Raw genomic sequence first — 72,089 nt, forward strand, 5'->3', positions numbered from 1 at the left:
ATTGCACCGAACGGTCGGGGAACGGTACTAAACTGACGATGTATGGCAGATCACGCTCGGCCTCTGTGGGACGCAATGTGGCATGCACGTGTAGCTGTACAAACATAGAAAAACAGGTAGTTAAAATATATTGCATTCTATTCACAAGAAAACAAAATAATTGAAAGGCAAATGAAAAATATCCATGACCTGTACGTCCCTGAAGAAGGCATCGTACATACGCTGCTGCGGTTGTTTGGTAGAAGTCCAGTATAGAAGCCGGGGCGATCGTTCACCCACCTGCCCATCGAAGCGTTCACCGAGTTCAGGCACGACCTCATATGCCCAAATCAGTCCGGACGAAAACAAAAAAATTGTCGTATTAATATCCATCCAAAGATTGTGGAGACATGGTCTAATATTGACAAACAAAACACATAAACTTAATGTTGTTCTAACCTGCATGGCGATCGAAAATTCGTGAATTGTGTAACTGACGTCTTTCTCGTTCTTCGTCTTGCATCGCTCATTTTACGTGTTCAAGTACCCCGAAATCCCTTCAACAAACGCTTATACCCCACTTTGGCCCAGTGGTACGAAAAAATAGCTCCAAGTCGTCCACGAGGTAAAGCGTTTCCTCATCAATGCCAACATTATTGTCCGAAGCAGTGATAACTCCTTCCACAATTAGAGCAAGCCCGAGCTTGCATCTATCTGTCCCGGGGGTCGACGCGCGGACAAAGGTATTCTCCATCTGGGCACATGAAATCTTCTCCAGCGATTTGAAATACTTTTCCTTCAGCCTCCTCTTCTCCAATGCCTTTGTGTACCGATCGTCCTCCGGAAACGACCCAGCATGCAGTCCAGTGACAATAGCATACTTTTGCAATCCAAACCAGGTTAGGTGGCCCTGCACGTTGAACCGCAACTCATGGGACTTATCGCAACGGATTCCTTGACACACCAGTGCCTGGATTAGTTGAGTGGAAAACTGAATCTCTGGAACATCAGCAAGAATCCCAAGGCAGGAGTTACGAAAGTCAGCCCGTAGTCGGTCATCCAAGTTATCCATCACCGTTTTAATGTACTTCAAGTTGCTCCGTTGCTAGATACGCACGGGCAACCGTACATTCTCGAACACCCCAAATTGAAATTCCATAATTTCTACAGATGAAACGATAATGGTCAGACCATAATTCAACAACAAATGAATATTAAAATTACAAGCGTAATTCCGAAGAGCTTATAACCACATGAATCGGAACAAGTAATACGAGAAAAGTATAAGAACAGATCATCTACCCAAACTTGCAGTAAACATTTATTATGGTGAATTTTGCATGCAATCTTCAACAAAAAAAAGTTACCAAAACATTTTTTGAATGTGCGAAAATATGTGCGGTAATGACATATGAATGTTCGACAGACATGTTGTTTCTCAATGCACGTGCAATGTCGTCAGTGCCCATAGTCATGTGTCGAGACACTGTCACCGAAGCCTGTGTCGACAGATGACTGCAGTCTGCCAGACAGTGGCATCTGTCATCTGTCGAGAATGCCTGCAACTAACTATCGAGAACGACAGTTCATCTGTCGAGATTCACCCAACTGTCGAGAATAACAGCAGCCAAATGTCGAAAACGACAATTTTCAACATAAATATGGCATACGTATGCATGTGCCCCAACACACAAACTTGGTACATAACAGCCGAAAACCAGGCTTTCGAAAATTCATAAAACGCTTTAAAACTTAGATGTTACATATGCATGGTGCCCTATATCAAAATGTAGAACATGCCAAAATTCGGTCATCCCAAAAATCACAATGAAGGTGAAAACGTAGATGTTAATTCTACAATGTCATTTGATAGCCAGCCATGCAAACAGGTACAAATGTAACACATCGAAGCAACCAAGTAAAAAAGGACCATTACAGTAAATGGCAAGCAAACAAGACTAAGTTTCCCTTTATAACTACATCGAAAATGCCAAATCATGCAACTGTTTACCGAGCAATCTAAGAGATATGCAAAGCAGCAAGTTGTTTTGTCAATTTCTTGTGCGAGATAAGTTCAATACATATTCGTACATCACAAAAACAAGATAGAAGAAAGTGCTTTCACCACGTCTAGTTGTAGCAGTTGCAAAGTGCTATGGACAGATACGTCTTTTTTCTTCCTCGACACTCCACAAAGTTTGGTTCTGCAACAAGAGAAACAAATTATGCGCATAAAAAACGTATTGAAGAGGAGCATACATTCAAATTGCCACATTTCTTGAATACCAATCTCCAAATATTTTAATTATTAAGCATTATAAACTGAAAGTGTATATCAAGTGTAACCAAAAGTAATATTTAAGCTAATTTATAATGGTCAAATCCCTTATCCTGTTCAATCCCCAAAATTTTCTCTTATAGATCAAACTAAAATTCAAACATAGTGGACTAAAATAGCACAATGACAATCTTTAAGTTTGACATTCCAAAGGAGCCATAAAATAAGTGCAACCGCAAATAGACGTGTCATATGAAGTTCCATTTATATCATTTCCAAAACCTACATCAAAATAATTAGAAGTATCCTACTGTCAACATTGTTTTACTTTCTCTTCTTGTTTGAGGTAAGCAAAATAAGGCAAAAGAGATTGAACAGTGATACAGAAATTAATCAACTTACGTACAGTAACTATATGTATTAGTCAGCTAACAAGCGCAAATAGCGTACAATTGCACTTGATTTATATTACCTGAAGATGATAAACCTAGCCAACATATGCAGATACATTAGCTAGGACATGAGTAGTGTATATAAACTCTAATTCCATACTAGAATCCGAAAACAAGACTAACATAGAGAGCACTTCATTTCTCATCAACTTTTGAAGTTCCAATGCTTAGACGATTTCGAATATTGCTATCCTCTTAAACGTGCTTGATAGCGAGTCATAGTGCATGTAAAACACACTTAACAAGAAGTCAAACGGTCATGGTGTATTTTGTGGTTGGCATGTCCTATTATAGGAAGTGCTTTCAAATGTCTTACTCCTTAAAAATGTTTGAATCGATCTACTCATAATTGTAATTTTTCTTTCAATTTTTTTTTGCTTTCTTCGGTGCTAAAATACCACTAACGAATAACAGTACTACACATAGAAAACGTCCAAATATCCTCATTATCCCAAAGTTCACCTAGAAATTTGTAGATAAGGATTGTAAGCTCATTTGAAAACGATTTAGTCTTCTCTAGTTATAATTAAATTACGTGTAATGGACTTAAAACCACTCAATTAAATGTAATGAGGTCAGTCGGGCATCTCCATAATGAAAATACAATGAAGAAAAGTAGAATTATTGTTTTGGTCTAGACGCGACAATTGTGTACATACCACAATTAATTGTCCACTTTGTCATCACAAGGATTACCAGTAATCTTCTTAATAACCTCGTGGACTGGTAGTCTTTTTGCCGTATAGATTAAGGAACAAGAAAATATTTCAAATTTAATTTATTAAAAAATTTTAAATTGCTGATTTCATTAATCATATTAATTAGCAATGTCAATAGGTTTAGAATTGGGTATCAATCATACTCATTTCTCTTGAACTTTAACTTTAATAAGTTACTAATGTATTCAAAAATAAGCAGTTCACTTCATTAGGTAAGTTTTTAACATCATACATGGAACTTCATCGAAAGTAGGCATATATAACTATTGTAAGTTAAAAAATTAAGTTTTGTACAAATTTAATATATGTTGTACGTATATTCTTTTTTTCTTCTTCTGACAGTAGTCAAACTTAGCATGTAAATTGAATTGTAAACATGCTTTATATTTTGCGGTTGATAGCCAGTCATGGTGCATTTCAAATAGACTCAACTAGAACTCAAATAGAACATATCAACGTTGCAAGATACCCAAATAAAACAAGATAAAGTTCAATGCGTTAGTAAGTCTTTGACAGTATACATAAACCGCTGGCATCCATAATTATAAAATATGCGACTGAAAGTAGCTATTGCTAAAAGGATAACTTTGCTTTTGTATAAGAGGATACATTTCAGCTTTTGTTTTTCTAATTCCCACAAAATCCATGTCAGTAAATCGTGATGTACAAGCAGCAAAGTTCAATTCATAATATGCATGTAATAGAGATAATAGAAAATCCACTTCTACATATATGTATTCTCTTTATAATTTTTGTAATACTTGAAAATCTCAACTATAAAAAATTGTTGCTTTGTCTTCAATTGAGACATAGTATATTGATGTTATTGGTGCAATAAAAAAAGGGTGTTTGGTTAAGGAAGTTGCACGAATTTGGTTTTATACATAAAGAAGTTCTTCTGTATTCTGAAAGTCTATTTGTTATATATTTACTTAGTAGAAATAATGTTGTATATAATACATCTAAACATGTTGATATTAGATTTCATTATTAGAGATGTTATTTCACAAATGATTGTTAAATTCAAAAAGATTTCTCCTCATTTCATCCTGCAGATATTGGTAAGGAAGTGTTGCCTTTGAGTAATATAAATTCTTGGATTGCTTGAGTTTGTTCAATATTAATTCTTGTTCATCATGAGGAATTGATGTTGACCAAGACAGAGCCTATTGCACTGGGAATTGGGACTATTGTATCAAGGTTGAGATTGTTGAGATACGTTAAACTGATTAATTGATTTTGTCAACTAAACTCGCATTTTCAATTAAAGTTGCACATCTTGGAAACACATTTTTTTCTAAATAAATGGATTTGTTGAAATGCTACCATGTGTTACCTTCTATACCGTTGGATCTGGAGACGTTATGTTATTTCTATTGCACTCAACCTTTGCCTGATTAATTAGGGAAGTGATCGAATGGTTGCATTCTGTTCTCTACGAAAACTAAAAATCTCTCTCTCTCTCTCTCTCTCTCTCTCAGTTTCAAATTTTCTTCGTCTTCATCTTCTCAATTTTCTTCTTTTTGAGTGATCAGTATCAACTTCAGGAAAGTTGGACAAAATTACTGATTTCAGTTGCACGTTCTCGATTTAAATCGAGTGGACTTCTATTTTTGAAATGTATTTTCACTAAGAAATGTATAATCTGAAACAATATTATTCCTCAAGGGCCATGGATGAACAAATAGAAGATCATAGAAGTTACGAACACATGCACCATCACATGAATATTCACCAAGATATGCAATTATTTCATGGATCATTGCAAGATATTCTTTTAGCATTCACAAGTGGAATAAAAAATAAACAAACATCTTTCTCCTATCTTTGCAACTAAATGTTATAATTTCAATTGATTTGCTTCATAATTTAAGATCACGTATTCGAACTCACACATCGTACTAAAATAAAAACTGGAACGACAATTACATAACAGCAATAAAAACACTACATACTAGTAAATCGGCACCTTCAAACTTGATTAATAGAACCATACAATATTGAAGCTTCATTGATGAACATAGTTCACTTTCCAAATCAAATGGTGAGACTAGTGTAATAGCGCTTGTGATGCCGTACAACACATATATTCGTTGCAGGTTTACAATTCGAGGATTTGCTCAACTCATGTATACCATCTTTCTCAGCAGCAGCCACACTATCATCACTGTTATAATCACCTTCTATGGCAGTAAACATAGGTAACAATTCAGTCTCAAGAGTCATGTTTCTTCCAAAAACATCAATTTACGCTCCTAACTCAACAATGTAGAAGAACTTCGTCTTTTTTCCAAATAACAATATGCAAAAGACAAACAAATCACCAACCTGAACATATTACTGGAACAGACTAAAATCTTGCTTGGCGGTGGAGTGAATGACGGTGGACGTCGCATGCAATAAAATTCAATTTTCATCTCCACTTCCAATCCACAAAAAACCATACACCCATAAACAAGCACATCTAAAAACACACACAAATAAACACCAAAATGAAAACCCAATAAATCCTTTTCAAAAAGGGCAAAGACAACAAAAGCAACCATAGAAATCAGATTAACTTACGTAAGGGTAGTGCTCGGCAGTCGGCGGCCGACACCTAGAGATCGGAGCAGTGAGAAGATCGCATTTTCAACTTCTGACATCGTCTAAGGAGTGTGTTTTACAGTTGTCGGGATTCCATTTTCGGTGAGGGAGAGGAATTCGTCAGCGGTGGTAGATTTGGTCACAAGAGGAGCGACTTTTAGGGATTTAGGGATTTCGTTTTCTCTTCCTTTCCTTCACGGCATTTTGGGTTGTCGCCGGTGGTCGCTTTTGTCACAGCGAGGGGTGAGTTTCAGAGATTTAGGGATTTCGTTTTCTCTTCCTTTCGTTCAGGGCATAGTGGGTTTGCCGGCGGTCATTTATTTCGTGAGAGAGAAGGCTCAATTTTAGGGATTTAGTTTTCTCCTCCTTTCCTTCACGAGGATTTTCTTCTTCGAATGGGGGGATTGGAGTTTGCATTTTCGTTTTTGCTCTGCATATTTTTCTTGAATAATTCAATTTCCTCTGACAATCTTTCATAATTTTGTACAATTTGTTTGATTGGTCAAATCAAAATTTCATTAGGAGATGTTGGGTATTTAAATTTAGCTTTAAGGCCAAATATGTCTAAAATTTTCTGAAATTGACATTCTTGTAATGTCAAAAAAAAGTGACATTTTTGTAAATACAAAGGGAAAAGTTGACTATTTAGATTATTTCCCCTATATAAAATTCCCATGTAGCCGTCCCCTCCAACTATAAAATGAAAGGGTAGTTATGCACAGTTTCAGCCTACGGGTACCCCCAAATTGTTCCATAATTCAACCACTTAGCAAATTGCTTACAACTATTGGGTCATATATTTCCGTTGTGCCTATTTTTGCTAGGACTAACTCAAAATTGCGGACTAAAGTCACCAAAGTGAACAAGACAGCAAGCTGAATCCTTCCATGATTTGATGCCTAAATTTAGCCTACATGCAATGCCCGCAATATTTTCAATTGATGCCCTCACCATTCATGCATTGATGTACACCATTCCCCTCGCCCCACAACCAAAGTACGTCGCCTTTTATATCTATCGTTGAGGCAACTCTATTCATTCTATTCAATTAATATAATACTTGTTTAAAAATCTTTGTCTATCAGTTGTATAGGTAGTTTATCTTCTACCCAAGAATGCTTGGTGTAGATGTATATGTACTTTGATATGTTGGCCGGGAAATATCCGGTGTATTTGTGATTGAGTTTTGGTCAATATATTTCATATATATCGATAAAAAAAAAATTCTCTATCTATCAACTACTCCCATACAAAGTTGCTATCAAGTTAATCATTTACTTCATGGCTTCCATCTCTTACATATGCTTTCATTCGTACATCGGGGCAATATTTCCACACACTCACATGTGCAGAGTGTTCCAGCATTGCCTTGCTAAATGCTCCCACACTTATTCTAGCACCGAGGCATCTGTTGGAATTAATTGAGTTTGATTTGGGTTTGATTTGGGTTTAAAATATTAAATGTAATATTTAATGATATGGGCCATTGCAATTAATTTGAGTGAATTGGAAAAGTCTCCAATATAGGCCCATATGTTGATAAGCCCATTTTAAGTGGTTTTTATATGGAAAGGAGTCCCACATCGAAAGTTTACAAGAAAATAGTCTTGTTTATATAGTGGGTTGTGTAAATAATATATAATTTAATATGTTACCTACCACTTGGCTAACTTTAGCTAGCCAAAGGCTATCAAACTAGCCAAAGGCTAGTCGCCACTAGAGTGGTGCTTCGCACTACTAGCACCGTTCCCCGGACCCGGTCCCGGCACGCGCACGTCGCAAAGTACGTATTGGGCGCTTTAGAGGCGCACTTGGCACTTCGCACGTACGCATCGTCGCGAGGAGCTGGGGAGCCTTATAGTTTTCAGAAATGGACTCGTGGTTCGATGACGTGGCAGCACAAGGCTCGATGAGTTGGCATTCTAGGTGGCGCACGAGTGGTAGGTCTCGTCCCTTCGTCCTGCATGGCGGTTAGATGTACGCGTGGCATCCGTATGGCTGTGACTGTTCAGAAATTGGTGAATAGGCATGATGAATGGACACTTCACTTCATGGTTCAATCTGGGCCGTCAGATCATAAAAATAGTGCGATCCAATGGCTAAGACGAATCAGACCAAGTGGTGCACCAGTTCCTGAAATGTCACACACCTGTTCCATGAGACACTTCAATCTCTATAAATAGGGACCCCCAGATTCGTTTTTTGACACACCAAATCAATTAGAATTCAATTGATTTCTAAATTCTTTTATCTTCATATTCTGCTCGTAAAAAATCTCTTATACTTCCGTCGTTATTCCGTTCAAGTACGATCATTCGTTGGTTCGACCGATAAGGTTGGTATTGTGCAGTATCGACTTTGGAAGGAGCGTTGTATCTTGGGAGACAGACGTCCATAATCTCGTTTGCAGTTCATTGGGGGAGGGCGAAATCTGTCTTAAGGAGATTTGCTTACTTTATTGGCATACCTCGCTTCATTTACTGTCTATTTTTCTGCTTATTTTATTTCTTCTTTTGATTGCGTTAGTTGAATTTCCGACAACAATCTTAAGACAGATTTTATTTTTTTTCATTTCTTCTACATTTCTATTATTGATTATTTTCTGTAATTATGGTTTTACAGAAAATGGCTAGTACATCAAATAATAATACTAGCACTGTGATTGGTACTGTTGAGAGCAATACTAATGCGGTGATTGCGCCAAATTCAGGTTCCAATCAATTTGTCATGCCGCCGGCTTCACAATATGAGAAACCGAAAAAGTTCAATGGCACGGATTTCAAACGTTGGCAACAGAAGATGCTATTCTATTTGACAACATTGAACTTAGTAAAATTTCTGCGAGAAGAATGTCCTGCACAAACATCGGAGAATGCTACTGATAAAAATACTCAGTTAGCTATTGAAGCATGGAAACATGCGGATTTCTTATGCCGTAATTACATTCTCAATGGATTAGATAACACTTTATATAGTGTGTATTGTAATTACAAGACGGCTAAAGAACTGTGGGAGTCTCTTGACAAAAAATACAAAATCGAAGATGCCGGAACGAAGAAATTCATTGTCGGCAAATTTCTAGATTTCAAGATGACTGATTCAAAGACTGTTATGAGTCAGGTTCAAGAGATACAAGTTCTACTTCACGATATTGAAGCTGAAGGTATGACTTTAAGTGAATCTTTCCAAATAGCTGCTATGATCGAGAAACTACCTCCACTATGGAAAGATTTCAAAAACTATCTCAAGCATAAACGCAAAGAGATGACGATGGAGGATCTAATTGTTCGACTTCGCATTGAAGAAGACAACCAGGCTGCAGAAAAGAAGAATAATGTCCGCAACATGGAAGCAAAGGCTAACATGGTAGAAGACTCGGGGTCTAAGAACAAGAAAAGGAAGCGTTCTGGCTCATCTATGGACAAAGAAAAAGTCAACAATGCAAAACGGTTCAAAGGCAACTGTTATACCTGCGGGAAGCCGGGACATCGGGCTAAAGACTGTCAAAGCAAAAAGAAGGATACGCAGAAAAAGAAACCGCCCCAAGCCAATATAACCGAAGTGGATAAAATTTCTACAGATGTTGAAGACATCAACTTATCTGCTATTGTTTCTGAAGTTAATTTGGTATCTAATGCCAAGGATTGGTGGTTGGACACAGGAGCCACTCGTCACATCTGTGCAGATAAGGGTCTATTCGCTGAATATAAGACCTTGAATCATAATGAGTGTCTTTACATGGAAAATTCTACAACATCCAATATTGAAGAGATTGGAAAGGTTATTCTGAAATTCACATCGGGGAAGGAACTGACGCTTAATGAAGTTGTACATGTCCCAGATATCAGAAAGAATTTGATTTCAGGAGCTATTCTTAGTAAGAAAAGATTTAAAATGGTGTTTGAATCTGATAGATTTGTACTTACTAAGGGGGGCATGTATGTTGGGAAGGGTTATTTACTTGATGGTCTATTTAAGGCCAATGCTGTTGTAGTGGACAAAAAAATCCACATATCTGTATCCACATAAATAGTAGTGCGTACAGATTTCTTGTGCATAAATCTGATATAAGTGACATTCATGTCAATACAATTTTTGAATCTCGAGATGCTGAATTCTTTGAAGATGTGTTCCCTAATAAAAGAGATATTCATGAGAATACTCTAAAGAGAACACGAGATAATGCTATTGAAAACAATATAGAACCTGAATCAAGAAGGAGTAAAAGAGCAAAGGTCGCTAAATCCTTTGGTCCAGACTTTATTTCTTTCGTAATTGAGAAAGAGCCCCAAACATTTAAAGAAGCTGTGACTAGTCCAGAATCCGTATTCTGGAAGGAAGCTATAAATAGTGAAATTGAATCTATTATGAATAATAATACTTGGCAATTGGTTGATCTTCCTAAGGGAACTAAACCAATAGGATGCAAATGGATCTTTAAAAGAAAGTTAAGATCTGATGGTTCAATAGACAAATACAAGGCTCGACTGGTTGCAAAAGGATATCGTCAGAAAGAAGGAATTGATTTCTTTGACACATATTCTCCAGTAACAAGAATTACTTCTATTCGGGTTTTAATTGCTACTGCAGCCTTGTACAACTTACAAATACATCAAATGGATGTTAAGACTGCATTCCTGAATGGTGATTTAAACGAAGAAGTATATATGGAACAGTCAGAAGGTTTCATAGTGAAAGGACAAGAAAACAAAGTTTGCAAACTAGTTAAGTCCTTATACGGTTTGAAGCAAGCTCCTAAACAGTGGCACGAAAAGTTTGACAGCGTCATGATTAGGAATGGATTCGTCATAAATGGATGTGACAAATGCGTATATTCGAAAAAATTCGAAAAGGCATACGTACTCGTCTGTTTGTATGTTGATGACATGCTTATATTAGGGACTAATATAGAAGTCATCAATAGAACAAAGAATATACTTACCAATAACTTTGACATGAAAGATATGGGTGAAGCAGACGTGATTCTAGGAATAAAGTTATCTAGAACATCAAATGGAATAGTCTTATCTCAAACCCATTATGTTGATAAAATAATTGAGAGGTTTAAAACTCATAATATTAAAGAGATGAGTAACACATTTCTTCCACATAGAGTTCTTCACAAGAATAGTGGAAATGGGAAACAGCAGTTAGAATATTCCCAAATTATTGGTAGTTTAATGTACCTGATGAATTGTACAAGACCTGATATAGCTTACTCGGTAAGTAAGCTGAGTCGTTACACAAGTAATCCAAGTAATCAACATTGGGATGCATTACTTAGAGTTTTGGGATACTTGAAACGGACCAGAGAGTATTCATTACATTATGGAAAATATCCTCCAGTAATTGAAGGATATAGTGATGCCAATTGGATATCAGATACAGACGATTCAAAGTCTACCAGTGGCTATGTATTTACTCTCGGTGGTGGCGCTATATCATGGAAATCTTCTAAGCAAACGTGTATAGCTCGATCTACTATGGAATCTGAATTTATTGCTTTAGACAAAGCAGGAGAAGAAGCAGAATGGTTAAGACATTTCATAGAAGATATTCCTATATGGCCAAAGCCTGTACCGGCTATCTGTATTCATTGTGATAACCAAGCCACAATAGCCAGGGCTGAAAATTTTGTGTATAACGGTAAGTCGAGACATATACGTCGCAGACATAACACCGTTCGGCAGTTGCTCTCAAATGGAACAATATCAATTGATTTTGTTAAGTCAAAAAAAAACCTAGTGGATCCGTTCACTAAAGGGTTATCTAGAGAGCGTATAGACTGCGCATCGAGGGAAATGGGTTTAAAGCCTAAAACCCAATGAGTCATCTTAGTGGAAACCTAACCTGGCAACTGGAGATCCCATGGACTAGGTTCAATAGGAAAACTAATTATGAATGACTCGATAAGAAGCACTTAGGAGTTTAACTCCTTCCCATTTCTATGATGCAAAAAGTGCTATGAAGTGTATTAAGGATAAGCTTTGTTTTTAATGATGACTATAAATTGGACAAGTAATTATAGTAGGGTACTCTTTATAGTGCATCACCTATGTTAGTGCGAACTTGGCCGGTTCTATGAGAATTTACTTGGGCGAATTCTCTAAAGCACTCGCAGAACCCAAGTAGTTCAGGGCCGAAATAATGAACACAATAGAGAACCAAGTTTGATATGAGAGATAATGTGTTTGGTCTGTTGTCTGAGCTTGCAATAACGGCTGACAGTTCAAAACGTTGCGTTCACTGATTAGCCAAGTGAGTTCGATAGATTCTTACTAAAGAAGGTTCAAAGCGAAAGCTACCTATCTTGATGCGTTATCTTTCAGATAGTACTCTTCTTTCTTCTTCCTTGATTTGAGTCGACTTCTTCCATTCATGTGGGGGATTGTTGGAATTAACTGAATTTGATTTGGGTTTGATTTGGGTTTAAAATATTAAATGTAATATTTAATGATATGGGCCATTGCAATTAATTTGAGTGAATTGGAAAAGTCTCCAATATAGGCCCATATGTTGATAAGCCCATTTTAAGTGGTTTTTATATGGAAAGGAGTCCCACATCGAAAGTTTACAAGAAAATAGTCTTGTTTATATAGTGGGTTGTGTAAATAATATATAATTTAATATGTTACCTACCACTTGGCTAACTTTAGCTAGCCAAAGGCTATCAAACTAGCCAAAGGCTAGTCACCACTAGAGTGGTGCTTCGCACTACTAGCGCCGTTCCCCGGACCCGGTCCCGATCCCGGCACGCGCACGTCGCAAAGTACGTATTGGGCGCTTTAGAGGCGCACTTGGCACTTCGCACGTACGCATCGTCGCGAGGAGCTGGGGAGCCTTATAGTTTTCAGAAATGGACTCGTGGTTCGATGACGTGGCAGCACAAGGCTCGATGAGTTGGCATTCTAGGTGGTGCACGAGTGGTAGGTCGCGTCCCTTCGTCCTGCATGGCGGTTAGATGTACGCGTGGCATCCGTATGGCTGTGACTGTTCAGAAATTGGTGAATAGGCATGATGAATGGACACTTCACTTCATGGTTCAATCTGGGCCGTCAGATCATAAAAATAGTGCGATCCAATGGCTAAGACGAATCAGACCAAGTGGTGCACCAGTTCCTGAAATGTCACACACCTGTTCCATGAGACATTTCAATCTCTATAAATAGGGACCCCCAGATTCGTTTTTTGACACACCAAATCAATTAGAATTCAATTGATTTCTAAATTCTTCTATCTCCATATTCTGCTCGTAAAAAATCTCTTATACTTCCGTCGTTATTCCGTTCAAGTACGATTATTCGTTGGTTCGACCGATAAGGTTGGTATTGTGCAGTATCGACTTTGGAAGGAGCGTTGTATCTTGGGAGACAGACGTCCATAATCTCGTTTGCACTTCATTGGGGGGGCGAAATCTGTCTTAAGGAGATTTGCTTACTTTATTGGCATACCTCGCTTCATTTACTGTCTATTTTTTTGCTTATTTTATTTCTTCTTTTGATTGCGTTAGTCGAATTTCCGACAACAGCATCAACATGGGGTAGACAATGCTCGTGCCAAAGCCATCGCAATGAGTATGGTTCCAACACCAGACCAAGTGCAACATGCTGACAAAGTGTTTTGTCCCGTTACATCTCCTATGATGCACGATTCGGGTTAGACTGTTTTTCTATTTATTTTACAATTTAAATAAAGATGAACAAAATTAAATTACTTTTCAAATGATTGAATAAATTTGTAGATTTAATATATACGTGTATATATATAGAGTAAAATTTTATAACAAAATGAATCACTACACTTTTAATACATCTTAATACACTTGAAACTCAAAGTAATGTTAATTGTACATCTAATAGTTTCACGTATAATTTTGGTTTTCTGCTACGCTGAATTTGATAGAGAGCTTTAAAAACTTGACCAGGGCAATATTGAAAAACAATCCCAATTGAAACCGTAATTTGTGGCTCAAGATGAAAAAAAATACCCTTAAAAGTGAAAACTAGAGAATTTTGAGATATCTCTAAAAAATAAAAATAAAAGCAAAATAAAAATAAAAAAAATAAGGAAAAAGCGAAAAGAAATTTTGAGTGTAAGTTCTACATACTTCTACAGTTTGCGGCATTTGCCTCTTCCTCAAGCTTCACTTCCCTTTCGCTTTCAGCTCGAAATCCCAAATATAATACTATACCCCAAACTCAAATTGAAGGAATAAAACTTCTTACACTTTGGATTTTTATTTTTCGTTGATGGCAACTTCGAGAACCTCCTCTGCGCTGAGGCTGAGCAGGTCCGCCGTGGCCGCTCTGAGGGCCTCTCGCTATCGTTCTCAAGACCTCGCACTCTCTCATCGCTCTTCTGAAATACTTTCTTCTCGAAACCCAACCTTTCTCACTCGCACCAATGGTGCTTGTGGATTTGGAGCTCCAACCATTCCTACTGACTTCTCATCAAGTCTGGTTTCGACGCAAAATTTCAGCCGCTTTTACTCCGCATCTGCTGCTGCCTCCGGCCAGGTATGTATGTCTTCCGTTTTATTATGTTTCCGTGCCTGTAATGCACAGAAATTGGCCTTTCAATCTGCGAGCACTGTTAGAAATTGAGCCATTTGTTATGAATATTAAAGATGAGATAATGGGCTACAAGAACCCAAGATTTACCTGGAAACTCAAGTAGGAAAACACTACGGGCAGAGTAGGATAATTCACTAATAATTAATAATGGAGGATTGCAAAGGCTGTTCCTGGACCAAACTAATAAGTTGGACAATGGTCAATCTCACCACCTATATATATATAATCAAAGAATCCCAAACGCTAGAAGACTAGAATACAATATAATACAATGAAGAGTCTAATATAAGGTGAAATCACAATATAATAGGTCTAACAAATGAAGTATTTGAGTTGGAATAGGAGAGGAAAAAACTACCAAAATCGCAAAGCCTTTCTCTTTATTCGTTTTCGACTCTTTCAAGACTTCTTCGAGTCATACTACCAACTCTTAATAGAACTCCCAATTAAATTCCCAATAGAATTCGGGTCATACCCAAATTTTAATAAGCACAAACTAATTTTATTTCCTTACTGTTAATTGTTGTTGGAGCCCCTTTACCATTTTAAATGAACTCCTTGTCTATGATGTGCCGGTGCTTTCGAGTGGCTACATATGGTCAAATTTATTTATTTGATTTGTCTTCTTACTGTTGCTGTGCGAGTTTCTTTCTTAGTGAAGTCTTGGCACGGATGTAAACGTGCTAATGCCATTTTGTACATCAAACACTACCATGCCGTTTGACCCACATTCTTTAAAAAAAATACATCCTTAAACAGTGATTTGACATCATTTCAACCACACATTTTTCAATAAAATAATATTACACGCAAATTCAAAACTTTTCCTTATTTTTTAACCACACATTTTTCATTAATACACTATTCAAAATACATTCTTATAAAATTAATGTGGCTCAAACAAGGGCTACGTCTAGATTATTAATGGACTTCTGCTTGTCAAAATTGGGTTTCTGGAATGTTAAGAGCATGAAATGTATTTGCATTTCCCAAGTGCAAAATGTTTTCATGAAGGTAACAATCTTCAAGGTGAGAAGGATGGAAGGGGCCTATTGTTGAGCCTCGATAATGAGTGTAAAGACTGGAGAGGTTAGGGAATTGTGATTGGGATTGACCAGCATACATTATTCCTATAAAATAAATAGCAGGATAGGGGGTTCTTCGAATCTGGTTCGTTAGAATAATTTTAGTATGTACTAGAAAATTTATAATCTTGTGTGTTTAGATAGTTCCTTTCGTCATGTATGGAGTTTTTCTTTATCCTTTTAGTGTTGGTTTTTGACCTTTTTCTCTAATTTCTTACATTGGAATTGTATATTACAATGATATTTACTTGGCAGATTAGCAATTCAGAGTTTACTGAGATGGCATGGGAGGGAGTCATCGGTGCCGTCGATGCAGCAAGGGAGAGTAAACAACAAGTAGTGGAAACTGAGCATCTAATGAAAGCCCTATTGGAGCAGAAGGATGGGTTGGCAAGGAGAATATTCACCAAGGCTGGGGTTGATAACTCAACACTTCTGGAAGCCACAAACGACTTTATATCACTGCAACCAAAGGTATGAGCTTTAAACATGGATTTGCTTTACACTGTCAGTAGTAGTCTCCTTGAAAACTTGATCATATCTTCTGTTGGCAGGTGACAGGTGAAACTAGTGGACCCATTGTGGGTTCTCATCTTGGTTCTCTCTTGGATAAGGCACGAAAGCATAAGAAAGAAATGGGGGATTCCTTTGTCTCTGTGGAGCATCTATTGTTGGCATTTCCCTCCGATAAGAGGTTTGGGCAACAATTATTTTCAAATATGAATCTAAGTGAGAAGGCATTGAAGGAAGCTGTACAAGCTGTTCGTGGTGGTCAAAGAGTATCTGATCAGAGTATGTACTGACCTGCCATTGGTACAAGTTTCATACTTGTAGGCTGTAGTTAATATGATAGCAATTAAGTCTGCTAAAAGAAGTGGGCAGTGGAAGGTATCTTCTTTTGGGAGAGAAAAGTAGTGAGTGGAAATAAATATTCCATCGTCAATGACAAGTTGGTGCTACAAATTAATTAATCAAGTGTATGATGGGATGCTGAAATCTGAACTTTGGATGTTACGTAAAATGTAATTGAATTAATGAGAGTAAAGATTCCTGTAAGAGAGAAAAGGCATAGGAGTTCTCATCAACATTGTGAATTTGAATAATTCTCTGTTAGAAGGACGTGAAAGATATTTCGTGGTTTTTGAGTCTATGAACTTGTGTAAAACTCCTACCTTTAAATTCTATTGGTTATGCTTCATGAAAAGAAAGTAGTGAAACTTGAGTCAAAGTGAAAACTTTTAAGAATTTTGAACGTTCCCATCATTCTAGAGAAGCTGGAGTCGCCATCAGAACACTCAAGAGAAGTGAAAAACATAAATTTAGTAACCAATTAATAAAAATGAGTCAAACGCACTTTCTACCAAGTATATTTTTTAATGAACAAATACACAATGGTTAATTAAAGAAGAATAATGTGTGAATTTTCATTTCATTTTTGAACTTTAAGGTAAGAGTTTGACAGAATTAATTATTTTACCTGAGATTATAAAATTGATAAGAAGTCGAGACTTCTTGCTGGTCAAAGAGCTTAGGTTACTGCAGTAAGGCACTTTCCTCTCTTCTCATTGCCAATTCGTATACCAAGAACATAATTTTTCTATCATGTTCAGAGAAATGGAAATTTGTAACAGTTACCATTCAGGTAAATTATTTCACGTTGGACTTATTCAGCATTTTATGTGATGACACATATTAAGGTCGTCTTCCTCTCTTTTTTCATGTTGGAGTTGTTAACTATAGTAGAGTCACCATCTTTACACCCCTTACTCCTTACTCCAACCGTATACCGACAATATTTATTTATTTATTTTTATCAATACGTTTCTCGCATTTTTGTTGTATAGACCCAGAAGGTAAATATGAGGCACTTGAAAAATATGGGAATGACTTGACTGAACTTGCGAGACGTGGTAAACTTGATCCGGTTATTGGACGTGATGATGAAATACGGCGATGCATCCAAATATTATCTCGGAGGACAAAGAATAATCCTGTTATCATTGGTGAGCCAGGAGTAGGGAAAACTGCAATTGCTGAAGGGTACGATCTTAAATAATTTACATTTGTGGAGTCTAATGATCTGGTTGCCATTCATATAAGGGTGTTTCGAATTGTATCCTGAGAAAGCAGTGTATAATTTCACTTGTTTACTAGCTTATTTTTATTTTTTATTTAGGAATGTAAGATATCCCTAAGTAATTTAATTTTGATAGAAGATAATGAACACGTCAAGACTAGAGTTTGGATTATAAGGCATTCTACAGACTCCCTTTACAGACTCCCTTTACGTTTCCAGGTGTAAATTGTGGTCTGGTTTATCCTTCAATATAAGGATGATTGACAAGAAAGAAATCAATTCATTCAATCTCTACTGTTGCTTGCATTATAAGAGTGAGGATGAGTGTGCAGGCTGAGATTAGGAGAAAGATTGAAAATAATTGATAACAATATAGTAAGAATTAGAAAAACTGTCTAAGATTGTCTTTTACAGATCATTGCCTTGTGAAATCTTTACAGGACTAACCTAGCCGAAACCTTAGCTGGAATAAGGTCTCTCGGTAGCAGATATATGAATTACGGTGAAAATTTTGCTAAAAATAAAACAAAAGTAAGTGGCTCAACCATTACTGAATCAATGTTGTACTGACTGTGTGAATTGTATTTGTGATGAACAATAAAAGAAATCGGGATAGCTGCATTTGTTACCATAACGTCTTGGTTCTCTAGCTTCTGTACGTGTTTGTCGCCCTGTACTGTGATTAGCCAGGTTACTTAGATGTCTGCTTAGATGGAGAGAATTAATTTTTACCATTAGTTATGTGGAGGGTAGTATGGGTATTTCCAAGTAGATGTCGAAGAATAAAAGGAGGGTAGGTCACATTTCAAGCTTTCATGGAGAGATTAGAATGAAGTGAGAGAGTGGGCAGATCTCGAATATTTTGCCAATTCTTGTATTTTCATTTTGTGTTTTCAATTAGGCAATATAACATCAATTCTCTTTCTGATCAATACAATTAAATTCAACACAACATCTTTAATTTTCTGTTCAATTGCTTGGGATTCTAGACTGAAATTGCCTGTATTTTTCAGGTTAGCTCAGCGAATTGTCCGTGGAGATGTTCCAGAACCTCTATTGAATCGGAAGGTTATTTTCCTGATCACTTATTGTTTATCGCATGTGAATAGTCTTGTCTCTTGAAGATTTATCTTTGCAATTTATCCAAGATTATGCTAGTTTATCTTCTTAGGTTATTAATGTAAACTTGTCCAATTAATTACCTGTTGCAGGCTTGCATGATCACTATGCTCTTGATAAGGCAGTGTATGGCAGTTTGTCTGCTACCAAATATTTTCCCTGAGATTTTTACCTAGAAGTCTGTCGCGCAATTGTCTCTTGTGACTCTGCATAACATATGAGTTTGCGTCTCTTTGCTATTAATCTAGTAAATTGTCTCAAGATTTTTTGTTGTAAATATGCATTTTTTTATTTTGTTTCAAGTCAATTGTGCATGCATATTGTCAGTTCAAGTCAGGAACAAGTTTTGTTCGAAATATTTTAGTGCTGGGAGCATGTGAGTTCTTTTTTTAAATCTTAATCAATAGTTGGTGTTGAAATTTCTATAAAATCAAATCTTAATCAATAGTTGGTGTTGAAATTTCTATAAAATCTTCAAGGTATCACCAATTAGCTCTACAAGGGAGGTGAAGTTCTTAACTGAAATTTCGATCTAGTAATAATTTTACTTAGGTTCATTTATGATAGTTATTGGAATTTAGTTGGTGATAAGTAGCCCTACTAGCTGAACACACTTTATTTCTGTTGTTGTGATTATTTTAATGTTTTTAACCTATTTATATGTAATCAAATTGGTATTTTCTTATTAGTTGAGCTCAAGTATTTATTGTTTTAGTCTTGTCATTTGAGTTTAACCCCTTATCTTCTCGTTCTGCATGATTCTAATTAAATGATGGGGTTATTGTGTTTGTATATCCAGTTGATCTCTCTGGACATGGGTTCTTTGCTTGCTGGTGCCAAGTATCGTGGGGATTTTGAGGAAAGGTTAAAAGCTGTATTGAAGGAAGTTAGCGCTTCAAATGGACAGATTATTTTGTTTATAGATGAGATTCACACTGTAGTGGGTGCAGGTTGACTTAAATTTTCTACTTTAGAGAATCTTTGCTGTGTATAAGTTTCATATCTTGATTAGTTGATTTATTTCGTTCTCGATGATGCTAAGCTATAATTTATATTCAGGGGCTACTGGTGGAGCTATGGATGCTGGAAATTTGTTGAAACCTATGCTTGGCCGGGGGGAACTCAGGTGCATTGGGGCAACTACACTAAATGAATACAGAAAGTACATTGAGAAGGACCCTGCGCTGGAGCGTAGGTTTCAACAAGTATTTTGTTCCCAGCCATCTGTGGAAGACACAATTTCAATCCTGCGTGGATTGCGCGAACGATATGAGCTGCATCATGGGGTCAAGATATCAGATAGCGCTCTTGTTTCAGCGGCAATTCTTTCGGATCGATACATTACTGGCCGTTTCCTACCTGACAAAGGTAGAAAATAACTTTATTTTCCAGATTTTGAAATTATCTTCTGTTTCGTCTTTTTCCAAAAATTATCATTTTTGTATTCATTTATTTAATCATTGAAAAGCCTTTATTCTTTAAAATTGCAGGGGGTTTGGGGATGGGGTGGTGATCAGTGAAGAGTATTGTTGGATGTCTAAANGTAGCTGATGCAATAAGACGTTCTAGGGCTGGCCTGTCTGATCCAAACCGTCCTATTGCAAGCTTCATGTTCATGGGACCCACGGGGGTTGGTAAAACTGAGCTTGCAAAAGCCCTTGCTGGATACCTTTTCAACACTGAAAATGCTCTTGTGCGCATTGATATGAGTGAATATATGGAAAAACATGCAGTTTCCCGGTTGGTTGGTGCACCACCAGGTTATGTGGGTTATGAAGAAGGTGGGCAGCTGACAGAAGTAGTCCGGCGAAGGCCTTATTGTGTTGTGTTGTTTGATGAAATCGAGAAGGCACATCACGATGTTTTCAACATCCTATTACAGTTGTTAGATGATGGAAGAATAACAGATTCACAAGGGCGAACAGTTAGTTTCACCAACACTGTTGTGATTATGACATCAAACATTGGATCTCATTATATCCTCGAAACCCTTAGAAGCTCCCAGGATAGCAAGGATGCAGTTTATGAAGCGATGAAAACCCAAGTGGTCGAGTTGGCAAGACAAACTTTTAAGCCAGAGTTCATGAATCGGATCGATGAGTACATTGTTTTCCAACCTCTGGACTCCACACAAATCCGCAAAATTGTTGAAATCCAGGTAACAAAGCCTTGTCATCAAGATTGTTAAATTCCTTTTAAACTTTACAATTCTCTTCTTTAAAGTTACTTTCAAATACTTTTCTTTTGGCGATGATTAGTTTCTGATTGCCTCACCATGGCATCACCTGCAGACAATATGAAGTAGAAAAAACTCTGTTATATGTACATGTGTGGGCGTATAATTCTTTTCACACTTGATAATAAAAAAGTGAACATGTCATGGTAAGCAGTACTTGGCTGATATTGTCGACAAAATAAGGTTGCTGCTCAGTTTGACTTCTTTACCCACTAAGAACTGGCCTCTGCTGCTTGCCTGGGTTTAACCTTGTTCAAATAACTTTTTATGTTTTCTAAATACTTGATTGCCAGTTTCCATATTATTATTATTCTATTTTCTTTGTTGAAGATGTTCTAGCTCATATTTTGCAGTTGTTTTCTCAAGTGTTGCTTGATTCTATATTCTCATGAAGCGCATTCTTTCTGGACATCAATTAGGTGTACCCCTGAGGTTTAGGCCATTGCCATTAATATCATGGCGTGCACTGCTCATTTCTGGATTCTTGTCTATTTTATTTTTACTATGCTAATTGCTATTATAATCATCGAGAATAAAATGTCTCCATGTGGTTCACTAACATTATTAATATATTGCGACTGCAGCTTAATCGTGTGAAGGACAGACTTAAACAACGGAAAATTGATTTCCATTACACGGAGGAAGCCGTCAATCTTCTCGGAACGTTGGGCTTTGATCCGAACTTTGGAGCAAGACCTGTGAAGCGGGTGATTCAACAGACGGTTGAGAATGAGATTGCAATGGGAATCTTAAGAGGGGACTTTAAGGAAGAAGACTCGCTTATCATTGACGTTGTCCCGGGTGGTAAAGACCTCCGTCCCCAAAGTAGATTGTGCATCAAGAGAATTGAAAATTATGCCATGGTTGCCAATGACTAGTATTTCGTTTTTTGAGGTGTAAATAAGAAGAGTTCAAATGTGCTTCTTTGTATTTAGGTGATGCTGAATCGCATTCTAATGTCTCTTCTTCATGTTGATGAGTTTTTTAAGTAATGGGGTTGTAATTTTTCAGAAAATTGAGTCATTTATCTGCCTGCCTCAAAGTAATTAGTTTTGGCTCGTATCTAGGTTTATGTAGCAGGGGTAAATGTCCTTTGAGCATGCATGAAACTACCAGACTCTGGAAATGAGGAACGGTCAATGACTGTAAATATCTGCACCATAAATTGAAGTAAAGGTGGTTATATTGATGAACGATACAAAGGCTTTTCTTACGAGCAAAACATGGATGTGATCCGTTGGACCCTCTAAATCTATTGGTTGGGCCATGCTGTTGACCTACGAATTAATGAATACTGGAGTATGGGTCCTCGGCATTGGTAATGAAACTGAAGATTTCAAGAAAGGGTAGCTTATTCTCAAATCAAATCCAACCAAATAGTTTCACTATCCAAAGAAAATGAAGAGGAACAGGGATCGTTCCCCATGCCACCCAAGAATAGACGTCACCTCAGATGCAATTGAAGGGACAATAAATTTTTTAATAATTCAAACGTGATGGAACACCAAATTATTGGTGGGTCCACGTGGATTTGGATTAATAAGTAATTACAAACTTTAAAAGTGTAAATTAGTTGGTGTTACTGTAGAAAATAGGAAAAGGGCAAAGGAAGAAAAGTACGGATATTTATTGGGAAGCAAATGATCAGTTAGATGGAGTGGAGGGTCTGAGAGTGAGTTACATTGATGGACCATATTACATGTACAATTTTTTTTTTTACAAATTCCTTTACTCACAATGAGGGTGGTGACCACAAGTCGACATTTTTCAAATTCACATGGGGTCCGCTAATTTTGTGAACAAGATTTTGTACAAATATATTCATCTTACATTGATTGAGTTACATGGGAATGGGAATGGGAAGCAGTGCAAAATAAATAAATAAATAGTATGCAGTGCACCGCACCAACAATAAATCCATGTACTACATACATATGTTTGTGTAGGGCAGCATTTGGCCTTCCTTTACTCTTCCTCAATTATTTCCTTTTTACTCATTTCATCTACCCCCACAACAAACTTTAATAGCTTTTCTTCATCTCTTCCCCTTGGGATGGTATATTGATTTAGACCGTCTAAGGGTGTGTTTGATCCCCCATTTTCCCTTTTTTTAGAAAATAGGTTTTCTAATATTTATTTTTGGGAGTATGTGGTTAAAAGTTGGGAAAAAAAATTTTTGAATTTATATATAATATTATTTTATGGAAAAAATGTGAAAAACGATTTTTAAAAATAATAATAAGTGCAGGGAAATATAATTCAAACAAGGGCTAAATATTTGTATGGCTATCTTGAAAACTGTCTCAAATCTAATGTTGAAACTAGAATTGAATTGAAATCATCCAAATTTTCATTAAGCCCCTTATGAAAAGTGATTTTTTGAGTCGAATATTGAAACTAATATTGAACGAAATCATCTAAATTATCATTAAATGTTTGAACATTCATTCTAATGGTAATGATAATAAAATGTAAGGACCAACTTGTTCTTTTTTTAAAAGTTAAAAACAGTAATAAAGTAGACAAGCCCGTGAAAGTTTTTCATTGTATTATGGGAAATTGGTACAAATGGTCTCTAATGTATAGTCCTTAAGTGCAAATGGTCCCTAACGTTCCATTCTTGGCGCTGACAGCCTCAACGTATTGGTTTTATATGCTAAAAGCCGTTTTGCATCAAATCTTGTAATTAAGTATTGTAATTATATTACAATATGGTATACGGTTTTTCTCATTTTGTTCTATCTTTTTCCGTTGACATTGCTTTTTTATTTAAGATTTTCACTTTAATATTTTTCTCAAATATACAATTTTGTAGAAGTACTTTTACTAAAATTTGGGAATCGAAAGCGCATTTCAACATCTTGGGACGGATGACATGAGAGATCCAAAATCACAAGGTAGAGTCAAAATGTAATCCCAATTGGCATAATATATTAAAAATCTAGTTCAAGTAGTAAGAGTGAAGTCCTACGCTGTCATTTATCTAGGTACAAGCCTCCTTTGGAAGGATAAGAGTGAAATTTAAAAAAAAAATAAAAAAAATCTATAATAAATATTGTATTAAATATACAATTTTTTTCTTTTTTTCTAGTCCACATGTACGAAGTATGGACTTATAATAAGTTTTTGTTGAACTTAGTATTAATTCTCTTTAAGGGGGCGTTTGTTTCCTATTTTTGTAAAAATGAGAATGAAAAGTATAGTCGTTATGGCCTCATATAAGAGATAGAAATTCAAATTTGATTGCTTGATATGATGAATAACGATCATATTTTTCATTTTAATGGGAAAAAAATGAAAAACAAACAGAGACTAAGTGTAAATATAATGAAATATTACCGACAACAATAGCAGAAAATTGCTTAAAATTATACCAAATGATAAAGTTAAAAAATGATATCAACACTATAAATTTCAACCATTACAAATAAAAAAATGGTTGAAAAAAAAATCAATCATTTATATTTCTTTTTCTTTCGTCATCTTTGTACGTGTATTTTTCTCTTTGTCTTTTTAATATAAAAAATTTTGACTATAAATGTAATAAAATATGAGATTAAGAAATTTTGCATAGACGGTCCTTTAAGTGTATAAAAGTGTAAAGATTGTAAATGTCTTTTAATCAAAATGGTAAAAATAAATGGAAACAATCTAAAAGGACTCTTTGCACACAAGTCTAGAAATTGAGAGGATCAACGTTAAGAATAGAAGGTTAGGGACCATTTGTGCCATTATTCCATGTGTTATTTTATACTATAATTCTATAAATATATAACCCCACTTCTCAGACAGCACGCATTTTTAGCCTTCTCTTTTGTTTTTATACAGAAAAATTCACCGCACTGTAACCGACTGCTCTCTCTCTCTCTCTTTTCAAGAAATATTGACCGTTCCCATTAACTCACTCGCTCAGTCTCCTATGTCCCCTACCCCAATTCATATTAATAAATAAATATGATGCTACATCTTTGTGGTTTGGACTAATATATTCCATCGGACGCAGACAAAATGAGAGGGTGTAGATGCTGCTACTACTAAAAACTCTTTACACAAACACAAACACGCACTGTTCTTCCTTTTTCAGTGTTGCGTCAAAAGGGCAGGTAGATTTTCTGTTCGGGTTTATGTTTCTGTAATGCCAGAGTGAGTGGCAAAAGATAAATGTCTGGGTTGGGCAACAATGGGCAAATTTGAAGGTGGCAAAGTTGTCGGATCGGTCGAGCTGGATCGGAATTTCACACTTTCGTCGGCATTTTCCGGTGCCTCATTTCGCCGGAAGATCATCAATGCCATTCGCTGCGGCGGCGGAATCCCGCAAAAGCCCAGCAATAAACCCGAAAAGAAGAGGCAATCCGGATCCAACAAGTTGTCGGAGCTTCTGAAGCAACCGGAGTGTAGGGAGAGTGAGGATGAAATAAGGAAAAAGGAGGAGTACTTGGAGGAGCTAAAACGAGTGGCGAAGAAGCTTCAGCAAGAGAGCAACTCAGAGGAAGAACTGAAGATAAATGTGTTGGAGGGGGCGACAGATGTTAGGAGGTTTACAAAGGAAGATTCTCAGGCAAGGACCACTCTAGCTCTTCTGGGTGTCATTCCGCCGCTCGTGGCGGCGCTTGACGCGGAGGATCCCACTTCTCAGACTCAGATCGCCGCCCTTTATGCATTGCTTAACCTCACCATTGCCAATGATGCGTGGGTACCCTTTACTTTCTTTGCTTGTACATTTCACTTATTTTCCTTTTCCTTTTGTTCGTTTTACCTACATTATTCGTTGAGAAAAATTCTGCAAGTCTGGTGATGTCGTTTTCCATGTATTCTAGTATTGTTTTCTGTGGTGTTGTCTGGATTAATTTGCAGTTCCAACTGTTTTCTAGCCCCATTCTTGATATTGATTTCTCTTTCGCTATCTATATCTCCGCCATGAAAATGATATTGTTGTCTTTTATTCTATCACGACAGACTGTAATGTAGTCATTGATCAAACTTTTGTCAAATTTGTTCTTCTTCAGAAACAAAGCTGCTATTGTTAAAGCAGGGGCTGTCCACAAGATGCTAAAGCTAGTCAATTCTTCAAATGAATCACCTAAGCAGTCTGTTGCTGAAGCAATTGTAGCTAATTTTCTTGGTTTGAGTGCACTCGACTCGAATAAACCAATCATTGGTTCTTCAGGTGCAATCCCATTTTTGGTGGAAACTTTCAAAGATTTCAATGAGCAAATTAGTTCTCAAGCTAAACAGGACTCTTTGCGAGCACTCTACAATCTTTCCATCTTGCCTTCGAACGTGCTTTTGATCCTGGAGACTGATCTGATACCACTTCTCTTGAGCAAGCTGGGAGATGTGGATGCAAGTGAGAGAATCCTCTCTATACTTAGCAACGTAGTATCTGTTGCAGAGGGGAGGAAGGCAATTAGGATTTTGCCCGATGCCTTTCCAATACTAATTGATGTACTGAATTGGACGGATTCACCAGGGTGCCAAGAGAAAGTATCATACATTCTTATGGTGATAGTTCACAAATCTTATGGAGACAGGCAAGCAATGATCGAGGCTGGAATTGCCTCCTCCCTTCTTGAACTGACATTATTAGGAAGCACGTTGGCACAAAAAAGAGCTTCAAGGATATTGGAGTGTTTAAGAGTGGAGAAAGGGAAGCAAGTTTCGGGAGGGTTGGGATCAGGATTGTCAGCTCCGTTGTACGGTCCTTCACCTACTCATCAATCGGACGAATTATTGGAGGGGGAGGACGATATGTTGAGCGAAGAGAGGAAAGCAGTCGGGCAACTAGTTCAACAAAGTTTGCACAATAACATGAAGAGAATGATGAAGAGGGCTAATTTGCCACGAGATTTTGTTGCTTCTCATCATTTCAAGTCCCTTTCATCAAGTTCCACGTCTAAGAGCTTACCATTTTGAGGGAATTGAAAAGTTCAGAAACAACCAGAATTGTGTTTATGCTGCTGGATTGCTTCTTTCGTCTAGGGTGCAATAACTAAGAAGATTGTCTGTCTACTATTACCATCTACTTTGGCTTTTTATCAATTTAAGAAGTTTGGGTGTGATGTCTGTGAATTAATTAGGTACAACTTGGGATATTAATTTACATCAATAAAAGAGCATTCCTCATTTTAGAATCTTTCTGTGCAGCTTGTCTCCCTCTGTTGACAATAGGTTTTTGAGTTCTCCGGAATCTTTGGGTCTACTAAAGTCGAAGCGAATTTATTATTCCTTTGGCCACCTAAATGGCTAAAAACTATATATGTCCAACTTCTTATAAAAAGGGCAGTGAGGGACTATTGTAGATGCAACAGTAAATTAATCCAATTTTACTGCGCGTGATGTCATTTTTCATTTTCGCATTTTTTGAAGAACTTTGTTTATGGTGATCTGACAAATGTTTTTTCACACGCATCGTGTCATCACCATTAAAAAAAATCATTTTAATATATATAAACTACTATGAGAAAAAAAAACTCTCCGTACAGTGCGGAGGCATCTCTCCATCTCTCCGTACAGTGCGGAGTCATCTCTCCACATTGTGCGGAGAGTTGGAGCGCACTCCGCACAGTGCGAAGAGTTGGAGAGAAATCTCCACACAATGCAGAGAGTTGGAGTCTACTCTCCGCACAGTGCGGAGAGATTTTCTTTTTTTTGGTAATTTTTTTCTTCTTTTTTTTTTTCTCCACTCTCTCTCGCTCTCCCTACTTTTTTCCATTTTTTAGATAATATCAATTTTTTCCTACTTTTTCAACATAATACATATAAACTACCATGAGCCAAAATAAAAACGACAATGAGGCAAAGAATTTTGTTTATGAATTTCTTCCACACGCATCGTGCCATCACCATTAAAATAATAATAATTTTAATATATATAAACTGCCATGAGCAAAAAAATATACTCTCCGCACTGTGCGAAAAGTTAGAGACCTCTCCACACAGTGCGAAGAATTGGAGCGCACTCTCCGCAGAGTGCGAGGAGTTGAAGAGCTCTCTTCGCACAGTGCGGAGGGTTGGAGTGCACTCTCCACACAATGCGGAGAGATTTTCTTTCTTTTTTTTGGTAATTTTTTTCTTCTTTTTTTTTTTCCTTTTTTTTTTTTTTTACGTCTTGCTCTCCCTACTTTTCTTCATTTTTTAGGCAATATCTATTTTTCTCTACTTCTTCAACATAGTATATATAAACTGTCATGAGTAAAAACAAAAAAGGCAATGAGGCAAAGAATTTTGTTTATGAATGTTCTTCCACACGCTTCGTGCTATTACCATTAAAAAATATAATAATTTTAATATCTATAAACTGCCATGAGCAACAAAAAAAATACGCATTGTGGGGAGACCATCTCTTCACCTCTCCGCACAATGCGAAGAGTGCGGAACCATTTCTCTGCACAATGCGGAGAGTTTGAGCGCACTCTCCACACAATTAGACAATATCTATTTTTTCCTTCTTCTTCAACATAATATATATAAACTGCCATGAGCGAAAAAAAAAAAAAAAAAACTCTCCGGAGAGTGCGGAGAAATTTTTTTTTTATCGGTAATTTTTTTTCTTTTTTTTTTTTTTTTCCTTCTCTTTGTCGTGTGTTTGGCTTACCTTGGTATTCTTGCTTGATTGTTACTTAATTAATTGTGGCTTCGACATTCCTTGTTTCATTGGGAGTTCTTTCCCTCATTGTGCATCACGATTTCCATTGCATTGTTGATTTCTTCATTCTTCGAAGTATGTGGTTTACATGTTTTTTCATCCATTTTCAATTCGTTCGTTCTTGCATTCCGTTAATCCGTTTGACGTGTGGTTTGTTGCATTTTAAAGTACGTCGTTTCTAGTTTGAGGGACTATGATTGGATGGGTGTTTGGATATCATATGTGCTTGGAATTGTGTGACAAAGTGATGCACGCCACATGCTCGATGAAATTCCTTACCTATTTTACTCTTTGTTTTCTTTTTTTTTGTGCATCTCATTTCTTTCTTTCCTTTCCGTCGTTGGTTCTTTGTCATCACGTGCCATGATAGGTGTGTTCACACATGTTTTTGGTCTATATCTTCATCTTACTTCATTTGTGCTTAGGGTCATTCACGTTTGTCGATGCATCTTTATTGTGCCTCATTTGTGTGTGTGGTGTTTCATTCCACATTGCATTGAATCACATGCATTCTTCATATTACTTATTAGTTTTGTCTCTACGAATGCCAGATGGCCCGTAAGCATTCTTCCTTCTTCTTCAACAAAATATATAAAAACTCACATGAGAAAAAAAAAAAAAAAAAGCTCTCCGGAGAGTGCGGAGAAATTTTTTTTTTATCGGTAATTTTTTTTCTTTTTTTTTTTTTCACTTTCTCTCTCTCTCTCTCTCTCTACTTTTCTTTATTTCTTTACGCAGTATCTATTTTTCCTTATTTTTTTCATGCAACATCTATTTTCCCTACTTGTTTACGCAACATCCATTTATCTTTCTTCTCTCCTCCAATTTTCAACCCATTTCTTTTTCTCTCAAACTCCTCTCTCTCACCCAAATTGTAAAATTTTTGCTCCATTCATATTTTATCTCTCAACATGCTATGTATTGATAGTTTTACTATACTTAAGGTGTTTGCGGCAGATGAAGTAGTGGATCTTTGGTTTCTTGGATCCAAAAAGAGGTTTTGACCTAATTTCTTTTTTTAAACTTTTACGGTTTCACAATAGAAAAAGCCTCTTGTTGATGTTTGATTTTCATTAATGATTATGTAATTAAAATTTTGGGAATTTTATTATGCTCTTTTTGCAGTTGTCATAATAAATTTCCTGAATGTTAAGTTTGAGTTTTTGGCATCTTATAGCTCGGTGGTTGCCAGATGTATATTCCTTTTAGTTTTTTCTTGTGAGTTAAATTATGACTAATGTAATTTTTCTGTTTTTAATGATAAATTTAATATATACTTTGGCTTTTCTTTTCCTCTTTCTGCTATTTTTTAATATTTCTTATCCTATCTTCACACCTCTTCTTTTAATCTTTCATTTATTTTTTATTTTTTATACTTTAACCTACAAGATTTTCTACTTTTGTCTATCCAAGGTTAAATGTAGTCCTTCATTTGGGAGACGAGATATTTTACCTCTTGAGAATTTATTTTTACAGATGAATGGATAAACACTTCTACTGGAATAGCTTTCACATCACACGCCTTAGATTTTGAAGTTGTAAAGGTATATTTTTTAAATTGCATTTTATTAATCATCTGCAATGCATTTAAGTTTCTTTGTTATGGGTGAATATCACATTTTTCGTCCATATAACTACGGAGTACTTGTTTACTTTCTGGACTGGCTATATGCTTTATAAGGAATATGGAAGAGTTACATGAATGCGGTTAAAATTTTTTGCTTCCCAAGGCAAGCATATCGAATAATTATTGGTTAATTAAATTTACATTGCTATTCAGATATCGTGTATTAGCAATAATGGATTACTGCAGTTAGTAAATAGAAGATGAAACTTGTTTGATTTTTTTTGTTTCAATGTACCTTATCATTTTATTGAATGGCTATCAATTTCAATGGCAATTTTTTCAATTAAAAGTATAAAGAAGTGAATAAAAAAGTGATTAAATGGTATACTAAATGAAGTAAACTTGATATTAATGCTGCGCAAAGTGGATACTTCTATTTCATTTTCTTGTCCATGTGCATTATGCTTCTCATTTAATTCAATTATTATAAGAATTCCTTACCGGTGGAGATTCGATAAGTTAATGTGTCTTTACAATGTTTTACTGTGGATGAGTGACATATAACATAATTGCCTCCTGAAATTACCTTTTCATTGTCGAATATGATGTCAATGTTGAATATGTTGTTACAACAACTGAGTAAAAAGTTCGAGCATCCGCATTTGTTCAACTCTTTTACAAACATATATCATACTCTTATGCAACTGAAAACTAATCTATCAAAATGTTTTTTCATATATCCTTGGATTCATCCCCACGCAACTAACTTGTAATTGAGCAAAAATTATATTAGACCACTTGTTTCATTTTCATGTTAGTTGGTTGTGATGATTTCTTGCAAGCTGTAGTTTTTGATCGATTGAGTTTGACATTTTCGTCAATTTTGCTAAAAATCATTGGACTAATCAGTGCTTAACTGGAATTATATTCCTATAATCTGTGTATAGTTGATGAGTCATTGTTTAGAATTTCTTTTGTGATGCATCTAATGAAAGTTTAATAGAGAAAATGGGTCCCATTGTTTAGAAAGTTGACGAGTCGCAAATGATAGATTATTGAATTGAATAGAACAATGTACGCAAACCTCCAATATTTTTCTTGACTTGGTGCAAGTGTTTTTTTATCAATATCTTAAAATTTTCATACTACTCAGTTCAAACATAATGACATTACTAATATATTCAGCTTTTTTCACATACTTGCCTAAATTAATCAAACACGTACACTAGATATTTTTTAATTTTTGGTTTAGAAGATAGTGTTTTTTAAACAGTATGAGCATTCTTCATTTTAGGTTTATTTAACTAACTGCAACATAAGTTTATGCATGAGGATTTTATAGATAGAGCATTGGCGAAGCAATAATATGCTCTCAAAACTCTTGAATAATGCAATAAATCTTCAACATTTTTTTTTAATATCTACAATTTCTACACTAATAAAAACACAATAAATACAACATTCGTGTAACGCACGTGACAATGACTAATATTATTCTATATAGGCTCTATATCTCTAATAAAATGATTTATGATCTTTGATACCCGAAATATTTACTCACAATTTGGCAAAGAAGAAAGAGATTCATTGATTTAGTTAGCTGGGCTAGGATCTCATTTTTGTGACTGCAAACGAATAAATATTAAATATTGTCTACCTCAATTAGTGACTTCTAAGTGGAAAGACTGTTTACTAATTTTAAGATACACAAAATTCGAGTGCTTGAAATTTAATGTAATAGATCATTAAAGATATAACGTTGTTCGATCTCTGTTAATTCACGTGTCTTTTTCCTCTATTACTCACCTCACTTGCACCATTTTGCAACGTTATACCATGAATGATTAATTATATACTTTTACATAGTTTCTTGAGTTTCATGTCCTTAAGTAAATCACCTATATTTCAAAATTCATGTATATTTAATTTGAAAACAATTTTTCTTTTTCTTTTTTTTTAAATGGGTTTTTAAATAGTAATCTTTTGGAGAATGTGCTATTAAAAAAATAAAAAGAAATTTTGAATTTACGTGAGGAATATTTTATTGTGAAAATATGTTGTTGAAATTAAGTATGAAAAAAAAACGTTTTAAAATAATGGTTACCAAACAAGGACTTAAAGTAGATCCAAATGATATGGTTAATATCAAATGTATTACAATACTGCAGGTTACAACCATATTCAGTAATGAAAGTCTATTTACAATATTAACACGACAGTAAATTCTCTAAATATCCTATAGGAATAGGTTCAAATGATATCCCTCTTTAAATTAACGAGTTTTTGTCTATCGAATATCTAACCGATCAATTAATTTCTTTATAAATAGTGTTACAGTAGTGATTTTTAGTTGCGATTTTAAAACTATCAAACACATTCTTAAGAGTTTTTATATAATGGTTGCATTTTCTTGAAAGAATAAAATTACACGTGTCCATATATAAAAAGGTAAACATGTTTAAGAGCATATCCAATAAACTCTCAATTTTTAAAAAGTATATTTTATCATTTAGAAAGTACCTAAAAATTTAGAAAGTTAAAATTTTGAAGTACTCTAACAAGTTCATTATATTTAATACTTAATTTTACTACGTCCAAAAAAATATTTATTATTTTTCTCTATATTTTACTATCCCTGGCTTTTCTTTAGATTATTTTATTATTTTCGTACTTTAAAAATTGAAACATTTTGAATGTATTTAATTATAGAGAGTGAATTCCAATTGAAATATTAATTTTAAAAGTTTATTGGAGCATAATTTTAAAAATTGACTCTTTAAAATAGAGAACTTCTCATATTTTAAAGAGTTTCTTGGAAATACTTTAAACAATACAAAGTAAATAAGTCCATCATTTATTGAAATTTTCGATTTATAATTTATTTTATGAAATTTTTTACTTATAAGTAATTTATATTAAAGTTAAATATTTACTTAAAAATGAAATATTAATTTATGGATGTATTTTACCGTTATAAGTTAATTTTGTACTTATAAGTGAATTTTTTGTCATATTAAAAGTAAATTTTTTTACTTTATAAGAAATTTTTTTCATAAAAATGATGCTTGTTTTTTGTCTTATCTAATTTTCTTTTTATAAACAATTTTATACTTACAAAGTAATTTTTTGTTTATAAATAAATTTCTTTGTCATTGTATTTTATATTTTATAAACATTTGTTTTATGTATAATTGAATTTTTTGTCCTGTAAAATAATTATTTCAGAGAGTGTAAAAATTGAAAGAAAAATTATAAAAGGGTAAAAATTATTGATTTGGTGGGTTGAAAAATACAAGCCGAGTCGCAGTATACTGATTTTGGATGATTTTCAAATAACTCAAAATTAGTGTCCCAAAAATTAAAAGAACGGTAAATTTATCTCTCTCATAAATTGCACCACCTAAAATCGGTCAAAGTTAGTGGGAAAAAACTCCCAAGTACGCACTTATAGCATGATTAATTTTTCTATGCATAATTGTTAATAAATTTGATTTAACATTTAATTATCATTTTTAGTTTTAATTGTAATTTGAAAAACTGAGTTACATGAAATTTCATTTAAAAGAAAGTGAAACCCACTACAGTTTAATTTAGGGCCCATCTTTAGCCATGTTTGTCACTCATTATTTGGAAAATTAAAGAGTTTTGAATAATATTTTTTGAAAACTACGTTATTAAAAAGTAAATAAACTTTATTGGTTTTATATGTTTGTGTGTAGAATATTTTATTATATGAATGTGGTGGATAATAATAATGTAGCAAACAATTAAAAATTTTAAAGGGTGACAAACATGCACTTAGTTGAGGAAATTTTTTTGGCGCGATGTAAATTTATAGATAATTACCTATTTGATAGCCTTAGTTTTTCATGGAAAATGAAAAAAAATAAATAAATAAATTCATTTCCACCCAAAATTGTATATTTGATGGCCAAAAAATTCAATGGAATTGGTTATCCAATTACCCACCCACGTGTCCCTTTTTCTTGGTTTTGAAGGAATTTGTTTTCCTTTGGTTTTGGTGAAAAAATGTTTTTCAGTTTTTTATTTTTATTTTTGGCAATGAAAACAAAACCGTTGCTAAACACTAAGCACATATTTAGGCTTGTTCAATGAAAAACACTCAAGTAATCATTTTACCTATTTTCAAGGTGACATTTTTTCGACACAAATTCATGTTATCTACTTTACTCATTCTCTTCATGTTATCTACTTTACTCGTTCTCAATCTCACGACTCATTGAGATAATTGGTCAATCAAATGGATTTCACCAATCGATGAATCAAATAACTATTAAACTTATAAAAAGATATATACAACACTGTCAGGGGACTTAAATGAAATACCCAACGAATATGTGAAATTTAATTATTCACAGGGTCATGATATTGAATTAAACTTGATACATAATCCGTTCAATACACTCCAGTTGTTCCAATGCTATCTTTAATTATTTCCATATTAGTGACAAATTGTAAGCCCAAATAGTGTGCCAATACTACAACGTTCTAATACAAGATGTCAACCTTTACGCACTGATTGTAAACAAATTATTTATGATCAAATATTAAATTGTGTCACATTATACTTCTCAATATAAACACACAACTTATATTATCACACATGATTATAGACATTTTAATTTGAATGCTCAATGTTAAGCCCCTATTTGATAACGTTTAAAATTTTAAATTGTTTGCTATGGTATTATTCCCCACCATACATTTACACAATAAAACATTATATATACAAATCAATAAAATTTCATTACTTTTTAACCACACATTTTAAAAAAATTACTATTCAAAACTCTTTAAATTTCGAATAATGGGTGACAAATAGTGGCTAAATGAATATAGTATATAACTAAAATCACATTTATTATGAAAATATTTTTTTATTGCAAAAAAATATATACTACATGAATACACAAACGAACAAAAACTTCTATAGAGCTTGCAATTGCCCAGCATTAATATGACCCAAAAAAAAAAAAATTGCTAGTATTTTGTTTTTAGAAATGAATGGGTACCGTGCCCCCTTTGAGAAAGAGGTTCCACAACAAGTAGTGCTCGCCTCTATTCGTCAAGTCTTTAAGAGTATCAATAATTTTCCCTAATTATGGTCCTCGGCAGGTGCATATTCTTCCATGTGGTAGAGGACATTAAATTTAGGGATATTCATTTGGAACTTTTAAATACTTTTGAGGATTTAAAAAATTTAGGAGAATTTAGTTTTGATTTTTAAAAACTCTTTAAAAGTTTAGTGTATTCAATTAAGATTTTTATAAGTTTTTAAAAAGTTTTTAAGGAAGGTATATTCAATTGAGACTTTTAAAAACTTTTTTAAGTGTGTGACTTTTGTGGATTTTATGGACTTTTAAGTAACTTCTTGAATTTGTTAAGAATTAATAAAAGTCTTTCATGGATCCCTCTAGATTTTGATTGAAGATTTTTAAAGACTTCTAGATACTTTTCATCTTGCGAATTCATTATGTACCTGCAAAATTACAATCTTTCTTACTACATAATTAACATTTATCGAGAATCATGATGCCCGCAAAATTTTTATGAGTAAAGTCACTAATCATGGCCCAATCATTCAATTTTGACGCAAATAAAATAATAATTTTTTTCTACATCAATTTCTAAGAATACATAACCAAAATTTTTTCACGTAATTAACATAACTCCTAAGAACACTTTGTTTTTAACCAAATAATAATAATAAATAATAGATCGATTATATGGAATTCTATGTTTCGAAATATAATTTCAATTCAAAAGGGATCATGTACGCATAGAATAATTATAAATTGTTTAAAGCAAATAAATTAAAGAGATATGAGAAAATCCCAAAGTTGAAAGAAAAAAAAACATTCTTTTTTTTTAGCTCTTAAATCTTCACAAATCTCAAAGTATATGAGAGATTTTCTTTGAGATTTTTTATTTACATTTTTCACTAAAAAGCCTCTATAAGTCTAGCAAGTAGAGAATTATCAAAAAATCACTATCAATTTGAATACCTCATGACTTATAGATATTGCTAAAAAAAATTAACTGAATACCCCACGACTTCTAGAGACTTTTAAAAAGTCTATGTATGTCCTAATTGAATACACTTAAACTTTTAAAGAGTTTTAATTGAGGATAGTGCTACATGTACCCATTGGTTCACACAATGGTTTACATAATCTGACGTGGCGATATTTTGACCTTTCGAAAATGAAAGTCTCGCTGAACCTGAAAAATTGGATTTTCTTGTAAATGTTAAACCTGGACCCTACCATTTGCCCGCCATTTCACCTCTCTTCCAAATCCCCCCCCCCCCCCCCCAAGGCGACTGAGAAATGGAACGAGGGGAAAATCCATCTGACCCCGTCGGTAACATCGATGTCGGCGACGACGTAATGGTGAACCCGACCCCGTTATCTACACTGTTCGTGATTCATCCGAAACTCATTTATTGTAGAGATGAATATGAAATGGAAGGAGGCAACTCCGACAGGGGCAACATCGATTCCGGCAACAACATGGGTAACATTTCTTTTTCATAATCTTGATATGTCCAGATACACTAGATTTTCTTCCCTAACAGTATTGTCAATCCAAGAATTTTTATTTTTTGACCAATAGTTTCTACAATCATATTCATTACAAAATGTAGAGCGTGAATGGATTTTGTCAATTGCACTGGGCACCAACAATTTATTTGCATGATAATTACGCATTATTCACTTATTTATGACTTTTTTATTAAATTATTTATGGTGAATTAAGTGATAGTTAATCTAGTGTACAATATGTTAATTATAGGTAAACCTCAATTTAGATGAATTTTATGAAATTGAAGTGAAATAGGAGAGATTAGACCTTAATTGGAGTTCATTCGAATCAGTTGAAGATGAGCCAGATTGCAATTGACCAATTGAACATATTAATGGAGCAATCAGATGATATTCATGAGTTTAGAAAGATGAATACATTCTTTAGTCCAATAATTGAAAAAAAGACTTATTTTGATTGTTGTTCATTCTTTAGTACAATCACATCCATTACAAAATGTACAGTATCCCCCTCCAAGAGTTCTTATTTTGATTGTTGTTCCTCCTGTCATGAATGTGGGTATTTTCAAAATCCCTTCATCCGAAGACGATAATCCGAATGACATGAGTTTACGAGAAGGAACTGATATTATTGTCCCTAGTGTTGGAATGAAGTTCCAAGATGAGAATGAGGTGTTCGAATTTTACAAGAACTACGCATACCAAGTTGGATTTCCGGTGAGGAAAAGAAATTTAAGGAAGGGTGAGGATGGGGTTGTGCGTTATGTCACTTTCACATGTAGTCGGGAGGGGCGTCGAACTAGTGGCTTAAATTCAATCCTGAAACTTCAACCAAAAATGCAAACGGGCTGTAAAGCAAGATTGACAGCATGTTAAGATCTTAGTGGCGCATGGCGTATTAGCACTGTTCATCTGGAGCATAATCACAAAACAAGCCCGTCAAAATCAAGGCTATCTCGCTGCAATCGAGAAATCAGTGTACGTGTGAGAAGACAGTTTGAAATAAATAACGTAGCTGATATACCATTACATAAGAGTTTTAACTCAGCCGTGTTGAAGCCGGTGGTTATGAAAATATTACGTGCGTTGAGAAAAATTGTAGAAATTTCATTGATAAAGTCCGACGGTTAAGACTGGGTGAAGGAGATGCTCTTGCAATACAAGCTTATTTTACGAAGATGCAAGCACGCAGTCCTAGTTTCTTCTTTAGCATAGACTTGGATGATGAGGCCCGACTGTGGAACGTGTTCTGGGCAGATAATAGGTATAGGCAAGCATGCTAGGAACTCGGTGATATAATTACATTTGACACCACGTATTTGACTAACAAGTGCGAGATGCTTTTCGTTCCTTTTGTTGGGGTAAACCGTCATGGACAATCAACTCTACTTGGATGTGGCTTGCTTTCAAATGAAGACACGATGAACTTTGTATGGCTATTCGAAACCTGGCTTGAAAGTATGCATGCTCAAGCTCCATGTGGGATAATTACAGATCAAGGCCATGCTATGTAAAATGCAATTGAAATTGTGTTCCCGAACACAAAGCATAGATAGTGTCTGTGGCATATTATGAAAAAGTTACCAGAAAAATTTGGGACCATAGATATAAAGCTTCCATTCTTGCTACTGTTCATGCGTTGGTATATGATGTGCAAAGTTACTAGGAATTTGAACAAGGATAGAATAAGTTGCTCGTCGATTACGACTTGCTAGAACATGCTTGGTTAACCAGCTTGTATAATGAAAGAGGTCGATGGGTACCATGCTTTTTGAAAACCTCATTTTGGGCCGGTATGTCAACCACGCAACGGAGTGAAGGTATTAATGCATTTTTTGACGGCTATGTTCATTCGAAAACATCTCTGAAGCAGTTTGTAGAACAGTATGAGAATGCCTTGAGAAGTAAAGTTAAAAAGGAGTTCCAAGCGGACTTCAAATCATTTTCAAAAATGGTCCCATGTGCGACAAGGTACGAAATGGAAAGGCAATTCCAATTAGTTTACACAATCGCGAAGTTCAAGGAGTTTCAAGAACAATTTACTGGAAAGGTGTATTGTGACATCTTAGGACTTCATAAGACGTACTTGCATATTACGTACAATGTATGTGAGGACATTATTCTGAACAACTATATGAAGACAACAATCTTTAAAGTGTGCTTTCGTAGAGATGAATGTGAGTTTGAGTGCAGTTGTCTCCTGTTCGAGTTCAGAGGAATTATTTGCAAGCACGGCGTAACGGTTTAGATTCGAAACCGAGTGCACTTAGTTCCTAAGAAGTACATTCCAAGGAGATGGAGAAGGGATGTGAACGGATTGTATATGAGGGTTCTGATTACTTATGATAGTTGGATTAGTACTCCAGACCAAATTAGATATGAGCAAATATACAATGCGTTTGCGAAGTTAGTGGGCTTCGTAGCACATGATGAGTCATGATCACGTGGTATCATGGACTGGATTGAAATCCAAACAAATGATTCTTCAATGTTGAAGTATAGTAGCGTGGGCTCTCAACGCTTGGATGAAGCCAGAAAGTGTGCTAGCGGAATCATCTTGGACCCTAAATACACAAAAAGCAAGGGAGCTCCTAAAAAACTTCGCCGAAACGGATGTCTAGAAGCTGGTTCTAGAAAATCAAAAATCTGTCGAAAGGTATGATTTCGAGCAGATTTCTTTATTTTGATAATCACTGTACAGATTGAACTGAGTGTGTTCTCCATGATTTACAGATGTCAAACTCAGCTTAATCGAACAGGCAAAAAGACAAAGTTTCATCCTCATTAAATTTTCAGGTGCACTTCTTGTTGCAACGAGATCTCTTGTATATTTTTCTAGAACTTTTATGACTAGTGAAGAGCAGAATATTCCTGAAAAACAAGGTCATATAATGTTCAATGTTCCTTTGCTTTTAACTATTCTCTTTGTTCAAGATGAATCCCTTTATCTTGGTAGAAAAGAATGATGTTAACAGCGTAATAAATAATTGACAAATTATTGGACAGCTTGATGATTTACCTCAGGCATTGTAAAATCATTTAACCATCTTGAGCTTGGACACGGCAAAGAGCATTAAAAATACATTGTAGAGCCTCTGTTGACTCCACTAACATTGCAACTTGACTCCACTCTATGATATAATCTTTTGTTTTTGTAAAAAGTTTTGTAACCAATTTCTGCCTATTTAATTGGTGTTTGAAAAAAATTTATCTATAAGAAACATTTATAAATTGAAGGTCACCCAAAGCATATTGTATCAATGACTTGCCATACTTTTCCTACTTTTTGGTTCTACCCTTCGTTCTGTATTTATTTGCCTCAATGACTTGCCACACTTCAATGATTTTTTAATGAATTCCAATTTCGCAGGAGATCAGCACGCAGGAGAGCATTGGAGATTTTGATGTAGGGGTTTAAAAGTCCAGCACATTTTTATGTAAGAGTTGTTTTTTGATGTACATGTTTTAAATTCCAGCATTTGATGTAGTTGACTGTTGTGATTTTTAAATTCCAGCATTTGATGTAGTTGACTGTTGTGGAATCTTCGTAATATATTTTTGATGAGTTTTATATTAGGTACAACATTGGTTTTCTGTAATTTAGTATGGGTTTTCAGTTGAAACACTCAATGAATCATAGTTGCATTTCTTCGTCTCAGTAATATTAACAGCGTGTATTAGGGGAATTGGATTAAATGTGTATTTTGCATGGGTTTTCAATTGTTGCACCAACTTTCATTCCATGGGTTGATTGGTGCAAATAGGGGAATTTGATTAAATGTGTTGTTCCATCAATTAGATATCATATAAAGTCCATAAACTTTTAAAAATAAAAATAGCTAAGGTAAAATAAAAAGAGTCTGAGGTCTTTTATCTCTTTACTAAGGTAAAATAAAAATAGCTATCAAGAGGATAAATTGCAGCATCTGGCTAATGCATATTAAAGAAATCATGTAATGAAATATACTCACCACGCCAACAGATGGAATTTCATAATGGTGTGCATGATGGTAAATAGTTTGATGGAATTTCCAATGAAACTCGAGTTTACTGAGTAAAATGAGATCAAGATTGTAATGATGCCATGAATTGTAAAATAGAATAATTGGGTAGACAACCAAATAAGCAATCTACTGCAACATGAAACTTGATTGAGAACACTTGTAATAGTTCACTATGCACAATGAAAACTGCTCTAGATCAAGACACCTTAACAAAAAATATGCTCCAAAGACAGCCATCACTGCAATTTTAAGTACAATAAGTCGAAGCGATTCAATTACATAGACTTCATTGTACATCTTCCGAAACTCGTTTCCCTTTGCGTATGGTGATGTTGAATGAAATCTCCAAGTTTCTCTCCTCGGTTATTTTTGCACATGTCGTCAACATACGAGACAAATCGTCGACCGGTTCACTTCCGTTGGTAGTACCACCTGATTCACCTTGCAATGAATACTCTTTATACGGCGGAACGTTAGAAAGCTTGAAAAGCTGACAGTTGTAGGTACAACTATGGAACAACAGCCCTTTATTGTCTGAATTCTTTTTTACCTCCAACCACCTAACGAAGCGCTCGCCACAGTTTGGGCACTTAATATTTTTTGGACATTCCGGCAACATGTGTCCCGCAATCCTACAAGAATGACATAATCCCCTGTTTTGGCCACCCATAGAACAATCCTAATCCAATAAAACAAATTAATCAAGTGCCAAAATAGCGAATATGAGTAAAGAAGAGAGACATTAGAAATTTTTTATCATTCATCCAACTTCAAGTTTAACGAATCAAAGACGGTAAAAATAATCTTGTTGACCATATATCTTGTAGTTAGGATTTGGGAAAATGAAATGTAAATACTATATATGCTTCTTGAAAGAAAAGTAAATGTCACACATGAAAGATGTGCAAAAAACATAGTAGATAGTGCCTTTAATTAACCTTTTATTTTCTTTACATTTGAAGTTTTGAAAGTACATTCTTATAAAGAGTGGATGTAAGGAGAAGAAATCCACTCATGAACTACTTGTGATACCATTTAATGTAAAAAGAAAATAAATAAATAACAAAATCCGGCGGTGTAGAGAGATTCCCAGCCACATTTACCATGTGAAGACAAAAATTTAAAGATGTACATGAAAACAAATACAGTAGCTCCAAAAAGAAGTGAAAATAATACCAAAAAAATGTGAAAATAATACCAAAAATGGGTATAAAAATCGTTTCAGATCTCAACCTGAAGGAGCTATTTGAAATACTATGATGTTGTCATCTTTCCCGTTCTCCTCGCCGCCGGCTATTTGACGAAAGTCTTCGTCCCAAATACCAATCGAAGGTTGCAGAGAGGGATTTCGTCCCCTTTTTAGAGAGAGAGTCTGAAAGAGAGAGTAAGGAAAGAGAAATTGTGAAATTTCATTGTAAAGTGTGATATCAACCCTACCCATACAGAGAGAGAGAGAGAGAGAGAGAGCGTCTGAAGAGAGAGGAAAGAGAGCGAAATTGTCATTTTCTTGTGAAATGAAGAGAGAGGAAAGAGAGAGATATTTTGACCAGACTACACCTTTTTTTGAATTCAAATTTATCGCCACGTCAGCATTGTGTACAAGATTCGGGATTTCATTGTGTACATTTAAAATTTTTTCTTTAATTGAATACACCTAAACTTTTTAAATCCTCAAAAGTTTTTAAAAGTTTCAAATGAATACACCCCCATAAAAGTCACAGGATATTCAATTGAAACTTTTAAAAGTCTCTATAAGTCATGATATATTCAAATAGACAGTAACTTTTGAAGAATTCTCTACTTATTGGAATTATGGAGAAAATCTTTCAGATACTCCGAGATTTATGAAGATTTTAGAGTCCAAAAAAAAAGAACATCCTTTTTTTTTTTTTTCAATTCTACGATTTTTCTTATATCTCTTCAATTTAGTTTGCTATAATCGAATTATGATTATTCTATATGCACATAATAACTTTTGAATTGAAATTACATGCAATTGTTTCAAAACGTAGAATTCTATGTAATCAATCTATTCTTTTTTTATTTTTTTTGCTAAGAACAATTTGTGTTATTAGAAATTATGTTAATTTCGTTAAAAAAATTAAATAAATTGGTTATATTCTTAGAAATTGATGTAAAATTTTTTACTATTTTATTTGCGCCAAATTGAATGATTGAGTTGTGAATAGTGATTCTATTCAAGAAATTTGTTTAGACATTATGATTCTCGAAAATGTTAATTAGATAGTAAGAAAGATTGTAACTGTTCAGGTGTATAATGAATTTGCAAGATGAAAAGTTTTTAAAAATCTTTAAACCAAATCTACAGAAATTCAAGAAAGACATTTATTAATTCTTAAGAAATCCATAAAAGTCCATAAAATTGACAAAAATCATACATTTAAAAAAGTCTATAGAAGTTTTTAAAAGTCCCACTTGATTACACCCTCCTTAGTCTCTTGGATCCGAAGGGTGATGTAATATAATTTTCCTTTTTGCATCTCTTGTCGTGGTTATTTCATGGGATTCGTGTTGTTTGATTTTTTTGCAAGTTTATAATATTGTTAACAAGTAATAAATTGGATCTAAGAGTTTGGATTACTGTTTCCATGGAAACTGTATATTTAAATATTGGCTAAAATATTTTTGACTTCTTTTTTAGAAAAAAAAAAGATTGATTTTTATTATTATCCTAAATATTAGAAGTATAAAAGACACTTAAAATATGCTTAGATAGCAATTATGGTTTTTCAATTTATGTGTGAAAACCCTTAGGACTTACGATTTCATTGTAGTCATCCCCTTCATGAATCTTGCCCCTCGAGTCCGATTCTTAAAGTTGTATTCGGTCAAATTTACTTATTTAATCAATTTACCTTTATCGACTTCAAATCAATCCAATCTGGTTAAGTGAACTTACTATTTCTCTACATGAATCAGCATAAAACCTCAAATAACCACATTAAATCACCTTTTAATTCAATTCATGACGGCAACAATAATGAAGTGTATCTCTACCTTTTATCGATTTTCGACTATATGGATGAATCTATTACTTACATCTTGGTTTGTTACAAATTCACAATTCAATGGAATAGTTGTCAATTACTTTAAATATAGTAAGGAGTATAAGTAAAATCAACACATGGAAAAATAAATACAAGAATCTTGAGGATTGAAATTAAAAGTTCATAATTAAGTTACATTGTTCATTCCAACAATCGGATTAGTTAGACATGATTTGAGAATAAAAGTATGAGAAATGAATTCAGTACATCATCGGATTTTCCAGGAAAAACGAAGAAAAGTGAATGATCTTACACCGAGAAGCTCCTTATTGCAAGAAAAATCTTCGAGACCCTATTTCTTGAATTATTTCCCTTCATTCTCTCCATTTTTTCTCTTTAATTTTTATTGCACGATCCATTTCCAGGACCGAAACGATGTCTATTTATAGGGGTGGACGGATTTTGGAGTTGCTCTTTTAGTTAAAATGGATCCAAAAAAGTGAAAGAAAATAATAAAAAATGTTACATTTTGGTCCTCAAAAAAAAATTTTGACCGTCTCTTTAATTTTGAAGCCGAAACTTCTAAAATCTTCCATATTGGTCCTTGAATCTCCATAATCATCCAAAATTAGTCCTCTGCAAGTTCCAAAAATTGAAAATTGATCTCCAAGCTTTCAAAAACTTGATTTTTACTCCCTGAAACTTACGATTTCTCTTTTGATTGCTTTCTTAATACTTTTTATCACTTTTTGCAATTCGATTAGTCTTCAATTGCTCCGAACAAATTTTAAATTATTTTAGTTGCCATTTTTCGCACCATTGCATTCAAGTTTGAGTTTTACCTATAATTAACACAATTACAATAAATTGGGTAGAAATGCACTCGATTAGTAATATTTTCAAGTCTAATAGCATGACCTTGGACCCTAGCTGTTAATTGCTCATACAATGGTTACTTAGAGCCTATTTAAGCCCCCCTTTTTCTTGTCCAAAAAACATTTTGGAATAATATTTTGACGGAGAATGTGTGGTTAAAAATAAGGAATATTTTTGAATTTGCACATAATATTATTTTATTGAAGAACTTGTCAAAATAAAATAGAGAAAAATCTATTTTAAAAATAATGGAAATCAAACAACAACTTAATAGGAAAGCTGAAAAAGAGTGCTCATAACTGCTTATAGTTGGCCTGTGCATGTATTAACCATAAGAGCAACGGTGGTTTGAATATCAATGTCGAATATTATATTGCGGTGTTTCTGAATGGAATCTGCGTCTACATGCCTTCCAAAGTCAGCATTGATCGCCAATTCAAATTTTCAGATTCTCGCCCATTTTGCATCTAACTGCTGCTGTCCCCATCTTGCCCTACATAATGAAGGATTCCACCTCCTTTTTTATTGAATAATGCTATTTGGTATTAGTGATGTTACAACACTAATTTATGTAATATTATGTGATAAGTTCAATTAAAGGTGAAATTATGCGATCATTTAATTGAACTTGAAGTCACGAGTAATGCCACATAAACTGGTGTTAAACACTAGTAATGCTAAATAATATTACTCTTTTTTATTTTTCATCTATCTCTAGAAAAGTTCGAACATTTTTATTATCGTTGAAGATCTCAAACGTGTCTCCTGCATCATTTTTCTGCTCTTTTTTTTTTTTAAATGCAAAAATGCTCAAATATTTTCAACACCACCGACCATCTCAGATACATTTTTAGGTCTCTAGCAACATTTTTTGCCATTCCTTTTTGTGTTTTTTGTAAGTGAAAATTCCTTCTCCACTAATTTTTATTTTCCACATCTACTCTGGAAAATTTCCAATCTAGCATGATTTCTACTAAACTTGGACATAATCCTACAACATTTTACGTTTATAGAAATATTAAACGAAAAGAGTTATTACTGTACCAACCCATTTTGTGATCCAAGATGAGGTTCTAAAATCAAAGTACAGCTACTGTGCCCCTGTTTGATGCCCATTACCTGAAAATAAAAATGGGAGAATAATATTTTTTAGAAAAATGAGTGGTTGAAAGAGAAGGAAATGTTTTCGATTTACGTGTAATATTATTTTATGAAAGATTGTATTGTTGAAAATAGGAGAGAGAACAATGGAATGCAATATAATTTAATATAATGGGGATCAAACATGGGCTATATTCATATCATCATACTAACAATATGTACATGCCTTATTTAATCCTTGATTGGTGGCTTTAAAATTTAAAAACACAGTTTTGAATAATACTTTTTTTGAAAAATGTGTGGTTAAAAAGTAAAAATAAAATAAAGTTAGGTTAATGAGTGTAATATTTTATTGTGTAAATGTGTGGTTGAAAATGATTTTAAAGTGGATGAATCGAGGAATTGATACACATTGTCGATCTTCTTATTATAAAAACATAAAATATATTAGTATCGTGTGAAATAATAAATGAAATGTAAAATTAATTGAACAAGTAAACGCATTGATTAATCTTGTACATATATTTTAAAAGACAATGTATGCTATTTATTTCTAGTACAATTAATTATCAATCTATGTTAATGACGGTGTATTGAAAGTATATAGATTATTTTCTCATTTTCGAGCAACTTGCTACTACGACGATATATTGGGACCAGAAGAAAATAAAAAATAAAACAACGAAAGAGAGCCAGTGGCTTTGCTCCGGAAGGTCGTGTTGGTTCGTTTGTGGGTTTTGCTGCTATTCTAGGGTTTCAAGATTTGTTTTTCCTTCCAGAATAGCACAAACAATAGTAAATCTCACTCTATCTAAATCTATATCTTCGTCTCTGATATCTATTGTTTTCATGTTGCCTAGATTTCTGAATTGCAATTAGAAGTTCTCTCCCCCGTGAAGAGATCTGATAAAGTTTTTTTCCCCCCGAAAACGATTTAGACACAAAGATGGAAGAAGAACTGGCGGCTGCTGGAAACAGGCTTCTTCAGCCTCCGGAATCTGTTGATGACCTCCTGTCTTTGCTTGATGTGAGCCCTAACAAATATCTTGCGATTTCTGGTTCCACAACATTGCTTGATTTCTTAATTCCGTAAAAAAAAATAGTTTTTAGCGTAATTATTACTGTTACAATGTTTTTATACTTAATTTCTTGTTCTCATTGAATAATTTCAACTGAGCACTTAATTCTACAGTTCATTCTGACCAATTGCTTCTTCTATTATCACGCATTGCATCTTCTCTCCCATTATCAGTTATATTGTTGTACAGTTAATAATTTTCTAAGTAGAGTTTAAGGAATCAACTACTGATATGAAACCCACTCAGTGCTTCCCACTCAATCATTCGTTGACATGTTGACAAAATTGCTGCAAGTGTCAATAATATCATGCCTTGGTTGCAAAATAAAAGTGAATCTGGATCCTTGCATCTAGTTTTTATCCTTTCAGGACCTTGATCTCTCAAGTTTGTTTATATAATTCTGGAACCTGCAGACTTTGGGATATGTAAAACTTGTGAATTGCATTTTATCATCAATTTTCTGAACGAATCTGTTTCCTATTTTACAGATATGCAAGTGCATTTTTTTTTTTTTTTTTCAAATTATCATAACTGTCCATGAAGTTTCAAATTGGAACAAAATGTGGTCAAATTATTCTCCGATAGTCTATTAGCTGGTTGATATCTTGCAATAATCCTTTCTTCTGTTTTTTCTGCTTCAAGCAAACTGAGGATAATCTCTCAAAAGTGGAGCAGTCACCTGGAAAATCTATGCAAGCTGCTCTTTCTCCATTAATGAAGGCATTGGTTGCGGATGAGCTTTTGAAGCATTCAGATATTGATGTGAAAGTTGCAGTAGCTTCTTGCATAAATGAAATAACTAGAATTACTGCACCAGATGCTCCATATGATGATGAGAGAATGAAGGTGCTGATATTTCCACTTGCATTCTCTTTTTTGCCTCTTTATGGGCTTGCATAACACTTAATTTGTTTATATTACAGGATATCTTTCAATTGATTGTATCATCCTTTGAACATTTATCTGACAAATCCAGCAGATCGTATGCTAAGAGGGCAATGATACTGGAAACTGTGTCCAAAGTGAGGTCCTGTGTCATCATGTTGGATCTAGAATGTGATCAAATGATCATTGAGATGTTCCAACATTTCCTTAAAACCATAAGGTAGGAATTTTTATGAAACTGTGCTTAGTAGTTACAATTTAATGCAGCTTTTGTCGGCGATATAATGTCCATATTTTGCAATGTTATATATTTTATTATCAAAGCTTGTAGTGATTTTTAGTCTTTGTTTTTCCCTTTCATTTTCAAGAGGGTTATCTGTCTCCAAGTCTTTGAATGCTACGTTATCCCCCAATTGAAGAACATTTCAAGCTTTACTATTTGCTGTTTCCTATTAAAAATTGAACTAGGTGGAGATTCTTATTTATTTACTTGATTCGTTTCTTTTTGGTTTTTGAGAAACTGCATTCTTTAGTCTCAGGCATCTGTGTCATACCTCAACATTTGTTTTCCATCTTTTGAATGATGTGTGGTCTAGCATTCTGATGCTTATGATTCTATGACGAATGGAATGGTGCAGAACTAGCTATGTTACTTCGCAGTAAAGTTTATCCCCTTATTGGCTGGCTGTATATGCTTAAATGACAACGCTTTTTCCTAAATCTTCCCCTAAAATCTTTTTAATACGCCTATTCTTGTTTTTGTGGAAAAAGGGAAAAAAAGGGAAGCATCTTGTAAGTATGAGAGAGAACATAATCACTTTTTTTATTATACTATCTTTATGTTTAAAAAAGATCAGGCATGCGAGAAAGCGTATAATATACGATTTCTTGTTTCCTGCATTCTGATAGAACCCTGTATCAAAGTCAGCTTCCAACAGGTACCAGAACAATTAAGAAGACGGATGTGAGATCAAGCTGACTGGAATGAAGAGTTTTTATATTTATATTAATATGAAGCACTGGAAATATAACTAGATTGTAGTAAGAAAATAACAGTATGTAAAGCTATAGAACTATACTCAGCAACACTAAATAGAAAATAGGAAATTTGACATTCAAGAGGCCAATCTCTCCCCTAACCTTTCTGTAATTCAGCATACTCTCTTCTTCCCTGCTTCCTGTTTTTATACTATGTCCTACAACCACCCTCCCAACCATTTCTGCTGTCCCCACACGTTGGTTGATTCTCCTTTTTGTCAATTCCTTTCCTGCCCTCAGCACTTTCTTGCATCTGGTATACTTGAGTTAGATAGGTGACCTATCATTACCCGTCCCTCCGAAATCCACCTTGTCCTCAAGGTGGAAGTTGTTGCTGGCTGATCAATTCATCATGCAACCATATAATTTCCTTTACAAGAACTCCTGTCATGGTCACCGTGGAGAGGGACCTTTAAACCTTTTGAAGTGAACGGACTTACTCAGTGGAACGACTATTACAAGTATAATATCCTAGTCAACTCCATAGCTGATTGCCCCTACCCACAAACGTTCAAGTTTTGAACCCGATGAGCTGAAATAAATTTGTAGCTGACCGCAAGTGTGTCTCATGATACACTAAGAGAGAATTTTGGTCAAGATGGCTTGTACGAATATGAGTCTTCTTGTCTGCATTAAGCCTAGCCAATTTGAAATCCGATATTTCTGGATTTAGATCTCTATCTAGCAAAACATTAGTGGCTTTAATGTCTTGGTGAACTATTTTAAGTCTTGATTCATCGTGAAGAAAAACTAATCCTCGAGCAATTTTAATAATGGCTTGAGCCTTGTTGGTCCAATCTAGCATTATTTGGCTTTCCTCTGAATTGAATAGAACATGAGCAAGACTATTATTTTTTATGTACTCATACAGTACTGGCAATTGATTTCCTTCAATACAACCTCCATGCAGTTTAACGAGATTTGGGTGTTGTAAACACGAAATCGTGCCAAACTTGTTCAGAAATTCACGGTTTCCTTGCCCTGATCTTGACGAGAGCTGCTTCACGGCTATTATGGAACCATCAGATGGGCTGTATCTTATAGATCGCTTAAGTTTACTTCTAGTTGGGCTGAAATTCAGATGGTCTTGTTTCCCAGACTCATTGCATCTATCCACCTGTTGGTCCAATTCCAAAACCAAGCCACAGGTTCTTTTATATGAAATTTAGCCATAAATTCCAGCCATTCTCTTCCCCTTTTCCATCGTTGTCTTCATCTCCTCCGGCAACAGTCCTTGTTCAGACTCCTCCGGCGAAGAAGAAGCTAGGGCTTCCAACATCTGCCCTTCCTCTTTTGTCGTGGGCTCTTGTTGTTGCGGACTGAACTTCAATTTTGTGCTCTTTGGAGAGGAGCAAAATTGCTTAAGCATAAAACTCTTCACTTCTCTTCACCTGTTGTTGTTGATCAACCTGCTGAAACCAATCCCATGCTTCACCGTCAAAACACGCTATGACAGCCTCTATTTTCTCTGCCTCCGATAACCGATTTTTGCAGAAATTCTTCTCCACCTCTAACACCCACCTATTTGTATTTTCTCCATGGAATATTGATATTTTTAGCCGGCCGTGTGAATCTCACCCCAGATCATCTTCTCGGCCTCCTTCCCATTGCGACAGCAGTTTTTCCGATCAATTGAATATGGATCTGCATTTTTCCTCCATTTCCTTGCTGAAATTTGTTTTCATTTGCCTAGAATCAGTGCCCTGATGCCAATTTGATAGAACCCTACATCAAAGGCAGCTTCCAACATTACAAGAACAATTAAGAAGACAGATGTGAGAGCGAGCTGACTGGAATGAATAGTATTTATATTTATGTTAATATGAACTACTGGAAATACAACTAGATTGTAGTAGGAAAATAACAAAATATGTAAGGCTATAGAACTATGCTCAGCAACAGTAAATAGAAAATACGAAATTTGGCATTCGAGAGGCCAATCTCTCCCCTAGACCTTTCTGTAATTCAGCACTCTCTTCTTCCCTGCTTCCTGTTTAAACTGTGTCCTATAACCACCCTCTTAACCATTTCTGTTATCCCCGTGTGGTGGTTGATTCTCCCCTTTGTCAATTCCCTTTCCTGTCCTCTGCCCTTTCTTGCATCTGGTATACTTGAGTTGGATAGGTGGCCTATCACATTCCCACACGAAGAGAAAATTGATCCATTTGATATGGAATCTTTTACAAACAGAATTTAATGATTTTTTTTTTTTTTTGTTCATGATTGTCTGTAATGGAGGTTTGGGGTCCAAAATATGCGTAGAAAGCCTATTTAATAAGTAAGGGCAATGAAGAATACATTCAGAAGATATAAGCAAAATCTATTGCAGTAAAAGAAATTGGAACCCTTGTGATCATTAGTTTTAAGTCTCTGTGTGTGCGTGCCAAGTGGTAGAGAATTTGAAATTTATTACATAGATATCAGGAAGCAATGACATGTTTCTGGTGCCGGCGAGTTAGTGTTCGACGTGTATTGGACCACAACATGCCCGACAAGTGTTGAAAATGCTAGGTGATGTGTCAAAATTTAATGGCTGATTTTGTACTGCAGGACACATTGTGGGACATGCAGTTATCTCTTAAAATTAATCGAAGAAAATGAAAATGGAAAACTACGTGGTTTGTTGCCGGAGGCAGAGATGGGCTATTCCATTTCCGGTGCAGGAGGGATGGCGTTGGCTGTACAAGAGAAAGGGGGGGGGGGGGGGTTCTAAACCCTAGAAGAGGAAAAAATTCTTTTCCTTTTTTTAACTTCCCAAACAAGCCCATTTTGTTTTAAATATTAAATGAAATTGACCCATGACTAAAGAAATTGACAATGAATAATGTAACTACTCTTTTAGCCAATGAATAAAATACCAGGCCAATAAACCAGTCAGCCTTTTCAATACTTCACCTTTTTTAAGCAATAAATTTCATTTAATCCCTAACTTTCCAATGACAATTGTTTGGTTAGCCGATTGATCTGCAAAGCCCCTCCCAAATTTTTGATTTTAATTTTCACAATAAGATCCAAAGAAAATGATTGAAACCATACACCATTCATCAGTTTTGGTGGCCATCATATGGTGATATAAATGGAACATTATATTGTTTAAACTTTAAATCATCAGTTTAATTTAAATTGTGCGTATTTAGGTGGAGGCTTGGAGCTGTATATGGTTTACTGACTTGAGCATTCTGTCTTCCCCTTCCCTTCATTTCTAACTGGTTTGGATAGTTTACAATTGTTTGTTTGACTAAAATATTGGTTTTTAAATGTGCATTAAAGTTTTTATATTTTTATGGAAGTAGTGTTGTTCTTGTTAAGACTTAGGGTTCCATTTTAAAAGGTCAACCTTGTTAAAAAAAGTAGTTTAAGACTTTATAAGTTGGTTTTTGTTTTCATCTTTAATCGATGTGTGATTTTATTTCTTAACATGTCCCACAAGATGGTGGCTCCTTTGAACAGACCAATTTTGAAATTCATATGCTTATTGATTGAGTTTAAATCGTCTCGGATCGTTCGTTGGAGTTTAATGTGCTCTAATACAATGTTAAAACTTAGGGTTCCATCTTAAAAAGTCAACCTAGTTAAGAGGAGTAGCTCAAGACCTTATAAGTTGGTCTATATTTTTATCTTTAATCGATGTGAGATTTTATTCTTTAACGGTTCTCTGCTTTCTGCTACTCATCTTTGTCATTGATGAACTTCTTATTTGAAAAAAACATATATTAATTTATTTTGTGGCCCTCAGTTACTCATCATGTGTGTCAGAGATAGGGTTGAATTCTCTTTCAACTGCTGACATATTACTTTTGTGCAACTTTCAGAGATTATCATCCGGAAAATATCTTCTCTTCCATGGAGACAATTATGATTCTTGTAATAGAAGAAAGTGAAGATATCTCTCCAGAACTGCTTACCGTCCTTTTGGCCAGTGTGAAAAGGAACAGCGAGGTCAATTTTTCAGGCATTTACTGGAATACTTGTTATCTTTTCCATTTTGCACATTTCTGATGAACATTATGCTTCCAGGAGCTTCTGCCAGTTGCAATGAAATTGGGGGAGAGAGTATTTGAGAAGTGTGGGGTCAAGCTTAAACCTTACCTCACACGAACTGTAAAATCTCTGGGGATTTCTTTGGATGATTATAGTGAGGTTGTTGCTTCTATCTGCAAAGATGCTGATGGTCCTGTTGGTCATAGCAGTGACAGTACCCATGGTGACCAGTTGGTATGTTCCCTTAATACTTACAATCGATTGTTGCCTTTTCCTGTGTGGAAATTTTCATATATTTTGTATCATTTGGTTAAGCAGGAATTACTTGCCTCATTTTGCTTCTGGTACCGGCAATGCTTAGCTCCTGTAGTTATTGTTACCATGACATCGTCTGTTTCTTTTACATTTCTCAGTCCAGTTTCACATTTTTTTGTGATGCAAGAATGCGGGCCTTGTTCTTTCTATACCTTCTTTTCTGAGTTCCGTTTACAGAATTCTCCACATTGCTTTATATCTTTAAATAATAGAAGCCATTATAGTATTTTTCTGCACCTTATGCTACAACAATTGTGGTGCATTTGCTACTGTGCTCAAAAGAATGAAATTTGTGTGGCAGTTGAATTTGATTTGTATGGCATTTACTATAGATACTGACATCCTAAAACTAGTGTTGTTTTGCAATAGATCCCAGCTTGATGCTTTTCAATGATAGAATTGCTACCATCTTTTACCATTTGAATTTGAACTTTTGGTATTCTGTCCTGACTTGGTAAGTTGATGATACAAGGTTATTGAGAAGAAGTCTGCTAGTGACCCTTCGGATCAGGTTTTGGTAACCCAGGTACGTTACTAAATTATTTTATTCCTTTTCAATTTACTACAATTTCTGCTTCATTTTGTTGTAGCTATGATGCCCATCTGCCAAGTTTGTGAATTACATTTTTCCCCCTTGTTGTTAGCCTTCTTTTTCGTAGTTTTGATATGAACATGTTCCATACTTCCTTCATCTCAATGATAATCACTTTACCATTTAAAATTCGAGCTTTTAGTATTTTGTCCTGACTTATTAACTTGATAATACAAGGTTACAGAGAGGAATTCTGCAAGTGACTCTCCAGATCGTGCTTTGGCAACTCAGGTAAGCTACTGAATTATTTTATTCCTTTTTCAAATTGCTATAATTTCTGCTCCCTTTTGTTGTAGCAACAATACCAGTCTGCTAAATTTGTCAAATACATTTTTTTCTTCGTGATTTCCTTGTTAGCCTTCTTTTTCGTATTGGTGATCTGTACATGTGTCATACTTCATCTCAGTAATAATCACTTTACCATTTGAATTTGAGCTTTTAGTATTTTGTCCTGACTTAGTAAGTTGATGATACAAGGTTACTGAGAGGAATACTGCTAGGGACTCTCCAGAGCGGGTTCTGGCAACTCAGGCAAGCTGCTGAATTATTTTATTTCTTTCCAAATTGCTATAATTTCTTCCCCTTTTGTTGTAGCAATAATGTCCATCTGCCAAACAAGTGAATAAAAAAATAAAAATGTAAATTACTTTTTTTTTATTACCTTGTAACCCTTCTTTTGCTGTTTGTGTTATGTACATATCCTATATTCCTTCATCTCAGTAATGATCACTTTCCAGGAATCCAAGTTTTATGCATATTATGCACAGATGAATGCTAAACTTCACCTTCCACATTACTTTAGTCTTATGTTATTCTTCTCTTTTTCCATTATGAAGAAAAAGTAGAGAGAAAATAATGATATTCATGGTGAAACTTTTATGATGAATGCTGGTTGTAAAGGACCTAAGCTGCTTCAATCTTTTTCTGTGCCCGTGTTTTATCCCTGCCATCTTATGTTGAAAAGGTTAATGCATTGATTTATAAAATAATAAATGTTAAAAAGAAAAAAAATGCCATAGTTATGAGTTCAACTCTTGTTTCAAGTGATAGCCCCCCTCTGGTTTACGACTGCACTTATTACAGTTGATTGCTCTTCTAATGAAATCCGACACACTGGAAGCAATTGGCAGTCAAATTCTGCTTTGCTGACCAACCGCATGCCATACATCACTACTCACCACCACCAGACCTTGCATTTTGTGTCTAAAATTGTCTTACGACCTAAACTGCTGCAGCAAAGGACTCATCTTAGACACATGAGACATCAATAATTTAGTCCACAGCCTCCAAGATCCCAACAACTATTGGCTGAACAACAGTTACCAGATTTAAACTAATGGTGTTTTCTATTCAATCTTGAATTTTTTAGTGGTGAGTGAGATTTGTGTCTATCAGATTAAGTTCAATATGTTCTTAGGATCTTCATTCACCTTGTTGCTTCATCTTCTTTTCTTTAAATAACAAAGATGAGCAACGACTTTGATTTGAAGATATCTGAGTGAAATGATGTAAACAAATGAAAGAGATGGAGTGGTTAGAGAAATCCAGACAAAGTTAAGGATCTGGCTTAGGAACATTCAATACAAAATGTGTCAATGGAACAAATTATATGGCTTGTAGTCACTGGAACAAATTGTGCTAGCCTCATATTGAAGGGGAATACGATAATGTTCCAATCCTCTGCTTTTATGTTTCTCATATTATTGTAGTCTCACCTTTTGCTCATGAAATGCTTTAAATTTATGTACTTGATGAGGCTGTAATAATTTAGACCAAAAAGTTCAGATGATTGCTTAGATATGCGAACTGAGTATTAATGGTAGATAGATCTGTAAATGCTTTGGCTTTGTCTGAACAGTTGGCTAAAGATGTTACAGAAGAGACAAGTTCTGAAAAACAAAATCCCAATGTTAAAAGTTCGCCCAAGGCAATTGTGAGTAATGGTGTTTGCGAGCCTGGAAATGGTGGAATTATGACCAATGCAGATTTTAAGAAGGAAGAGGCCCTTGATGATGGATTGACATCCAAGACTGAGTCTGATGATTTGGCTGCTGAAAAATTAATTAGTTCAGAGCCCAAGCCTGACCAAGCATCTAAGGAGAGAGGAAGGGAACCTAACACTTCAAATAATTCAATAGAAACTTCTGATATTGTCAATGGTGAAAAAGAAATGAAGCAAGTGCCGGATCAGAGAGAGAGCGAGGACAAAGAATTTCATGCTCCCCCTGGTGGGGCAACTCTTGAGACAGCAAAGTCTTTGGATAAAGTAAAAGAGACGGAGAATGACCTGCCTCCATCAAATGCATCCGAGAGAGAGGTTCTAAATGTTGCGTCTCCATCTCCAACTGGCAAACTTCTTGACGAGAGTCACCCTAAGAAGGGTGGCAGGAAAAAAAGGAAAGAAAACTTTATTAAAGAGAAGAGAGTGTCTGATGATGATGCTGCTGCTGAGAAGGCATTCGATGGAGCGAGTGACTCAGAAGCGAAGAAGAGGAGGCGCTTAGGAAGAGAGCCTGCTGAGATTTCTAACGAGAATCAAGTGTTGTCTGAGGAAGATGCATGCAAAGAGGGTGGCCCCACAAGTCATTCAGACGAAAAATTGCAAAATGAGATGGACAAACCAGTTGGTGCCAATAATAGAAAGGAGGATGGATCCTCATCAAAGAAGGAATATGGCATCAAGGGTAATCGTGGGCGTGGGCGTGTAAAAGCCGGAGTAGAGAAAGGTGTATTGAAATCTTCTGCAAAAGATGATGCCAGGGTAAATCAGATTTTCTATAAATTGTCGTCCTAATTCTGCATTACTTCTCCTGATCCGTGTTACTTAGTTCATTTAACTGTCTTCTTTTCTGGCTTTTTAAAGCACACGGTTCCTTCCCCGAGGTCTCCTAGAAAATCAACTAAAGATGAAGGCAACCAGGAAGAAACCCCAAGGATGAGTAGCAAGAGAAAGGGTACTCCAAGCTCTGACAAAGTAAGGACTTGCAGTTTCTTTTCGTACAACTCGAATGTTATCAAATGTCAGGCATCGCCATCACAACACATTTTCTGTTTGATTGATGATTGATTTCATTTGCAGTTCGTATTTATCTCTAGTATTTAGCTCATAGTGCCACAGCCACACCTTTTATACCTCACGCAGATTAAATTTCTACAGATTATATAGTTATCTATGACATCTTTTTCCATATACATGTAGAAATAAAAAATTGTTATGAAGTTCGTACATTTTTTTCTCACATTATTTCAATTGTTTTAATTAATATATATTTTTTGTGAACTTTATATCCCCAAAATTGCAGAATGGGACTTCCCATGTTTATGATGTGTCATGTCCTTCGAGTTTCAGATACAAAAAGTACAAAAATATAGGCCATCCCATGTGGCATGTAGGATGTGTTGTATCGTGTCTAAGTCTAATAGGCGTCGGACACTGTTGCCAACTTTACAACAATGTCTGTGCTTCATGGTTGCAGAACTTTGAATGTCACTGATAGTTGTATTTGAAACTTCCTTTTGAGGTACATGGAATCGTATCTGGATAATTCACTCCAATGTTCTCTTCATACTTTGCTCTTTTTAATGTATGTTTGGAGGTTTTGATTTTTGTTGAGAATGGTCACGTGGTTGTGGTCCGTGAGGGGCTTGGCATTTCTTGCCTTTTCTTTATTGGATAGTCTCATTATTCTTACCCATTTACAGCAACAAAATCTTAGGACATGTAGAGCCAATTAATATGCATCTTTCATACCTTTGAGATTTTGATTTCCTTTATTGTATCTAATTTGTTGTTTATGTTAGGCATCTGGGACTATAGAGTATGGTGAGAATTTGGTTGGTTCAAAAGTTAAAGTTTGGTGGCCAAAAGATCGCATGTAAGTGCGTTTCTTACATTTTGTTTTTGTACTAAAGTAGTTAATAAGGGGAACTTCTCTCATTTTATCAACTTCTCTGCTGCCTTTCTTCTCCTACTGTAGCAATATTAAGATGCTCTTAAACTGGGCTTTGTCAGGTTGAGGTGTTGTGCCTTTGTATAGTCAATAAAAAAATACTATCAGAACATGCATGTGTAAATCTGTCTTAAAAATGTCATTTTTCCTGCTTTCAACTGTCTCCTCTATGTTATTTTGTCTATAACTTAGCCCTAGTAGAGGAAGATGAATGTGTTCTGCTTGTGATTTGTAATAGTGCTTTATTAATTTCAGGTTTTATGAAGGCATTGTTGATTCTTTTGATTCTGTCAGAAAGAAGCACAAGGTCAGTGTAATCTCCAGGTTCTAGGATCTGCATTTTAATAGCTTCTATTTGTTTTGCAGGTGAAATTTGTTCTAATATATATTGTTGCTTTTATATTATACAGATATTGTACCAAGATGGAGATGAAGAAATATTATATCTTAAAAATGAGAAGTGGGAATTAGTTGAAGATGGCTTGGTGTCGGATGCTGTAAGTACCTTTTTCATTTTATTACAGTACCTCACACTTCCTGGTTTTCTATATCTTTGCTATCCATTTCTTGGCAGGGGCTACCAGTTGAACGTGCAAGTGCTGATATTCCCTCTGAAATGTAAGTATTGTGACCCTCAGCCGCTTTCTTTAATGATATTTTAATCTCAAAGAACTTTTTTAACTTGCTTAATGGTAATTTGAAAAACGTATATATTTGAAAGCACGTTTTGAGTTTAAAAGAATATCATCATATATTTACCCAGTTTGTTAGATTATGGACATGACTAATTGCTTGAATATTGAGATAAAAAGTTGGGTTGATTGTAATTCAAGTTCTTTTTAATGTGTGAAGTTACATTAGTTAGTGAAGATTACCTATGTAATACTCTCAGGAGCTGAGTGGCCTGAAATAGCTCTCCACCCTTGTTCCTTTCCCATACTTCTTTTGTCTCCGTACATAAATGAACTATTAACTAGTTTCTTTAGGCACGCATGAAGAATTTGTTTTGAACACATGCAAGTGAATCCATGATATGTCAAATTATCTGTAACACAGACACTAAAAGCTTGAATATCACTTAAAACATGATTATTACAATTATATAAGGGTAGTTTAGGAATTAAACTTCTAAATCCAGTAAGCCCTGTTGTAGATATGTATAGCCCCCGTTTGGCCCCTATTTTGTGGTAATGAGAATGGGTGGAATAGTATTTTTATGAAAAATGAGTGGTTGAAAGAGAAGGAAAAGTTTTCGATTTACGTGTAATATTATTTTATGAAAGATTGTGTGGTTGAAAATAGGAGAGAAAAAAATGAAATGTAATGGAATGAAAATTAATGAGGACCAAACGGGGGCATAATGATACGAGTGGGAGGCAGTATTTAAGATGTTTTGGTTTCCCTATTTATGAATTTAACTTCATGGAGAAAAATGCATTTTGTGTTAATGAGAATGGGTGGAATAGTATTTTTATGAAAAATGAGTGGTTGAAAGAGAAGGAAAAGTTTTCGATTTACGTGTAATATTATTTTATGAAAGATTGTGTGGTTGAAAATAGGAGAGAAAAAAAATGAAATGTAATGGAATGAAAATTAATGAGGACCAAATGGGGGCATAATGATACGAGTGGGAGGCAGTATTTAAGATGTTTTGGTTTCCCTATTTATGAATTTAACTTCATGGAGAAAAATGAGAAGGGACATTACAGTTTAGTTGGAAGGCTGCAAGTACATTGATTTCGGAGGTTGATATTCTGCTTCCTTCCATCAGGAATACAAAGAAAGCTAAAACAAATCCTGAAGCATCAAGTAATGATGGAAAGACAAAGATTTCTCGTAAAAGGTTTGGTATTTTGTAGTCAGTTTTTCATGGTATATGTTACATCTTTTGTTGAAATTCAGTGTGTTACAAAATGATTTCTGATGTATATGCATCCTCCAGCAACCTGAAAAACACTGCAACAACTTCTGGCCGTAAATCTAAGCATGATGCCAAAGCTGACCTTAAGTCCGATGATGACATCTCAAGTTCTGGGGGTAAATCTCTTGATGATTCCCTGAAAGCATCAGGCAAATCTAAAGATGTTGATACAGCGAAGACTTCTGGTCATTCTAAGCAAGACACACACAAGACTTCCAAGTCTAAGGACAAAAGTCCTCGAAGTTCCCATACTATTGGTGCTAATGGTAAGGGCAAGACAAAATCCAGTCTGTCGAAGATCTTGAAAGAAAGTGATCATGTAAAGGAGAAAACAACCAATACTGGGAAAATGTCAGAAAGCAAGAAGGGAAAATCGCAAGATACATCCACACCCCCAGCAAGCGAGACAAAGACTACTGGAAAGAAGCGTCGAAGAGGAGCTGCAACTTGATGGAACCATCTGCAAATTTGTTACATCTGCACTCATGAGCTTCTTGTCTACTGTATAATCTAGACCATCAATGTAGTTTTTCTTAGGGCTGGATGTTAAATTAGGTGTGCATTTAACAACTTGCATCTGCAGTATTTTATTTTTGTTCTTTCAGATGAGGCAGGTTTCAGTTGGTCTTGTAGTCATGTTTGATAGATAGAGTTTGTGCTGATAAGTATTCTCACATTTCGTTGTAGGATGTAAAGTGTATTGATGGGAAAATTGCATGAACGTTTCCCAATTTTTGGTAGCAAATCTTTCACCTTTTGATCTCTTTCGTGACAACAGATAAATTCTCACTCTGTTTGAGCGAGTTGTCTTCAGAAGTTCTCTGAGATCGAAGGCTTGTTTGGCATTACTTTTTGAGAAATTAAAACTAGCTTTTGAGATTCAAAAGTTGCTTTTCTATTTGGCTAATTTTATGAAAGTGTTTCTTTTAGTTAGAAGAGTTTTTAGAGGAAATGGATTCTCTATGGTTTCTTTTAAAAAGACTTTCGAAATAGTGAACTCTTTTAGAAATTAGTTCTGATTAATGCTCATTATTTATTTTAAACAATGTTTTGGATGATGAAATTTTGAAAAAATGTGTGGTTAAAATGTAGAGAAAAATTTTAGATTTATATGTAGAATATTTTATTGTGTGAATGTATTGTTGAAAATGAATATATAGAATAAAGAGTTCTGAAATAATAGTTGTCAAAAAGAGGTTTAGTTTCTAAACAAAGATTGAAGTAGTTTCCTTACGAAGCGAAAGTAAACTTCGCTTGGGCCAAACTCCTTACCGTTAAATGAATGAGCGTCCATCTGCTCCAGATAAAATATAGCCCTTGTTTGACAACCATTATAAAATATTTTTGAGAGAAAATGAGTTTTGAATAGTGATGTTTTGGAGAATATGTGGTGAAAAAATAAGAATAATTTTTGAGTACATGTACAGAATATTTTGTTTTGAGAATGTATTGTTGAAATTAGTTTAAGAAAAAAGAATTTTGTAAAAATAGTTGTCAAGCAGGGCAAAGGTTGATACAACATTTTCAAATTTTTGAGTCAACGACTAGCAAATATCAAATTTTTATGTATGTTAGGATTTTACATTATAAATTAGTGTCATGAAGGATAAAATCTGTCCTTCCGAATATCTATAGAAGTCGATTTTTCACCTCTAACTAATACTATCTGTATTATTTCTCAATAATCATGCAGCCTGTTTTTTCAACATCCAAACTTCACGAGTGATTCATATTAGATTAAATAGCAGTAGATCATTCATGCATTGTCTGTATTATTCATTATGGCACAATTCTCAAATACGCTAAAAAGTTCACTAATTCTAAACTTATTTTTAAAATTTTTTTAATTCTCAAAATACTGTTTTCTAATTTTTTAGTTTCATTTAATCTTTTTCCTTACATTTCGTAACGCATTGTATTACATTTTATACAACTCGTTTCCGATGCCACTATCATTTACTGTAACAACAATCATGATATACTTATATTTGTGATGACATTATGTGATGTGATTGATAATCTGATTATTTTTTTGAATAACAATTATTTAAATCAATGATCATACAATGTCAACAATATTGTACAAATAACATTATCCTTATAACAAATTGTTTTACCTTTATAACACTCAAACCACTTGCAAGATACCTTGTTATGCTATCATTGTCATAATCACTTGTAACTTACACTTGTTGTTAACAACCACCGTCACCACTAGCGACCACCTCCCCGAACCCAAGAAACACCACCTTTGTAGTTGCCATTAGATATGAGCCGCATCACCATCATCAGATTAGCGCCACTGTCAGAATATTTCCCTACCACGACATGCCCGTCCTCCATCTTCTTGAGTGAAAAGGTTAGGCACCCTAAATGCCAACTACAACTCCCACGCCTCCCACGACAAATCAAGCTAACAACCCCCATCGTTTGCATTTTCTCAAATCCACAAATAAAAGAACAACAAAATTAAAGATAAGAGAATTATTATAGGCGAAAGAGTGCATGTCTCAAAACTTCTTAGAAGAATTTTGCAGTTGCTTCCATCATCAATGTCAACAGGATTCACCATGTGGATGAGATTCACAATGGCAAAGATGTTTGGGTAGGTTTTAGGTGGGGTTGGGGATTTTAGAATTTCTATAGTAATTTGAGAAATTAAAATTTTAGAATTTTGAAACTTATATCCGTTGGCATAATTTTATTTATTCGTTATTCAAATATAATTCTTTAATTGGTTGAATCCAAACAATACTGGGCAATTCATCATTATTCGAACTTTATCCTTGAATTGGTGGACCTTTTTTTCAGCTTTCAACTGTCCCTAGATTGCCATGTTAGACAGGTCATAGCTAGTCGAATTGGCATGTCCAAAGCACATATATATTCATACAAACACACACACAAGGAAAGGAGAATGATCTTCTGTTATACACTTCCCCCACTTGGCTTTACTGCCAACAGCCTGTTGGTTCGTTTCTGGGTTTTGCTACTAATACTATTCTAGGTTTCCTTACAAAATGGAGCAAATTATTGTAAATTTCTTTCCATCCAATTCTATATTTTCGTCTTTGACATCTATTGTTTCGATGGTCCCCAGGTTTTTTAATTGAAACTAAAAGTTTTCAATTTTTCTGCGAAGCGATTTGATAATTTTATCCCCAAAATCGATATCGAATTCCGATAAACCGATGGAAGAACAGCTGAAGGCTGCTGGGAACAGGCTTCTTCAGCCCCCGGATTCTCTTGGTGAACTCCTGCCTTTACTTGACGTAAGCCCTAAAAATAGTCTTTTCGATTTTATGATGCGCACAGTAATCGATTTCTTATTTTTGTTTAAAGATTTTTTTTTTTTTATTTGGTTGAATGATTAACTGAAGCCTGATACTAAAAAGTTATTTATCAGTTCACATATTTACAAAGTGGAAGAAAGTGTCGGTATTATTCTGTTTGATGGCCTTTTATAATCTTTTCTCCTCTCTCTTTTTGTTTCTAGCAAATTGAGGATCTTCTCTCAAAAGTGGAGCAGTCGCCTGTGAAATCCATCCAAACTGCTCTTTCTCCACTAATGAAGGCATTGGTTGCGGATGAGCTTTTGAAGCATTCAGATATTGATGTAGAAGTTGCAGTTGCGTCTTGCATAAGTGAAATTACTAGAATTACTGCTCCAGATGCTCCATATGATGATGAGAAAATGAAGGTGCCGATACTTCCACTAGCATTCTCTTTTTCGCCTCTTGTTGGCTGTCTGTATAACAATTCATTTGGCTATAATGCAGGATATCTTTCAATTGGTCGTATCATCTTTTGAACATTTATCTGACCAATCCAGCAGATCGTATGCCAAGAGGACCATAATACTTGAAACTGTGTCCAAAGTGAGGTCCTGCATCATCATGTTGGATCTAGAATGTGATCAATTGATAACTGAGATGTTTCACCATTTCCTTAAAGCCATCAGGTAGGATTTCTTATGAATTTCTGCTTTGTAGTTCGTATCCTGCTGTTGTCAATGTAATGCCCTTATTTTAAAATTTTATCTCTTCTTTTGTCATGGATTACTTTAATATTTGAACCCAAGTCAGAATGGCAGATATACGCTGTCTTTATCCTCTTCAATGTTTATAATGATATATGGTTCCAAGTTTTTGAATTCTAAGTTATCCCAGAATTAGAAAAAATTCTCAAGCTTTGCTTTGCTTTTTTTCGTTATCAAAATAGAACGAGGTGGAGATTCTTATGCTTTTGATTCATTCGTGTCTTTTTCTTTTTTGAGAAGTGCATTCTTTTTTAATCTGTAGCCTCTAGTTCACATCTTAACATTTATTTACTTTGATGCATGTATCACTGGCAAATTTTGAGGACGCTTAGCTATGTTACTTGGCCATGCTGTATATAAAAATATACACCCCGTATTGGCTGTCTATGCTTGCTTAAAATTACAATATTGCTTATAATTGGTTAAAACCTTGTTGATACATTGGATTATTCTTGTTTTAAATTTTTCTCTTGGAAAGAACTTGTACATCTTTACTAACCTTTCTTCCATACGTTATCTCTAAAAAGTGAATCAGCCATTTGGGAAAATTTTTGATATATAATTTGTCATTTTATGCATTTCCAGATGAAGAGAAGATGGATACATTTTGTAGGCAAACTGTTATAAAACATAAATTGATGGTTTCCTTATCTTTAATCCATCAATTTATTGAAGTTTTGGGATATATGTGTTGAAGAACTCTTACTAAGAACAATGAAGATAATGATCGAAACGTGCATTTATATGGAAATCATATGAAAAGAATAATTATTGAAATTTCAACATATGCCATTTTGTAGCTATCTCAGGGTGAAATAAATGACACCTTATGACATTTAAATCATCAGTTAAATTTTTTTTATTACATGCATATGTGGTGTTGCATTGGTTAATTGCCTTGAGCCCTTTTTTTGAACTGGCTTGTTTGAATAAAAATATTGGTTTGAAATGTGCATTAAGCTTGTCGTATTTTTATGTATTGGTGGAAGCAATATTGTCCTCCATTTCTATACCTCATTTATATCATTAATTAACTTTTTATTTAAAAAAATATGTTTATCTTTACTTATGATATGTTCCAAAGAGATGGGCTTGTATTCTCTCTCTACTGCTGACATATTGCTTGTGGGGCTTCCAGAGATTATCATCCAGAGAATATCTTCACATCCATGGAGACAATTATGACTCTTTTATTAGATGAAAGTGAAGCTATCTCTCCAGAACTGCTTACCATCCTTTTGGCTAGTGTGAAAAGGAACAACGAGGTGAAATTTCCTGACTTTTTTCCTTTACTATTTTTAATCTATTTCTCATTGCTAATAAACATTCTGGTTCCAGGATTTTCTGCCAGTTGCGACAAAATTGGGGGAGAGAGTATTTGAGAGATGTGCAGTCAAGCTTAAACCTTACCTGATACGAAGTGTAAAATCTTTGGGGATTTCTTTGGATGATTATAGTGAGGTTGTCACTTCTGTGTTCCAAGGGACTGTTGGTACTGCCGGTCATATTAGTGACAGTACCTGTGTCGACCAGTCGGTATACTTTCTTTTATTTACAACTAAATGTTGTTTTTGCCAATGGTGTAATTATTATTAGCATGGACACAACTGTTTCTTTCTTGACATTCTTCAGTCCAGCTTCAACTTGTTCTTCTCACGCAACAGTATGATCCTAGTGCTTCATTCTATACCTTCTTCCCTTTTCTGATTTTTGCTTACATAACTCTCCACATTGCTTTATTTTGTTTATTAGAAATAGAAGCTGTTGTAGGATTTTATTGCACTGTATTCTATTAATGATTGTGGTACACTTGCTTAAGTGCCGAGAAGCATGTCATTTTTGTGGCAGTTGAAAGTTGTTTGTTTTGGCATTGCTGAAGATTTTGACCTGTATGGTTACTCATACTATTTATGACAATCATTTGTTATGGGACTTTTACAAGTCATGGAACAAAAAGTACTAGCCTGTATAGAATGGGAATTTGATAGTCTTGCATTCCCTGCTTTTAGGTTCTCAAGTTATTTTACTATCTTCTCTGGTTCTTCTCTGAACTGCTGGCAGTTTATCTATTAAATTCTGTAATAGGGATAATGTAGATCAATTGGTTGATTGAAAAGCTATGCGAAAGCGTACTATTGATGGATAGAGCTGGAAATACTATTAAAAGTGATCATTTGCACCTCGTTGTATGAGCAGGTGGCAGTAGATGTTACTGGAGGGACAAGTCTTGAAGAAGAAAATGCTGATGCCAAAATATTACCCAAGTCAATTTTGAGCAACGGTGTCAATGAGACTGGTAATGAAGTAATTTTGATTGATGCAGATTTTAAAAAGGTAGGACCTGTTGATGCTAAATTGACATCCGAGACCGAGTCTGACGATTTGGCTGCTCAAAAACCAATTAATTCAGAATCTAATCCAGAGCTAGCTGCTGAGCAAAGAGGAAAAAAACCTAGCTCTTCAAATAATTCAACTGAAATTTCTGGTATTGGCGACAATGAAAAAGGAGTGGAGCAACTACCAGTTCACCTAGACATTCGAGGCAAAGATGTGGTAACTGCTGTGGCAGAAAAACCATTGGATAAAGTAAAAGAGACCAGGATTAAGCTTACTTTGTCTAAAGCATCTGAAAGAAAAGATGTAAATGTTGCATCTCCATCTGCAACTGGCATTCTTCTAGATGAGAGTCATCCGGAGAAGGCTGGTCGGCCAAAAAAGAAAGAGAGTTTGGTTAAGAATAAGATAGCATCTAAGAAGGCATCTGATGGAGCAAGTGATTCAGAAACGAAGAAGCACAGGCGATTTGGAAAACAAGAGCCTGCTGAGATTCCTGAGAATCAAGTGTTCGCCGAGGAAGATGCATGTGAAGATGGTGGCACCACAATTCAGTCAGAAGCAAACTTGCCAAATCAGACAGATGTGAAATTGGATGCTAATAATAAAATGAAGGCTGGATCCTCATCAAAGAATGAAGGTGACAATAAGCACGGGCATGTAAGAGTAGATAAAGATAAATTGAAATCCTCTGCCAGAGATGATGCCAAAGTAATTCAGATTTACTCTAATATACTTCTGTTGATCACTGGATTATTTAGTTCTTCTAATGCTATTCTTTGTCATCCTTTCTAATAGGACACGTTTGCTTCTCCGAGGTCTCCAAAAAAATTAACTAATGCTGAAAGCAATCGGGAAGAAACCCCAAGAACGAATACCAAGGGAAAGGGTGCTCCAGGCGCGGACAAAGTAAGTACTTGCCTACCATTGATAGGACTCATTTCGTCAACTACTAGGCATTATGTTACATTATTTGTTTGGCTGTTTGCACGTTCAAAATCTTATTCCATCTTTTATTCAGCTTCCTAATGTACCACACTTCTATTTTAATTTTTCACTAGTTAATTTCGTTTCCTCTTGCACTAGATGATGGATGCCTATAATGCCTGAACAAGGCATCACTATTAGCAAATGACTAACACTGAGGGTTAGCAAGAGAACCATCCAGTTCTCATACCTAGTTAGGCAATTATATTAGCCAATATTTTTGCAAATGATTAGATGGGTTATTAGTTTCGTAAATTTAGATGCGTTATTAGTTTCTAAAATTCTCTCTTCTTTCTCTTGGGATCAACAATGATCAATTGCTTCATCTTATATTTTTCTTTTCTAACTTGTTTCCACAGAAATAATTCTGGATTTGAGTTTTCTTTGGCATTTGGTCTATAACGCAATGTTTGTCTTTTACAAACTGTTATATATACAATCTGTTTCTTAAAACTTATCTTTTCTTTCTCCTTGGTTTTACGGTGATTAGTTGGTTCATTTTGTATTTATTCATCTCCAACTCGTTAACAAGTTACGGAGTTAAGTTCTTTCTCCTGGTTTTTATAGTGATTAGTTGCTTCAATTTTGTATTTGTTCATCTCCAACTCGTTAACATCAAACAAGTTATGAAATTGAGTTCTCTTTGGCATATTGTCAACAATGTACCATTCCAGTTGCTACCTCTTACCTCCAATTTCAAATTTAACAAACTCCAGAACTATGAAGGAGTTTTCAGATAGTAGCACACAGACGCATTAAATAAAATACATTCTTTTGAAGAGTGGCTAAATATTGTGTCAAGACAGTACTACTAGCACCAACGAAATAAAAATATTCATGTATCAAAAAGTACATATAGTAGATATAAAACACTTTCAGGGCATTGTTCCTCGTGTCAGATATTAAAAAGATCTAGGCTATGTTGTGGAATTTTAGAAACTTGCAAGAGCACAAATATGTTGGAATACAAAAAAAGTAAGCAACGGAGAATCAAAACGAAACAATTATCAATTCAAACTTCAATCAAGAAATAACTAAACTAACTTCTAACTATAAGAAATACATGATATTTAAGATAAAAGAACATTCAATTTAATTAGTCCCAGAAAGAACGAATTATAAACATTCAAGTGCATATATTGAGTTAAAATAAGAAAAAGATAATCACATAGTTAATCTAAGTTTCATCATCTACTAGTCAATTAAAATGTGATAATAAAATAGAAGACGTAAAATAGATAGATACGACCGCAGATGAAGAATCTTGAATAGCGTTTGAGCCGTACGGATCTTTTTCTTCACCTCTGTGTCTGTTACCTTCTTTCTGCATTTTTATTTCTGTCCCTGTCCCCACGCCTGTATCCTCTCTGTTCGTGTGTGTATTAACCTTTTATAATTGCATGGTTGCTGAGTCGCTGCCCTAATTTTGCTTCTTTCACTTGTTTCCAATTGCACATGAACATCATTGCTGATTTTCTGCCTAAGGGAACCTGCTCCTTTCTTTTAGTTTCTTTTTTCATGCTTTTGTACCATTTTTTAGCTATTTCTTTGAAAGCGGTGCACGTGCACAAGTCTCAAAATTCATTGAATCAATTTGTTTCCTTTCAAGGTCAACCAAATAAGGGAAATTTGCACTCTTCGTCCCCAGCAAATGAGTGATATGATCTTGGTCCAGCTCAATTCTCGTCTCATGGGTTAGACCCTCTTTTGTCTTCTTTTCTTGTGCCTTTTAAACACTTCCATCTCATCACCTTCTATTTTTGATCTAGTCCAAACAAATGACATTAATTATTCTATTTATTTGGTAAAAGTTAACTAACAAAATTAAGATTGATAATTAATATATGCTCTAAAAGCTTTATCATGTGGTGTATCAATCGCGTGTCTGAAGTGTGTCGGGGATGCGTCGCTCACTTGCCAGAAATTTAGAATAGTATATGAAGCACACAGCACTTGGCATGTCAGAGGTGCCGAAGCCCGTTCGAGTCCAATACATGTCTGACACTGTTGCACCAATACTCCCTCTAGCATTATCTGTATTAGCAGTTTCATAACTTAGTGTCACTGGCAGCTGCATTTGGAACATTTTTGGAGGTAAATGGAAGTGAATCTGGGTAATTCACCCCCAACAAGCTATAATGCATGCCAAACAGCTAGTTGGTAAGAAACTTGGGGGAATATTGTAATTCACCCCCAACAAGCTATAATGCATGCCAAACAGCTAGTTGGTAAGATACTTGGGGGAATATTTGCCAAAAAGTAGATGCGACACTGATTAAGCAATAAACCTACAGATGCAGATGTAGTTATTTTAGATCTGTCAATAGATATAGCAATAAACCGCAAGGCATGGAGAATAAGGATTTATGTAGACAGCCCCATACATATAGGGAATAAGACTTCATTTATTGTTTCTGTCTTAAATTTATACTTTGGTTGATCCCTGTTTTGTATTGGACTTATCATGTGAGTCTGAAAGAAATGGTGCTCAATTGCCTTGCTTTTTTATTGGATGCCCCTAAAGGATCATTTATTCTTGGCCTTCTAGAGCAACACAAAGTTGTAGGACAGGTAGAGCCAATTTTCGTGCAGATAAGTTGCATCCCTTGACATGAGATTTTGGTTTGTTTCTGTATATATCTAATTAGTCTGATGTATCATATCAGGCATCCGGGACAATAGAGTTCGGTGAGAACTTGGTTGGTTCGAAAGTTAAAGTCTGGTGGCCCAAAGATCGCATGTAAGTGCTTTTCTTACATTTCTCGTATCATGTAGTTAATAATGTGAGGCTCTCACATTTTATCGATTTCTCCGCTGCCTTTCTTTCTCCTTTTGCTTCAAGATTAAGATGCTCTTCACTTGGCTTTGTCAGATTGAGGTTGTGCCTTTGTTGTTTTCACTAAAAAGAAAATTATCAGACTGTGTACTTGCAAATTAATAATCTTAAAAATTTCAATTTTCAAGCATTTCAACTGCCTGCTAGATTCTTAGGGTTTTTCTTGCCCAGCCCAGTAATAATGGAAGAAATGTCATCTGCTTGTGATTGGTAATGATGCTTCATTAATTTCAGGTTTTATGATGGTATTATTGATTCTTTTGATTCTGTCAAAAAGAAGCACAAGGTCAGTGTAATCTGCCAGGTTTTGCATTTTAATAGCTTTTATTTCTTTTCACGCGAAGTTTTTTTCGATTATGAATTGTTGCTTTCATCTTTTATAGATATTGTACAATGATGGAGATGAAGAGAGATTAAATCTCAGAAAAGAACGGTGGGAATTCATTGATAATAGTTCAGTGGTAGGTTCGGCAAGTACCTTTTTCAATTTATTGCAGTACCTTGTGTGCATCGCTCTTGTATATCTTTGCTAACAATTTTGTTGGCAGGGGCAACCAGTTGAATGTGCAAGTACTGATACTCCCTCTGAAACGTAAGTGTTGTATGTGACCCTCCACACTTTTCATTCTTGTCACTGAAGCTGTTCAGAATTGCCTGATTTCATTTGACTGTGAAAGTTGAAATATTAAGATAACTGTTCAAAGTTATTGTTAATTGAATCTAGATGGAGCTTATGCAGTTTGTTTTTTCTTGTCCATGCCTTCTTTTCCTGAATAGCAGATTACCCTCAAGCATCGTTATGGCTTCATCTAAGTTTGTATGAAATGCAGATGAGTAACCCTATACTTGTAATAAAAGGGGACATTGTAACATTGGTCCCAACCTATTTACTTAGTACCGAAGAGGTCCCCAATCTATTATTTTTGACATTAAAGTCCAAACTTATTATATTTGTAGCACTGTTGCCCTCAATGGACATACTGTCCAATTGACGGTAAAAAGGTCAACCTTTTGTCTGAAAGATCATTCTACCCTTATTCTTAGTTAACAGAAAAGCAATAAGAATGAAAACAATTTGAAAATAGGTAAACCAAAAGAATAGAAAGAGAGTTTCGTCATCCCCACCAGCCTCTGCAACCAGAAAAAACCCAAAGATCCTAAAGGAACAGAGCCCAAACAGCAAGAGACATGGAAGGAAAGAATTTTCTCAAAAATGTCCCATGAAATTTAGAAAGTGCTGGAGGACATACATAAATGAGAACAGACCTCGTTTTTGACGCTTCATATTTTTGAGAGCGGTAACAACAGAAAAAACCTCACAGACCCATTTCTTTGATTTTAATATCGTTGCCATTATTGCAACTGTTTCTATCCTGTGTGTTTCCTAACGACTGGCCATTTTTCCATCTAACCCAGCCTATCTCCAACCTCGACTTGTTCCTCCCCAATCCATCTCACTGTTCTGGCTGCGGCCTCGGCTCAATTCACTGAAAACATCTGTTCAATTCCATTCAATCCAACTAAAAAATGAACCAGAATCATAAGGAAAATTGAGTTGTGTTATATCTCACCTGATATGTGCATATTTAATACATATGGGTTAGAAAAATAATGCCATTAAACTAAAAGGTTTGTACAAAAAGGATAGAGCAATTATATGCGTCATATTATCTGTAGACGTAGAAGACGCAATCTTTTAGTTATATTGAAAATGTCCTGTTTTCAGAGAGAAAAAATATATCAGGAGTTTCAAATCCGGAAGGAGGTGGGTGGGGGTGAGGTGAAGGGGGTGGTTGAGTGGGGCTGCTGGCTTTCTTTGGCGTAAAGTTGAAGGAGAAATTTCTGCCAGCAATGGGAAGAGGGTGCAGTTGAGGTGGGATGGGTAGAAGGCAGTAATGGTCCTAATGGAGGTGGTTAGAAGGTTGGAAGAGATGAATGTAACTCTTTTGTCATTTTGGTGGTTTGACTTTTTTGACCCTTAATAGATAGAACATGTGAGATTCACATGCGTATTTCATGGCATTTTGGACGGTTTCAGTTACTTGAGGACCGTGGTGCTACAAAAATGATAGGTTGGGACCTAAATGTCAAAAATGGTAATTGGCAAAAAAGGTCCTTACCTTTCAATGTTATTGTGCAAATCATCCTTACCTTTTATTTTTTGGTATTTTCACCCTTATTTTCACATTTCACTGCGCAAAAGGTCATTTTCATCTAATTTTTCAATAAAAAATGTAAAAAGATAAATATACCCTCCTATT

General features: G+C 35.0%; 5 protein-coding genes across 14 annotated transcripts in view; all 5 read left to right on the top strand.

Annotated features, from left to right (window-relative positions):
* Nucleotides 1-14,147: 14,147 nt before the first annotated feature.
* Nucleotides 14,148-22,293, top strand: LOC111408375 (chaperone protein ClpB3, mitochondrial-like). Its single transcript, XM_023038142.1, has 9 exons — nt 14,148-14,530; nt 15,928-16,146; nt 16,227-16,464; nt 17,517-17,712; nt 18,763-18,817; nt 19,668-19,818; nt 19,928-20,236; nt 20,386-21,026; nt 21,689-22,293. The coding sequence occupies exons 1-9, from the start codon at nt 14,264-14,266 to the stop codon at nt 21,980-21,982; spliced, it is 2,370 nt and encodes a 789-aa protein (XP_022893910.1). The 5' UTR covers nt 14,148-14,263; the 3' UTR covers nt 21,983-22,293.
* A 2,632-nt stretch (nt 22,294-24,925) lies between these two features.
* LOC111407444 (U-box domain-containing protein 45-like) lies at nt 24,926-27,381 on the top strand. 2 transcript variants are annotated; one of them, XR_002705112.1, is made up of 3 exons: nt 24,926-25,793; nt 26,111-27,104; nt 27,249-27,381. XR_002705112.1 is itself a non-coding variant. In XM_023036910.1 (2 exons), the coding sequence occupies exons 1-2, from the start codon at nt 25,285-25,287 to the stop codon at nt 27,015-27,017; spliced, it is 1,416 nt and encodes a 471-aa protein (XP_022892678.1). In that variant the 5' UTR covers nt 24,926-25,284; the 3' UTR covers nt 27,018-27,237. The 2 variants fall into 2 exon arrangements, 1 of the variants encoding a protein (XP_022892678.1); XM_023036910.1 differs by lacking the exon at nt 27,249-27,381 and having other exon boundaries at nt 26,111-27,237.
* Nucleotides 27,382-36,666: 9,285 nt separating this feature from the next.
* LOC111408376 lies at nt 36,667-37,758 on the top strand. The gene is made up of 2 exons (XM_023038143.1): nt 36,667-36,853; nt 37,358-37,758. The coding sequence occupies exons 1-2, from the start codon at nt 36,667-36,669 to the stop codon at nt 37,756-37,758; spliced, it is 588 nt and encodes a 195-aa protein (XP_022893911.1).
* Nucleotides 37,759-46,492: 8,734 nt separating this feature from the next.
* Nucleotides 46,493-60,396, top strand: LOC111407445 (neurofilament heavy polypeptide-like). Of its 5 annotated transcripts, none has more exons than XM_023036913.1 (17): nt 46,493-46,593; nt 46,732-46,898; nt 47,593-47,796; nt 47,874-48,055; nt 52,686-52,812; nt 52,891-53,088; nt 53,642-53,695; nt 53,939-53,992; nt 54,239-54,292; nt 55,620-56,522; nt 56,625-56,735; nt 57,563-57,636; nt 57,967-58,018; nt 58,122-58,208; nt 58,286-58,329; nt 59,483-59,554; nt 59,654-60,396. In XM_023036913.1, the coding sequence occupies exons 2-17, from the start codon at nt 46,818-46,820 to the stop codon at nt 60,081-60,083; spliced, it is 2,727 nt and encodes a 908-aa protein (XP_022892681.1). In that variant the 5' UTR covers nt 46,493-46,593; nt 46,732-46,817; the 3' UTR covers nt 60,084-60,396. The 5 variants fall into 5 exon arrangements, with proteins under 5 accessions (XP_022892681.1, XP_022892683.1, XP_022892679.1 ...); XM_023036915.1 differs by having other exon boundaries at nt 46,512-46,584; XM_023036911.1 differs by having other exon boundaries at nt 46,515-46,666; nt 46,810-46,898.
* A 1,822-nt stretch (nt 60,397-62,218) lies between these two features.
* LOC111407446 overlaps nt 62,219-72,089 on the top strand; it is a 15,132-nt gene continuing 5,261 nt past the window's right edge. Inside the window, exons 1-12 of one of the 5 annotated variants that reach the window (XM_023036919.1) lie at nt 62,219-62,237; nt 62,733-62,904; nt 63,129-63,332; nt 63,412-63,593; nt 64,810-64,936; nt 65,010-65,207; nt 65,868-66,716; nt 66,804-66,914; nt 69,659-69,732; nt 70,063-70,114; nt 70,212-70,289; nt 70,377-70,420. In XM_023036919.1, coding sequence (XP_022892687.1) covers nt 62,824-62,904; nt 63,129-63,332; nt 63,412-63,593; nt 64,810-64,936; nt 65,010-65,207; nt 65,868-66,716; nt 66,804-66,914; nt 69,659-69,732; nt 70,063-70,114; nt 70,212-70,289; nt 70,377-70,420 — 2,000 coding nt within the window. In that variant the 5' untranslated portion in view covers nt 62,219-62,237; nt 62,733-62,823. Of the gene's footprint in view, nt 62,238-62,383; nt 62,668-62,732; nt 62,905-63,128; nt 63,333-63,411; nt 63,594-64,809; nt 64,937-65,009; nt 65,208-65,867; nt 66,717-66,803; nt 66,915-69,658; nt 69,733-70,062; nt 70,115-70,211; nt 70,290-70,376; nt 70,421-72,089 lie in introns of those variants that run through there. The other 4 variants (XM_023036916.1, XM_023036918.1, XM_023036917.1 and 1 more) reach the window with 4 other exon arrangements.

This window comes from Olea europaea, chromosome 13 (assembly GCF_002742605.1).
Source record: "Olea europaea var. sylvestris chromosome 13, O_europaea_v1, whole genome shotgun sequence".
NCBI lineage: Eukaryota > Viridiplantae > Streptophyta > Magnoliopsida > Lamiales > Oleaceae > Olea > Olea europaea.

Coding starts and splice junctions, on each gene's coding strand:
- LOC111407444 (XM_023036910.1), top strand. CDS start 25,285: ATGGGCAAATTTGAAGGTGGCAAAGTTGTCGGATCGGTCGAGCTGGAT. Junction 25,794..26,110: donor CTCACCATTGCCAATGATGC/GTGGGTACCCTT, acceptor GTTCTTCTTCAG/AAACAAAGCTGCTATTGTTA.
- LOC111408376 (XM_023038143.1), top strand. CDS start 36,667: ATGGAACGAGGGGAAAATCCATCTGACCCCGTCGGTAACATCGATGTC. Junction 36,854..37,357: donor CGATTCCGGCAACAACATGG/GTAACATTTCTT, acceptor TTCATTCTTTAG/TACAATCACATCCATTACAA.
- LOC111407445 (XM_023036913.1), top strand. CDS start 46,818: ATGGAAGAAGAACTGGCGGCTGCTGGAAACAGGCTTCTTCAGCCTCCG. Junction 58,209..58,285: donor ATGGCTTGGTGTCGGATGCT/GTAAGTACCTTT, acceptor ATTTCTTGGCAG/GGGCTACCAGTTGAACGTGC. Junction 59,555..59,653: donor ACAAAGATTTCTCGTAAAAG/GTTTGGTATTTT, acceptor TGCATCCTCCAG/CAACCTGAAAAACACTGCAA.